Source organism: Neolamprologus brichardi, chromosome 18, assembly GCF_056152115.1.
Source record: "Neolamprologus brichardi isolate AB-2024 chromosome 18, ASM5615211v1, whole genome shotgun sequence".
Lineage (NCBI taxonomy): Eukaryota > Metazoa > Chordata > Actinopteri > Cichliformes > Cichlidae > Neolamprologus > Neolamprologus brichardi.
In genome coordinates this window covers 16,502,330-16,571,185 of record NC_142121.1, presented here as the reverse complement: position 1 = coordinate 16,571,185, position 68,856 = coordinate 16,502,330, and the positions used below count along the sequence as shown (strand labels likewise).

Genomic DNA, 68,856 nt, shown 5'->3' with positions numbered 1-68,856 from the left:
TACAACACATTCTTGAACATGTGAAATTAGCTCATTGTACTCAGTTGGCCTCCACAGTCACCAGATTTCAACCCAATAGAGCACCTTAGGGATATGCTGGAACAGGAGGAGCTACATACATAGAGCTACAGCATTTTCCTGATGCACTACAGTATAAAAATACAATTAAATAAATATATATAACAAGCATTTGAAAATCTTGGCTCACCAAGATTACGAAGACAGATATATCCATATTTGTCACTGCAGGACCTTTGGTCCCATTTCCCAATACCACTGGTACGATCAGTTGTCATCACAGCACATCCTCTCTGGTGAGACAGACAGAAAGAATAGAAATAAAGAAACTAAGGTTATATCTGGATCTGTTTTGCTGGCCTTACTTTCCATATTTATGGTTTGTGTTTATTGCCAATACACTACTGTGAACAATTTCTTTAATTCATTATTAACCCTTATATACTTTTCAGGTCAAATTTGATGTGTTTTGACATTTGACAGGAGAAATGTCCTAAATGTCATTATTTTATTATGACATTTGATGACTAAACAAAAAGAATACTACTTTAATTGTTTTTTTCTTTTGGGGGGGTGGGGGTGGGGTGGGGTTATTTATTATGTTTTGAATGTTGTACAGGTGATACGAATTTTTGAACATTGAAGCTGTTCCAGGTCAATGGGGGTGTCAAAATTCATAGGCTGCATCCTCCTGAGGCCGCATTTGTAGGCCGATTACATCACAGCGACGTGACAAAGGCTGTCCAAATTCGTAGACTCCTTCAATAGCAGCCGACAAATGCGTCCTCCTTTTCCCCAGATTTGAAGGATGGGTTGGGTGTATCCTTCGTGGCCTACCATATCCCAGAATTTATAGCACAGCCCAGCCAATTCCAGTTTCCAACAATGGCAGCAGCTGCTTAGTTTTAATATTACTCTTTTTACTCTTTCTGGGTCACAAAATTATTTTTTAACATATTTTCAGGCTTGAATGTAGCTGTGTAAATTTAAATATCTGCTCGGTTTATCAAGATCTCACATATTTGCAAAAGTGCTCCGACGTTTTTTGGAGACGTCTGTTACCCACCAGCTTGATAGCTAGCCAGGGCGAGAACAGCGAACTCCCGGCACATCGTTTGCAAACCCCCTGCGGTCTTTCGCTACTCAGGTTAAACATGAGAGAAAGGGACCTTCTGGTCAATAAAGGATTAGGCTGCACAGCATCTCTGCTGTTCCTAGGACTGCGTTGTTCTAACGTGAGATCTCGTATGTTGTTCCTGGGATCTGACGCACATACTCGCCAAGTTTGGGGGTCACTGCCCCGGGTGCCCTTGTTACCACTAGGACCACTGTTCCCTTCACTACGGGTGTCTTCCACTGCTTGGCCACACTATGGCTGATTGGTTAGCCATCACCAGTTTGCCTGTCTGTATCTGGAAGTCCCAGACTTCCAGTTATGTGATGGATTCCTCATCCATTCCAGATAGACTATTTATCGTGCTAAATTGAGCTTTGTTCTAAATTATTATTGTATCAATACTATGATGGAATTCTTGGTCTGGATCAAGATATAGAATACAAATAGTATGCAAGGGTAAATAATATTAACTGTTTTTTTTTTCAATGTGGCATAAGGAGAGTAGTTACCCTGGCATCTCTTGAGAAATAACCGCGATGATCTCTCTGCAATGAAAATTAGGATATGAACTAGAGTGATATTTGAATATAAGGAGAAAGTATATTATATATAATGACAATTAAATAAAAAGCTCAATGTATCATGTGCTAGAATCATTAACTACACAAGACCTTTCTGTGAGTTGTAACAAATTAACTGTTATTGCACCTTCCAGTTAAATAATCAAGTACCTCATCCTCATCATCCGTAAAATGCATCCAGTGCCCAGTCATCTGCAACTGAAGACTGGTACGTTAAACATGCTTAACAATGCACAGAAATACAGTGTATACAATTCAGATGTATACAAATGACTATAATGCTAATAATTTTTTGTTGTTGTAAAGTAGGAGGAATAACAAAACTGACAAGGTTAAACTTCAAGTACACTGATGACCACTCACAGAATGCCAGTTGGTGTACCGCACTGGTTGTCCATCGGTCCAGTAAAATGAATAACCAAGCAAATAATGTAAACCGATCCAGAGGTTTGTAGTAGGCGCGTCCAACATTTTAGAAGTCAAAAACACTAGAAATAATATAAAAAACAGACATTGTTTTGTGTTTGTCACAAATATATACTTATTTTGAATTTCATGTTAGCAGTTTAAATTAAGAAAATGGTAGGACAGGGCACTGGTGAGCACTGTGTGTCATCATTTACATTTATGGTTTTACATTATGGAGCCCTGCTCTCAAAAACTGACATAGATGTAACACTGCCTGTGTAGCTGGATTTAAGAAATAAGTGCTTAAAGTTAAACTTTAAAAACACGTTTACTGCCATCTTCTGACAGTACGGAACGTTACATGACCAGTTTGGTTGGTTGGTTGTGGTCAATAGACTTAAATTAGTTTATGTTAGCTAACTAGTAACAGAACCAGTAATTCAAGAGAAAATTAAACTAAAAATCAGTTTAGGGGGATCACTTTTGTGCTGTCCCTGGCTGCAACAAGTTTTATGTTAAGAGACTGAGGATATACTGTCCACTTTTACTCTCTATTTTGTTAGCAGTGAAAGGCTGTATGCTGTGTGGCTAGCTGCACTGAAGCAGGAAAATCCACCCGTTAGCTGTAATGTTCAGGCTTATAAAGCACTTTATGAATGAGGACAGGGTGGAGGAAAGTCTCTGTGAGTCAGGTGACAGGTGGCTCACCAGACCACCGAACTGGAGTCAGTAAATTATTTTTCCTTGTCTGGCCAAGTGTATCCAGCAGCGCAATAAGCTAAGCGCTGTTTTATGCAATAAAATAGTCTCTTGTCCTACACACATCTAGACAGTTTACATCACAGGTTACTACATGCACATCACACAAAAGCATAACTATGTTTCTTATTGAAGCCTGATTGGGAAACCCATCAGCATGTCTGCAGGGAAAATGTATGTGATAAAGAAAAGCAACCAAAAAACTGAAGGGATCAGAGGAAAAGATGCCACACTTTATGGACACACTTTCATGTGTCCACTACATATTTTTCCTGGTAACATAAAATAGATCTTTCTATCAGTATGACAGAGCATAAAAACACAAATAATGATTGGGTTCAGACCTTTTGACTCCTTTGTTATAAAAGAGAATGTATAATATAAAAAGGACAAACCTTGCACATGCTTTGAGAGAATAGAGGCCAGATTTCCTCCTTTGTTTTTGCATTGTGTTCTTGCTCCTTCCCACGTCTCTAACTCCCTGTTAATGATGCTGTAACACTGTAGTTGAAAAATGATCAGCTTGTGATACTTCAGATTTGTTCATTCTTATGCATAACTGTAGTTTTTAAAATGCAGTGTTATAACACACTAATGAGTTACATCACATTTCTTTAGGAGACAATATTTAGGAGTGACTCTGACCTTTGAATTAAATTTTTTCCAGTCCTGTGGGCAGCCACCCTTTGGAAGAACAGTTGGTACCACTGAAATGTGCTCGGGCATTGAGCTATTGCGTTTACAAATGAAGGAAAGCTGAAATCCACAGTTATAATCATGCCAGAACCCTGTGAGCCGATTCCAAATATAAAATATTTTTTGTAATTGAAAGAATAAATATGCAGATAATGGACTTCATTAGTGTTTTATACTCATGTTAATATTTGGATGAAAGCTAGTGAAAATGTATCAGCTTACTCACCCCTAGAGGGAGTAATAGCCACACAGTTCTCGTCATTGTTCTGGAAGTTGGGCTGATTTTCACTCCACGCTTGAAAGACGACTGGAGAATCATCCATCCAGCTTTTTGAAACACAAATTTTCAAAAACGTAAATGTGCATTTCTTTTTTCTACCTTCTACACTCACTGTGTGTTAGGAACAATTCAATTCAATTCAAAAATCTTTAAATAGTGCCAAATCACTTCTCATTAGGATGACCAGTCTAAACTATAGGATTTATCAAAAAAGGAAACTTCTAGTTTAGTTTTAAGTGTATTCCTAAAAGTAAAAAAGGTTTCCACATCATGAATCAGTATTCCCATCATGTAATGGCTGCCTCCATCAGGATAATGAGCCATGTCACAAAGCTCGAATCATCTCAAGCTGGTTTCTCGAACTTGAAAATGAGTTCACTGTACTCAAATGGCCTCCGCTGTCACCAGCTCTCAGTCTAATAGAGCACTTTGGGATGTGGTTATGGTTGTGTGATTTTATCATGGGGAAAGAAAAACAGCAAAAGTAAGAGAGAATTAATGATGATGTTTATCAAATGTGAAGCGTAGTTTCGAACTTCTTTTGCTGCTGGTTCAGTAAATTTTGGTTGGATAGTGACAAAACCCTGACCGACATCTCACAGATTCTGATGCGTTGGGACCACACTTTGTGTGTACGTCTTTGTGCGAAATCTGTTTACCTGCTCTCATTTGCTGTTTCAGCTGTTTGTTGGTTGTTGAAATAGTTTTGTGAGCTTTAACCTGAGATTCTGCCGTTTCTGGCAAAACACTTTTATATTTAAAAATCAATTCAGGATTTAATAAATCGATATTGCTTTATTCAAGCTAAAATCGATTTTAATTGAAAAATCGATTATCGAACCCACCCCTAATTTCCAGCACATTGTTGAATCTATGCCATTAAGAATTAAGGCACTTCTGGCAGTAAAAAGGGGTCCAAACTGGTACAAGCAAGGTGTACCTGACAAAGTACCTGAAAAAGTAGTTTTTTCATTCCTAATTTTCAAATTGCAAATAAGACAACACAGTGTTCAACAGGTAATATCGGCTATATGTCAACTATTTTTGTTAAGTTTCTTTCTCTTTTTACATTTTTATGTAATTTACTTAGAATGAGAATTTGCATATTAATGTTCAAGGAAGTCTAAGGAGCTTGGAAAGAAAAGCGTCTGGACTTCTTTAAGTTTCTTGAAGACATTTCACCTCTCAGCCGAGAAGCTTTTTCAGTTCTAGCGTTAAATGGTGGAGTGTCCCAGATTTAAGCTCTGTGGGAGTAACCCACCAAAGAGGGACAAAAGGATCCCCTGATAATCCTCTAATCACATGAGCCGAGGTGTGAAAACGGGTGTAGGTCACAATCAGCCAGGGTTTCGGGAGAGTTCATTGTGAAACCTAGCCTCACCCTACATGATGGGTGGGGCTAGCCCATTGTTCATTAGGGGTGCTGCTTTCAGTCATTATGCAAATGTACTGTTTAAAAGGTTGGTGAAACCTGCAGTCAGCTGAGACTGAAGAAGCCACTTGGACATTTCTCCCACTGAAAACGCTCCGTACAGATGAACAGAATCAACTTTTTGGAATTTACTTAGAAACATTATTTGTTTTATACTCACGCAAATGTTCCATCAAGATCTACAATGAGGCCAATCCAGTAAGGACGATGACCTGTGTCTTGTATCTAGCCACAGATATGTAGAAAGGAGGCTGAATCAGAAATATTTAACTTGTAGCATGACCTGAACTTAAATTCTGTGGAAATGGATGCTAGTAGTGTAGTAAAGTATGTTGCTGCTCACCAGTTTCCATAGAAAGACCCTTTCAGCTTCACTGCTGATAGTTACCAAGTCACTATGCCTCTGCTGGCAGTACCGACGAGCATCTTCCATGCCCATCTGATTTCTGTTAATATAATACTGATTCCTGTTCCATTCAAACCACCCATCTGATGTTTTATTATAGCCTGGAAATAGATCAAAACATGCAATATGGATTATATTCACTATAACTGTTGTTTTTTTGATTTTCTCTTTTTTTAGGAAGACATAGTGGTTGTGTGGTTGAAAATTTAGTGGACTGAACAACAGATTAGCTATAGGTTTTAAAAAGTTAACCCACAGTTGTAAGCTTTATTGTGCTTTGAAGAACAAAAAAATGGAGATAAAGGTGATTTTCTTCAGGTTTGATGAAAAAAATGCCAGACTTACTTGGAGTGACGGGGTCTGGAGGCGGATTTGGGGTCATTCCTGTATTGTTATAAAATCATTTAAAAACAGTACACTGAACAGAGAATTCGAGGTTCTGCAACACAGCTATAAGCAGAGAATATGTTAAGAAATATGACTGTGCATCCTAGTGGGTACTAAACCAAGAAATCGTGCATATAGGAACAAACCAATCTGTACACAAAATCAGCTCCCAAATAAAGATTTTATCAATAGTTTGATGTTTACTCCAAAATCTGAGGACAATAAATCTTAGGAAGACATTGTGGGAAAGTTACTCTCACTGAGTTCACCTTCAACAAATGCATCTTAGAGAGAGAAATGTGTTTGGTTAGCAATTTCACCTGCACGGATCTGGCACAGCCATGCGCTGTATTTCTCACAGTGTATGTCGCTCCAAGATTGTCTTCTGAATGTGCGCTCTGGTTTCATTTCCACACAAGACTCAACATTATTTTTATTGTTTGGCTCTCCAATCTTCCATTGTTGGAAATTTAGCTTTAAAAAGAAGAAAGCAATGAAAAAAAGTTGTTTATTTAATTGCATCTTCTGAATAATGCATTAAAATGAACAACTTACTGGAGTTCCGTCGCTCCATACATAACCTGTGTCAGGATCTGGGGCACTAAGTCCAATCCAAGCTGCTTGTAATCTGTAATAGAAATTTACATTATTGATATAAACTTAAAAAATAATTGTTAGACATTTTCCAACTCATTAGTTATCTGTGGAAGAACTTGCTAGCAATTATTATTATTATTATTATTATTATTATTATAACAACTAGTTCTATTTTCTTTTATACTGTACCTAGGTTGTATGGACTGAAGCTCAACAGAACTGTGGATGCTGAGCAGGTCTCCTCCGATAGCCCTGCAGTAATCTTTGGCTTCATACCAGGTCTTCTTTTGTGTAGAATACCTATCAAACAACTTAACACCAACCGGCATAAAGATGCTCAGTGTGATTTGGTAATGTCAAGGTCACAGAACTTTTATATACTGTACAAAGGCTAAGATGTTGTATTCACATGGGGTGATCAAAAGGTTACTGGACTTAAACATTAAAAATATTACCCAATTAAATTTTTGTCAGGCTGCTGTTTTTAAATTGTTTTCTGGAAGTGCTGTTCTGATCATACACACTGTGCTCTCTGCAGTTTCAACATAGACCTTAAACTTGCACAAACAGCAAAAAACAACTTCTGTTTTAAATTGGTGCAAATGTCTTACAAAAGGATCAACACAGCTGATGGAAGCTGGGTCTGCTGCTATGACTGAGCAGTTTTCTGCAGGTTTTAGCTGAACAGTTTCCAACCACAATGACAGACTGCCGTGTGAAGAGCGAGACCAGAATTACCTGAACTGTAGCCTGAAACATGGTGTATGCTAGCATGCTAGCGTGCACTACTATAGCGAGCACTGAAAAACACAGTGTTACTTTGGCCGTACCAGCATAATCTTTGCTTGCCAACTTGAAACATTCCCAATTTTTGCCTCGCTGGAACATTGTCCACTTCGCAAAATGTAAAATTAAGTTGAGTATCACAACTGGAGGAGACCCAGCATGCACTGCAGAGTTACAAGCACAAAGGAAGATCACAAGACTGCAATGAAGTGATGTGAAAATAGAAGCTGGTTTAAAAGGGAGATTTAGCACATTTAAATCACTTTTATTGATCTATACTGGGAACTTTTTGATGGCCCTTCATATATAAGTATATGATCTTGTCTTTAGTATGAGTTAGGACAACCTGATCAAATTAAGTTTTTCCTTGAGATTGTACCTTAAAACACCGGTTACTAAATCCCAGGTGAGTCCAGCCAGATGCACACTCAGGAGGGAAAAGAGTGGGTGGTGGAGGGGTTAAAACTGCCCCCTCGGCCAGGTGCTTACAGATGTATTTCTCCTTATTTGTGCAGGGCACCACATCCCAGAGGCCAGCAAAAATCCCAGTTTTCATCGCAACACAACCCTGTCTGTTCCCTTTCATTGTCAGGGAAATAATAAAAAATTTAGTTGTGAGGCTACGTTCTGCAATGTCTTACTGACGGAGTTAAATGTGTCACCATACCTGGCATTTCAGCATTCCAGTGTGTGAATCTCACTGAGTCTGTGTTGGTCCATACAAATTCTTCAGTATTTTTCTGGTTTGAAAGCCCCAGCCAAAAGTATTTCTCTGGTCGCATCCCCACCAAGCTTACAAGAAATGCATTATCCACCCTGAAAATAATTTCAAGAGTACAGCCGTTTAAAAAGCTTCAAAAGTTGATAGAGATAAAGATAAAGTTGTTTTTCGTTCACATTTTGTTTTGTGCGCTCAAAACATATGGAATAAAGACATGTAAAACAAATCTTACCCATTTGAAACATCAGCTAAGTAAGAAAGGGAACCTTTACAGTCATCTTTAGCTTCATCAAATGTTTTAGTCTGTATTCCTATAAAGTAGCAGTATGAGCCGTGTCTCCTCCACCCCTGGTTTGATGGAAAAGAAGATCATGAAGAAACACTGTAAATGATTCAGATTTTTAACAATGACAAGGAAAAGGGGATTTTTTTTTTAAAGCTCAGTTATGGTCAGTTCTTATTATGACCCAGCAGCTGTGTGGGGCTCCCATGAGTAATAATATGGAGCTTGAAATGAGTGAACAGGTTTAACAGTATTTGTCAAACATCGGTCATGTTAAAAACGACTGTCAACACGCTCAAGCAACCCAGTCCACTAACTTTCACCTAATTGTCTCATTGTACGAAATTATTCTTTAGCTTTAAATTTTGCAGAAAACAGTATTCATTTAATTAAATAATCATTATTTCATGCAACCTCAACCCCAACCTAATAACTTCACAATTCTTATGGTTTATTTTTTAAACAAATTCATAATTATACTCACATTTTTGCAGCCTGTGTTCTGCTCCACTTCCTCTCCAGATGGTCTTAAGGCACTCATCTTCTTACAAATAAAGCCATGTTGCTCCTCGCATACACGATCTGCCCAGTTTCCATTCTGTAACAAAGTACCATAAGTAGATCTGGAAGTACTGGTATTGGTATTTTTTTAAACTTTAAAAATTTAATGTCATATGTTAATGTAAATATTTATTGTATATGCTGTGCATTGTGTGTTCAGTATAGTATGTTGGAAGACAAAGACAGTGGTACAGTCTTCAGTGTGTATATGGACTTTTATTTTTATTGCACAAAAGAGAGAGCGCTGATAAAGTGCAAACTGCATCCGGGACAGAAACAAATGTATTACACTCCTGACACAACTCTTAGCAAACACCTGCGCAGAAAGCATCCTAACACTAAGCTAGCCGAAAACCCAGAGTGACGATAAAGCTGAGTGAATTTTGACCCCAATCCGGCAGGCAGACTCTGAGCTTCAACAGGTAACAAAAGCAATGAGAATACACTGATCAGAACAAAGAAGGGAAATAACTCCAACATGCACAAACATTTGACCACACAGTGTGCAATTAATTTGCATGACTATAATGTTTTGATATACTGCTCAGCAATGGTGGTGACTCTCAAAGCAGAGCCAATGAGAACCCGAAAAGAATTGATAAGAGAATCGACAAGTAATCGAATCAATGAGTAATATTGATAATGGAATCTGAATCACAAAATTATTATCTATTTCCATCCCTAGTGTTCAGAAATGCTCTACAGCCTCAGGTTGTATTGTATTGGTTATTGAATATTTGAGTTACTGTTGTCTTCTCAAAGTAGACAAAGCTGAAAGCAGTCATCATCATTTTTGTTTTCCATTCTGATGCTCTGTTTAAACATCAACGGCTCCCTATAAATGCACTGAGTTGCTGCCAAACTGCCTAATAAAGTGGCCAGTGAGTGTAGATTGAAGTAATATGTGCACCGTATGCACTCGATGATGCTGCGTACCTCTCCGCGCATGAGAACACAGTCTTTTATTTCAGAAGACACAGCTGGTTTCCCAGACTCCCAGCTGGTGAAGGCGACAGTCGAGTGGTCAGACCAGTCAAATAACCCCTCTGTCTTCCTGTCATTCATTCCAATCCAAAGCTGATCAGTGGATGCTGCAGAAGTTGGTTATAAACAAAAGGACATTTTTGTATTTTTCCAAATGTACAAATGGATTACATGCATGTTAGAAAACATGTTCCATACAGTTCGCTTGTTTTTATTCATGGTTGTAAATCTTTTGAATAACCTCAATGGTCTTTATATTTTCCTGATGTCAAAGTATTGATTCATTAACATAAGGAATAGAGACCAGCACCTGAGGATTTACGGGGATTTTTTGCTTTAATTATTTGTTCCTTAACAATGATCCTTTTTTAAATAAATATCCATACATACTATATCCAAGCTGAGAGATGATGAAGCTTTGGTCCTCCACACTGTGGATGCTCACTAAGTCTCCTCCATCCTGGTGGCAAGCTACCTGAGCCTCAGACCATGTTTTCTGAGCCTGATTCCTGTGGAAGCAGTGGCCATTGTAGTGTATCCAGGGGTTTGAACAAAAACCTGTCCCAGCTGATCATAAATAACAAAGTAAAGTAATAAAATAAGTGTTGAGGAATATTTCAGTTATGCTGTAACCAAAATCTGAAGAAAAAAAAGATATTTTTATTTACCTTGTGTAGGAGCTTCTTCAGCCTCTTTACTGTAGCAGATGTAGCCCAGTTTATTGCTACAAGGTAAACTTTGCCAAAGGTACCGTACACTAGGATCAACAACTGCACAGTTGTATCCCGGATTAGGAAGTGGATGTCCTAAACATGATGATAGATATACTTTACATGTTAACTCTACAACAGTCTTATACCAGGGCTCAAATTTCTATCTTTCTTTTTGCAGATGCATTTCAGTTTTTTTCAGTTAAACAAATTGTATATTTTCTATTAATATGTTTTATTATTGCTGTCATAGAGAGTCAGACTGTTCTGCCTCTTTCATGTCTTTATGCTAACTTAAACAGCTGTTTTACCAGTAATCTGCTAGAATATATTATATCACCTGAGTCCCATTTCATGTAACGGTAAGGCCTGCCATTTATCCATTTCCAGCCATGTTCTGGATCTAGGATCAGTCCAATCCAAAGTGTATTGCCCCCTTTCCATAGCAGTGCTGTTGGAGCCATTGAGTACAGAAATGAAAAAGAAAAATTGTCTTTCACTTTGCGTTAAATAAATCTCTAATTGTAACCTCTATCATCCCTGTTGGACAACATCTCCCACCCCATGCAGGAGACTCTGACAGCACTGAGCAGCTCCTTCAGTGGCTGCGGCACCCACAATGTGGGATGGAGAGATTTCGCAGGTCTTTCCTCCCCACTGCTGTCAGACTCCACAACAAAGACTTCAACTGATCAAACACACACATCCACACATGTGCAATAGCAATAACACTAAGTGCAATACTCTTTCTGGCATCTTTGTATTATACTCATATTGTATATAGCATTTGTATTCTATTTTATTCGATTGTATATAATATTTTATTCTATTTTTATTTTATTTTATTATATTCTATTGTGTACAGTATCTTATGGATATATTATTCCAGTGTTTTTTTCTTCTAATTTTTCTGTGCAACTTTGCATTGTCCACTGCTGTAACAAAACAAATTTCCCACGCGTGGGACTAATAAAGGTTATCTTATCTTATCTTAACAATAATCAAAACTAGTGTTAATGTTCTTTTTTTTAAATGATGGGGGGAAAAATCATGTAATCCATAACACAAAGATAAGAGATAAGAAAAGATAAGATAAGATAAACTCTGATTAGTCACACGTGCGAAATTTGTTGAGTCACGACAGAAAGTGGACAGTGCAAAGTTACAGGGAGCAACAGTCAAGAAAAACAATGGAATAGAATAAGATAAAAAGAATAACATACTATATAAAATAGAATATAATACTATGTTTGGATACACATACTTTACAGGAGTTAAAGTATGCACATAAATACATGATCACTTTTTCAGTGTGTCTGAGGCACATTACCTGTGATATAAGCCTGCTCGTGAGGATCATCGATGCTGAGAAGAGAAGCTCCCTGCTGTTTGCAGCTGACTTGTGCCTGGTGCCAAGTCAAAGCTGACTGTATGTTAAGCTGGTAATACGCTCCCGTTGTTGGGTGCATATTCCAGTCTTCCTTGGCTGTATATACAAAATGCATATATGTTTATAAGTTATGTCAAACTCATTTTAGATCATGGGTAACTTTAATCTTTAGTGAGCCTAACCAGTGAAACTCAGCTTTCCTTCAATGCAATTCAAATGTATAGCTCAGGTTCTCCGCATGAGAAATGTATAAAATGACAGAAAAGATTCTGGTAGCTCATTGCTCACACTGTCCTTTATCTTTTTAAAAGATAAAAGTTTTTTTTTTCAATTCAAAGAAAAATTGTCTTTTTTTGGGAGGGAAAAACAGCTTTTCTGTCATTTAATTGTTTTTCTATAATGTAACTACTTTGTTGTAGTATGAATGGAAATAGTGATTGAGTCATGATCAAGGAAAATTGGGAATATAAGAAAAGCAGCAGAACTTATCAAAATACAGTTAAAAGTTTAAAGTCTATGCACTTCTTCATATTTTCCAGAGTCTTCCAGTGGGTTGGTTTGGAGTCTTTCCCAGGCCAATTCTGGCCCCGGTCTTCAACAACGCTGGTGCAATAGTTAAGGTAATACTTTACTTCTCTAACTCAATGTTGATTTTTTGCCTCTGTTCAGCTATGGGAGTTGACTTAAGTTAAAAGTATATAACAAACCAGAGAATCCTTGTAAGAGCTCTGAAAAATAATTGTAGGTCCTAATAGTTCAATTATTTACTTCAATTGATTTCATTACTCACACATAGTTGGGCAGTACCCCCAGCGTTCGCTTTGATAGTTTGTTTCAACTGCACACCAAAGACGCTTTTCCGAGGAGTCAAATTTAGTACAGTCTGAATACCACTGAGTTTTGTATAGAAAGGGAAACATACACGGCCTTCCCGCTGCATTTCCACCGATGGTAAAAAGCTCTAAAAGGTCAAATAAACAAACAAACAAAACAAAGAGTGACTGTAAAACACATTTATCACAAACAGCTTTAAGACATGAAGCTATAAATTGCATTATATTCTTTTTCACATGGCACAATACCTCTATAAGTTCTTGTGCAGGCACCACTGGATGTTCCTGAAATTGTGAGGTGGTTATTTGGTCCTGTTGTCCTGGAGAGAATGGCTGTGTTATCTGCAGTGAGCTCAATGTAAAGCTCCTGGCCTTTAAGAGCGAGCACTGTTTCGTTCTTGCATTCCCACTTTTGGAGCTCACTGGCTTCATCGCAATCGTAGAGGTTTACTTCACTGCCCACACTTTTTCCCTGGACACCCAGGCACTTGTTCTTCTGCAGAACCAGTAGTCGATCACCAATTGTCCAGCGAATGTCATTGCAGTGGTTATTTGTTTTTATCAAACAAAAGCCAGTGGCCCTGTTAGTTAGCTGAAATGGTGAGTCTGTTGAAAAATAATTGATATAAATTCACTTCATTTCCATGACTGGGATTGCTTTTGGTGCCTCATTGACTCTGAATATGCTGACATAAATTAACAGGATAAACACGCTTGTTTTAAAAACACAGAGCAGAGGAAATCAATAAAATCTGACAAAAGATTAAAATTAAAAGTTGGATTACTGTACCATCTGAAGCCAAACAATCAAATGTTTGGATGAGGATCACAAAGATTTTACAAGTTATCCTCATTGTTAGTATTCTTGCATTTCGTAGCAGAAAACTTTATACATTCATTTCTTGCAAAGTGTTTAAGGCTTGTGTGAATGACTGTTGACCACCAGTCCAAAGAGTATTATTTGTTCTGTCTCAGAGGAACAAGGAGGGCCTTATCAACTTCCAGTATTACACAAATTACTATGTGATTGAAACTGAGTAATGAACAAATCAGTGTGTGAAACAGGAAGTGTTAGATTTACAGTTACAATTATGTTGCAACAACCACGCTGAGGAAGTTATGATATCCTTCTGTGAATGCCTGAAAGAACTCAGTGGACTTTTCGTGGATGCACTGGTTCTGTTAAACTGATGTACCGGTTTTTATCATTTATCCTGTTTAGTCTTTGCCCCCTACCTATATGATGGATGTACATGTGTTTTTCTTATACACTTTACATTAACAGTTTTGATACGTGCAATACAATTAAAGCTTTATTATTACTAAAACTCAACATTGAGTATAGCTGATGAATCAGTGTTACCTTGAGGAGAAAACACACAATGTAAGTCTTGGCTTGCAAAGAGAGTAGAGGAATTGTCTGCATGGCTGAAGAGTGGTTTTATTAAAGTAATAGATTATTGTTTCTTTTGAAATGGTAATTTAAGCACACATATCTGATGACAGCCAATTACAGTCTAAGGAGCTTGGAAAGAAAAGCGTCTGGACTTCTTTGAGTTGCTTGAAGACGTTTCACCTCTCATCCAAGAAGCTTCTTCAGTTCTAAGGGTGAAATGGTGGAGAGTCCCACGTCCACTGTGAGCGACCATCTTTGAACAGAGGCGGTGGTTTACGACACCAACTGTCTGCCATCTGTAATCCAGTTTTGAGATCCCTTCCCAGACACCTTAATGCCCACTCACATCCTGGGCCATCTGACCACAGGAAATCACATGATAGGGTGGGGCCAGGTTTCACAATGAGCTCACCTGAAACCCTGGCTGATTGTGACCCACACCCGCTTTCACACCTTGGCTCATGTGATTAGGTAAAGGATCATCAGGGGGTCCTTTGTCCCTCTTTGGGGGGTGGGGGTGGGGTGGGGTGGGGGGAAATCCCACTGGGTTTAAATCTGGGACTCTCCACCATTTGACTCTTAGAACTGAAGAAGCTTCTCGGCTGAGAGGTGAAACGTCTTCAAGCAACTCAAAGAAGTCCAGACGCTTTTCTTTCCAAGCTCCTTAGACTACGATGACCTGGATGACTGAGAACCTTCACAGACACAGCCAATTACAGTTATTTATCTTCTACAGCATAGTGGCTAATTAAAATTTAAACACTGTTTAGAGGCCCTAGTTAAGAGGAAGTGGGTAGTGGAACTCTGAGAAATGAACCCTAACGAAGAGGAAGAAATCCAAAAATTTAGCAGCTGAGACATCAAATTATAAACTGCTTAGTAGACAAAGTAGCTGGGTGAGAGTGAGAGTAAGAGAAATTTGCAGGTTTCAGCATGAAAACAATAATTGTGCCGTCATGTGAATATTATTGCCTGTTTTTTCAAACTGAATAGGTCTTACTTGCTTGTTTTATTAAGCATGAATCACGATGATATGAATACAACTTGTGTCAACTTATTGTCATGAATCACAGACAGAAGGTAGACAGGTTAAACAAACAAAACTTTAATTCAGCAGGTTGAGCAAGTCCACAGCAAACAACAAAGCTACAAAAGCATACAAAAATCCCAAATGTTACAATGTTAGAATTTACAAGTTGATGCAAAAACTCAGAAAAATGCTCAATACCATTTTTGACAGCTGTAGCCACTACTGTGGGACAGACTGTTAATCTGCCCAGGTTGTACCTTGCCTCTAGACCACCCCCAACCCTAAACTGGATAAGCAAGTGCGAATGGTTGGATGGATAGCCACTACCTGTTGAATAGAGTAATTCAAATCACTTAATTGTTTTTGGTGTTTTGGAGACTTTTTAATGCACTTATCAAAAAAGAATAGTTTAATTGTACAAACAGCACATCCAAGATTTCTGTGCTCCAGTTAGGGTAAGTAAATCTTTTATATTTGTTTGCTAGATAATACTAATTAGTAAATATTGCAATAAATTAGCATGTAGATGCCTCCATGCAGTCAATAAATGCAGTTTTTGAGATCTTACTGTCTTGTCCTAGGCATGAGAAGCACATGGCTGGCATTTTTTTTGGATTTTTGCTTTTTGTTGACATAGTTGACAGAGTATAAATGTAACTCAAACTTTAAAGTGTTTAAAAGTTTGAAAATTTAAAGTCCAAATTAAATGACTAAAACTTTTATCATCAATTTTAATTAAATAAGCAAGTCATTAATAGATCTGAGTTACTCTTGGAATAAGCCATTAACTCAGTTTCCAGCTAGACCCAGAAACACAAAGGTGTTTCGTGGCCCAGGAAAGACTTTTTGTCCACCTATCACGTGAGCTGTTAACTCTCAGAATCTTGTCCTCTGATTCAGTTGTGGCTTTGGGTCTGCCAGACCTCTTCCTGTCAGAGTTCGCCCCAGTTTCTGAGTGCCTTTTGTGAAGGAAACTGTACTCACTAACATTTTGACTTTTTTTTGCAATTTTTCTGTAGGAAAATTTACATTTTTATGTGTTATGATGGTCTGTCTCTCTTCCATTGTTAATTGCCTTTTTCTTGCCATTTTTTAGCAACACACTACTTTCTGCAATACAATACTGTTCAACTGATGCTCAGTTGGTAGGTACCACAGTGTATTGCAACACTGAGACAGGAAGTGTTGTAAGTAATGCAGAAAAGTTGGAACACCTGTAGGAATTAGTAGCACCAGCTTTCAAGGCTGGGTCAACCTCCATTGCTGCAGAACAGCTTTAAATTGTTGACTCATTTTGTCTTCGTTGAAAATTCTGAAATGTTTATTATTTTTCAGTTTTGGTTAACCTTACCTTTTTTTCTAACCTTTGGCAGTTCATTACTTGCCTTTGTACCATTTCAAGCTATATATTGGACTTGAACAAATTTAATTGCAATAAAGAACTTGAAAAATTGGGGTATTCTTTGGCCGGTAGTGTATATAGTCTGAATATTTAAGAACTGGTGATCCACTGGAATTTTCCACACAACCATCTCTAGGATTTATAGAGAATGGTCTGAAAAAGAGAAAATATCCAGTGAGCTGCAGTTCTGTGGATGATAATGCCTCAATATGTAAGAGGTCAGTGGAGAATGATGATACTACTACAAGTTGACAGGAAGGCAAGAGTAACTCAAATAATTTCTGAATGTATAACATGTAAAGCCTTGAAGCAGATGGACTACAGCAGCCTGTCAGCTTGCACAATAGAAGAAAAATGTTGCCTGGTCTGGTGAGTCTGAGCTCTTGTTGTGAAATTTGGATGGTATGGTTAGAATCTGATTTCAGCAACATGAAACCATGGATCCTTCCTGATTTGTCTTGATATTTCAGGTTGCTGCATGCATATATGATTGTTGACTAGGACATGCATTAAACTCCATTTACCCTACCTTTTATCCTAACCATAACTGAAATAACAAAAGCCAGCATTTATGTAACCTACATTCACAGAATATGATAATATGAGATGATTCTCACCTTTTATTTTCCAATAAGCCATTATTTGCTACTTGCTGCCACCTCAGCTCAAATTTTTATAACATACTAGGAAATCACATGGGCTGAGAAAATGAGCCCAAAATATTTAAATTACATACTGATTAAATCTTCAGTGTTCTCTTCTGCTGCATTCTCTACCAGTATACTGGTGTCAGCTTGCTCAGGCTGTGACACTCTACTGCTGAAGAAGAGCGGGTTATCGAAGGTGTTAGGGGCGGGTAACTGATGACCAAATTTCTTGAAGAAGAAGACAGCAGTGACTGCCACCACTGCAATCCCAGTAATGACTAACACAACTGCAGTGGTTATATAGACACGCTGATGATGAGGTAATCCAGTTTCTGTACGGAGTGAAAAAGTAGATGGTAATCCGCTAAAAAAACATTTGTAACAATTTTACATAAAATAAATAGATAAAAGAGGTGTTACTTACGGGCTGGTGGTGATGGCGTTGGTAGTAATACTGCAAAAGAAAAAGAAGAACAAATAAGATACTTTATTAAAAAAAAGTAGCTCTACTTCATTTCAAAGTAAAAATAAATTGTTCAAGATTCTTGTGGAGTAAACAGGCATTTATAAATGGATCTAATTTTGACTGTGCACTCAAGATTCTGACCCACAAGAGGTATTTCTTTCAGCTTTTGGATTCATATGACTGTGTTATGTATGCAGTCAAAGTCTTACAACTGATTCAAATCAGCATTATTAAAAGGAAAAAAAAAAACAGTGCAATAAATAAATATTACTTTACCTTTTGGTGTCTTGCAGATGTAAGGTCTATAATCCCATATTTCGATATCCTTCCATGTCCCATCTGATGTACTAATCTCCCCTGTGCGCAATCCAAAGCTCATATTAAAAGGTTGACCTTCAGCCCAGTTAGTGTAACCCATGGCTGTTCTGTCCACCCAGAGCCATTCCTCTGCAGGCAAATAGACAAAAAAAAAAGAGATGTAAAAATGTATTTTTTTTCCCAAAATAATATTTTTAAAGAACATAGCAAAAACAATAAATCACCTTTGTATTGTTTTTTAAACAGGCCAATCCAGAAAGATGTGTAGCCATCTTGAAAAGTTCTCAGGTTAATTTCTAGAAATTTTTGCTCAGAGGAATCTTCAATGCTGGCAAGCATTCCACCTTAACAAAACAAATCAGTTGTTAATGAAAACTACAGCAATTTATTGCATAAAAGTATCTTTCACATAGGTTGCCTACCATGTGCTACACAGGTGGTGGATGCTTCGCTCCAGTGTTTTTGCTCTGTAATAAAAATATAACAATAACCCCTGAATGGTACCCAGATATAGTTCTTGTTTTCTATTGTTGCCTCTGGGTCTTGAGGGCAAACTCCTGGAAAAATGGTCGACTCTGTTGGCAGCACATCTGTGAATGAGGTAATGTCAATAGGATCAATTAATTACATTCTTTTAAAACTTTGTTGTCAAAACAGTATCTTTCAAACTGTGTGTGTGTTTGGTCGTACCTGTAGACTTCATGCAAACACTCATTAGTGTCTCATTACAGTGAGCGGTTTTCCATTTTCCATCCACATCCATGTATACACAACTTCTGTCCTTTCTTGGTTCATTTGTACCCCATCGACTGAATATTAAATGCCATCCATCAACATATCTGAAAGAACCATTGATCTGAAAGCAAAGATTAATGAGACAGCAGTTACAGATATTTTCTGATTTTCAGGAATATCTGCCCTAGTAAGCTTAACTGCATGGAGGGTAAAACAGACAATAAAAAGAGATTTCTTTCTGTTAAAACAGTTGAATTAAACTAGCATGGTGATCTATACTGCTTAAAAAATCCTACAGAGGTTGCATAGGTAGTCCAGCACATCAATATGTGCCATTTCCAGAAGGTTTGCTGTGTCTCCCAGCTCAGTCTCAAGAGCACGGAGGAGAGTCCAAAGAGACATGCAGTTACTCTAAGAGAGCTTAACAGCTCTACATTTTTTTAAACAGGTTTTTTCAGAAAGATGCAGTGTTTGGACACTTAAGAAAAACTTTTTTTGTCTTCACCTTGGTTGTCTTGATTCTCTACCTATGTGTTGTCCACTGTGTTACATAAGAGGTGCTGTTGCTCAACATGCCTTCCTCTCACAGAGCATCTCCCTGCTGGAGCAGGGATGCTGCACTGCCACACTGCTTATTAAATGAATGCCGAATTTAATAGTGTTTTTGAGTTTGTTGGTGTTATGTGCAACTGCTTCTTTACATCACATTTATTGGTACCGTCCTTAAATGTAGTCAAGTTAGCCAGTGCTTTATAACAGTCAGCCATTTCCAACCATGATTGAGAGTACAGAATGTAAACACACAGTAACTTCAAATGTGTTTGCCTAATGCTGGAAGATTTATTGTCAAAAGGGACGGCTAGATTTAGCTGACATTAGGTAACAGGTTAATACTGGTCACTATTACATTAACGGACTATTATTGCGGCCAGTAAACTGAAAACCATCCCACTGGTGTGGTGCATTTCTAGCTAGAAGGGAATCACAACATCAGCTAGCTCTAGACTTTTAATAAGAAATGACAGCTGAGGCTGGCTCCATCCTCCAACATCCTTATATTGGATAATAAGAAGAGGATGGATGACAATCTCAGTTCAAATTTATCATGCAAAAATTGTGCTGGATAAATAACTGAATGAGTGGATAAATAACTGGACCAGTATATTTATCCATCAATGACAATTTCATTCTCATAATCACAGATTATTTAGTTAGATAAAATCCGTGTTGGAACAATTTATTGTACGCATAGGTAAGTTTTAGAATTTTTACCAGAGTCAGTTTCAAACTGGTTGACCTATTATTGAGCTATGTACTTTTTATAGGTTTTTAAAAGTTTACCTGCACTTTGTGTATTCCAAACCAAAGAGGAGCCTTGAGATTCAGCGCCATGAGCTCAACATAAGCTTGCGTCCACTCATTCCTCAGGCTAGCTAGGAGGGCATCGTCATTTTTACAGTACTCTGCAGCTTTATCCCAATTCATTTGTTGAGGAACAACCTTAATGGAGTCATTGAGTATTTTGATGTAGTTAGTAGAAATTGTTGGTTCTGGAGAATCTGGTTGAGATGTGTCTGTTTAGGATTAGAATAGAAACAATTTTATTTATTGACTTTTTTTTTACATAACAAACCCCTCTACAGTACTCTTAAACCTATTACAGCTATTGTCAATGCGGAATCATACTCTTGATCATAGATTTTATATATCACTTATAGATATAGATATTAATTATAGGACTAAAAAAGTCAAAACATATTTTTAGTTGTTTTAGAGAGTCTGATGAAGCTGCAGCTGAAGTTGGGTGGCAACAGGCCTGGGGATAGAAATGGACTCACCAAGATTTCGATGACAGATAAATCCATTGGTGTCATTGCATGACTTTTGAATCCATTTCCCAATACCAACCAAAGGCTTGGTATTGATCACAAAACAGTTTTTCTGTGGAAACAGAGTTGGGTCAACAGAATGATGCTATGTGGTGACACAGGGAATTAACATATACTTCCACATACAATATACTGTATTATTGGTTACTGTTTAATCATCGGAGCAGATTATATTAGGAAAGCTTTCTTTCTTATTTTATTTAAACATGCAAACATTTGAGTGCCCTTGCATAATATATAGCTATATAAATAACAGATAAATAATTAAATAGTAGTTCTGTCACTGTAGAACTTGTAAAATACAACAAGAACTGTAAAATGTCATGCCATAAAGTGTCACTGCACTTTACAAATAAGTTTTAAAAACTACTTACCGTTTGATCGTACCAATACCAACGCTGCAATGTAAACACAGAGATTTTAAATATTTATACAAGAATATACAGTTATAGATTATTTCTAAGTATCTGACCCTTCACAATAGGTAATTATATTCTGTATCTACATGGTCCAAGTACACTGCTCAAAGTTAAAGAAACACTTTTTAAACAAAGTATAGCATCGAGTCAGTTAAAGTTCTGGGATACTGATCATTTAATAAGCAGAGAAGGCTGTTAATTGGTTTCAGCTGATTTGCTGTTAATAACATTATCAACAGGTGCACTAGTGAGGCAACAGTGAGACACCCTCCAAAACGGGAATGGTTTACCCTCACATTTTTTCCCTGCTCATCTTTCTCTTTGTTTTTTCACTAGTTTTGTCATTGACTAGAGTTAGTGTCACTACTGGTAGCATGAGGCCATACCTGGACCCTACAGAGGTTGCACATATAGTTATGGTTGTTAGCTTTTAATGAGTATAATGTTTTCTCAGAAAGAGAAACACAATAATTTATTATTATAATTCATTCATTTAATTATTCATTAGTTAATGTCTATATTTAGATTACCTCACGTACATTATTACCAAAATTGGTATATGACTTTGGTTGTCCATCAGTCCAGTAAGTTTTCCACTGTGACTGAAATAAACCAATCCACAAGTCTGTAGTAGGTGCATCAGCCATTTGAGACAGTAGAAACACTGAAAATGTAGACAAAGATTTATGGTTGAGATACAGTGGCTTGCAAAAGTATTCGGCCCCCTTGAACCCTTCCACATTTTGTCACATTACAGCCACAAACATGAATCAATTTTTATTGGAATTTCATGTGAAAGACCAATACAAAGTGGTGTACACGTGAGAAGTGGAATGAAAATCATACATGATTCCAAACATTTTTTACAAATAAATAACTGCAAAGTGGAGCATGTGTAATTATTCAGCCCCCTTTGGTCTGAGTGCAGTCAGTTGTCCATAGACATTGCCTGATGAGTACTAATGACTAAATAGAGTGCACCTGTGTGTAAATCTAATGTCAGTACAAATACAGCTGCTCTGTGACGGCCTCAGAGGTTGTCTAAGAGAAAATTGGGAGCAACAACACCATGAAGTCCAAAGAACACACCAGACAGGTCAGGGATAAAGTTATTGAGAAATTTAAAGCAGGCTTAGACTACAAAAAGATTTCCCAAGCCTTGAACATCCCACAGAGCACTGTTCAAGCGAACATTCAGAAATGGAAGGAGTATGGCACAACTGTAAACCTACCAAGACAAGGCCGTCCACCTAAACTCGCAGGCCGAACAAGGAGAGCACTGATCAGAAATCCAGCCAATAGGCCCATGGTGACTCTGGACGAGCTGCAGAGATCTACAGCTCAGGTGGGGGAATCTGTCCATAAGACAACTATTAGTCGTGCACTGCACAAAGTTGGCTTTTATGGAAGAGTGGCAAGAAGAAAGCCATTGTTAACAGAAAACCATAAGAAGTCCCGTTTGCAGTTTGACACAAGCCATGTGGGGGACACAGCAAACAGGTGGAAGAAGGTACTCTGGTCAGATGAGACCAAAATGGAACTTTTTGGCCAAAATGCAAAACGCTATGTGTGGCAGAAAAATAACACTGCACATCACTCTGAACACACCATCCCCACTGTCAAATATGGTGGTGGCAGCATCATGCTCTGGGGGTGCTTCTCTTCAGCAGGGACAGGGAAGCTGGTCAGAGTTGATGGGAAGATGGATGGAGCCAAATACAGGGCAATCTTGGAAGAAAACCTCTTGGAGTCTGCAAAAGACTTGAGACTGGGGCGGAGGTTCACCTTCCCGCAGGACAACGACCCTAAACATAAAGCCAGGGCAACAATGGAATGGTTTTAAAAAAAAAAAAAAAAAAAAAAAAAAAACCAAAACAAATCCATGTGTTAGAATGGCCCAGTCAAAGTCCAGATCTAAATCCAATCGAGAATCTGTGGCAAGATTTGAAAACTGCTGTTCACAAACGCTGTCCATCTAATCTGACTGAGCTGCAGCTGTTTTGCAAAGAAGAATGGGCAAGAATTTCAGTCTCTAGATGTGCAAAGCTGGTAGAGACATACCCTAAAAGACTGGCAGCTGTAATTGCAGCAAAAGGTGGTTCTACAAAGTATTGACTCAGGGGGCTGAATAATTACGCACACCACACTTTTCAGTTATTTATTTGTAAAAATGTTTGGAATCATGTATGATTTTCGTTCCACTTCTCACGTGTGCACCACTTTGTATTGGTCTTTCACGTGGCATCCCAACAAAATTGATTCATGTTTGTATTTTCTTGCTAAAGTGCACCGTGGTATCAGTTCTAACTTGTAGGTATGCCAGAACTGCACAACAACAGAAATTCAGTGGTAATTTTAGCTACTAAGAACAGATATCTGCAATGACAGTAAATGGACCACATAAGAGGAGAAGTTCACAAGATCTAAATACATATTTGAGTAAAATGAAAATGAAACACACCTTCCACCTGTCTTGAAGTAACAGATGCCAATTGTCCACCTTTTTGTTTGCACTTTTCCCTTGCATCTTGCCATGTTAAATTCTGATTCTTAAAAATTCTGTAACACTAAAATTGAAACATGAAAAAGATCAATATAGTGTTCCAAGCACTGACAACATATCCCTTCAACAGTAAATAACAGAAAAATTAAAAGACATGAAAAGATATCTGACCTTAGAGTTAAATTTTTTCCAGGTGGGTGGACATTCACCTTTTGGGGACACTGTAGGCACTGCAGCAGTGGTGTTTGTGGGTGTTGAGCTGCTGCGCTTACAAAAGGACATATACTCTAACCCACAGTTGGAGTCATGCCAGAATCCTGCTAGCCATTTGAGTATAGTAAATTAATCATATAATCAACTCAAATGATAGATTTGATTTTTTTAAATCTATCTTTAATCAGTTTTGATATCACACAAGCCAGCTATCCGTTCTTGTAGTTTATGTATAAGCAGAATCATGATCAGAATACATGGTTGTAGAGGTGCTCTAAAAACTCTCTATGGGCTCTTCTTGTTATGGCTATACCTATTATTTCGGTACACTCACCATTATGATGTGTCATGACAGCACAGTTTTCGTCAAAGTTCTTGAATTCAGGTTGATTTTCATCCCACCTTTGAAACACCACTTGAGAACCATCCATCCACCTTAATGTAAAAAGACACATGGTTTAAATATGTCTGTAAAAACTTATATTACCAACACAGTCACATGCTGGTTTAAGTAAAAATACTCTTTGCCTTCTTCTTTTTAGTCACAGTTTTTGGTTTTAGTTATAGTACCTGAATTAAGTTAGTAAGAAAGATAGCAAACTGGAATAGTAACTGATACATTTTACAAATATTAATTAAAAGTAAGTTAAAGATCACAAACAGAAATGTAAATTAACCACAATTTACAGTTAATATGTATTTAGGTAGTTAATAGGTAATTTTGTCTCTGTATACTAGCCATCAGATTTTATATCAAACAATCAAGATATGATTAAATGAAATTAAAACTGGTATACTCGTACATCTGGCATGCTGCCTTGCACTAAGTACTCTCTATTTTTAACGTGGTGTCACATAAATTTAAGTTTATTTTGTTGTATTTAAATTTTTTAACCAAATTCATACTCACTGAAATGTTCCATCAAGATCTACAGATAGGCCAATCCAAGAATTCTGATAACCTGTTGAAATCTGCACAAAAGCATGGATGCATAGTAAAACTGTCTGTGTGGATGTTTCGGTTTGTTCAGTTACACCTTAATTACCCATTACCTTGGTAAATCTTTTACAAATGCCATTGCTCACCTGTTTCCATAAAAATATCCTTTCTGCTTCACTGTTGATAGATACCAGGTCACCATGCCTCTGTCTGCAGAACGTACGAGCGTCCTCCATGGCCATCACGTTTTCATTAATGTAATACTGAGCCCCATTCCATTCTAGCCACCCATCAGAGGTCGTGTTATACTCTGAGAATAGATAAGAAATGTGCATGTGTGTGGTTCTCTGGTTGAATTTAGGAAACTAGTACTATGTTATTTTTTAAGTAAAAAAATCTGCATGTTTTTGATCTTATGCTCATACTACATAGTTCACTTTCTTCACTGTAAGTTTTATACTCACACTGTATCAATCAGGTAAACAGATGTTTTGTTTTTTTGTTTTTTTAACCAATGTCCCATTATCTTACGAGACTTCAGAAGAGCAACTTTAGGTTCCTATTTATATTTTGGATTTGTTGTTGGGTTACATTAAAAAATGTATTATATGAGTTAATAATTCTACATGGCATTCTACAAGAAAAACAAAATTAATAATACTGTTTGGCCACAGATATTCGCCATGCAGTAAATCAGCATCCATTAGTTTCGTGTCAGCATAGTATGCCTTATGGCCTGGTAATCATAATAGAAAGTCAAAAGTCATGTAAAGATGCTGACCGCAATGTGGTCAAATTCCTCAACATACCAGGGGTGACAGGGTCTGGAGCCGGCTTTGGGGTGACTCCTGTAAAGGTATAAAAACAAAATAGTGTAGAGTTACTAGTGACCACCTCCACCTTGACATTGTGAGAATTCATGAGGCCGACAACAATAAATGTCTAGTTCAAAAATATGTTGCAAAAGAATTTTATAACTGTGACCATGCTTTACCTGCGTGGATCTGACAAATCCAGTTATTGTACTTCTCACAGGGCACATCACTCCAAAGCAAAGTTTTATCCCCATACACGTGTTCTACTTCAACACACAATTCAGCGTTATTTTTATTGTTTGGTTCTCCATCTTTCCAGTTTTGGAAGTTTACCTTTATACAAAAACATGATAATTATTAACAGTAGTAGTATTTGTATCAGTTGTAACAGTAGCTCTAACATTATTAATGTTAATAATCATCATCTTGATCATTATCATCATTTAGGCTACATAAACCATTGTAGAGAGTTAAAAACTAAACTCACCGGGGATATATCACTCCATACATAACCTGTGTCTGGGTCAGGAGCACTAAGTCCAATCCAGTATTGATTATGCCTAAAATGGACAAATGTATGTTCCAAAGTTTAATACTTGATTTAGCACTCTCTGGAGGAATGGTGCACTAGTCTGCAAAAATATGACCATCATTGAACAATCATTGAGGATGAAATGGGGGTGGCTTCTACATCAGTAATTAATTACATTGTATATATAAAAAATACTGTATTTTTAATTTTTTTGTAATAATAAAAATCTTTACAAAATATTTTCATCTTATGTAGACCAGAAAACACTATACCAATCATTGTAGATGTAATTACGTTGTAAGACGTAATTGTATGTCCCTAGTAAATCAGCACTGCTGTGAATGCTGACTAAGTCTCCTCCAATGGCTCTGCAGTAATCTCTAGCCTCATACCAGGTCTTTCTCTTTTCTGAAGCCTCTGGAAAGATCTATAAACAAAATATAAGAAACTGAGTTGTGTGTAATATATATACACACACACACACACACACACACACACACATAGGGAGGGAGAGAGAGACATGCTGCACCTTATAACAGACGATTCTGGATTGCATCTTAATCCATCCATCTGTGCAGTTAGGCGTGGCAGTGGTTGGTGGAGCTGGGGTTAAAGCTGCCCCCTCTGCCAGGTGTTTGCAGATGTATTTTTCCTTATTGGTACAAGGCAACACATCCCAAAGGCCAGCAGAATGCCCAGTTGCCATAGCAACACAACCCTGCACATGACCTTGTGTTATAAAAGAAAATGTTAGCTGTCATTTGTGAAGAGACCTGCCAACTATAGTTTACATATAGATCATGAGATTGTTTCATTACCTGGCATATGAGTGTTCCAGTGAGTATATCTCGCGTAGGCATTGTTGGTCCACATAAAATATTCTCTGTTTTTCAGGTTTGAGAGACCTATCCAGAAGTGTTTCTCTGGCCTCAGCCCCACCAAGCTTACAAGGAAAGTATTATCCACCCTGGAAATATTTACACAAGTTAGATTACAGACTGCCTGCAACTTGATACATTGGTGTGAAAAAGTGATTATCCCCTTGATGATTTCCTTAATATTTTTCTCACACTTAAATGTTTCAAATCATCAAACAAATTGTAATATTTGGCAAAGACAACACAAGTGAACATAAAATACATTTTAAAATGAAGGTGTTTATTATTAAAGAGAAAAAATCCAAACCTACTGTGTGAAAAAGTGATTGCCCCCCATTAAGTAGTTGGGCCACCCTTAGCAGAAACAACTTGTCATGGCTTTGTGCAGGCAGGCAGGAAGAGAGGACCCAAAATGCAGCACTCACGGAGACAGAAGTGACTCAAAATACTCAGCTTTATTGCTGGGAAGAAACTGAATAAAAAACTACCAAACTATCCATCCATTCATCCATTCGCTTCCGCTTATCCTTTTCAGGGTCGCGGGGGGCGCTGGAGCCTATCCCAGCTGTCATAGGGCGAGAGGCGGGGTACACCCTGGACAGGTCGCCAGTCTGTCGCAGGGCCAACACACAGGGACAGACAACCATTCGCACTCACATTCACTCGCACATTCACACCTAGTGACAATTTGGATTATCCAATTAACCTATCCCCACAAGCTGCATGTCTTTGGACGGTGGGAGGAAGCCGGAGTACCTGGAGGGAACCCACGCAAACACGGGGAGAACATGCGATAACTGGCAATGAGTGTTTCACAGCTCTGTAGAGGAATTTTCACCCACTTGTCTTTGCAGAATTGGTGTAATTCAGCCACATTGGAGGGTTTTCAAGCATGAACCATCTTTTTAACATCATCCCACAGCATCTGAATCGGATTTAGGTCATGACTCAAAAGTTTTCATTTGTTTTTCTTAAACCATTAAAAGGTGGACTTTTGGTGTGTTTTAGATCAGAAATGGATTAGATTAGATTAGAAATGGCTTTGTAACCTTTTCCTTTACCAGACTGACAGATGTTAGTGAACTTATTTCTCAGGTGTTTCTTTAGATTGTGGTATGGTGTGTTGCTTTTTGAGATATTTTAGCCTGCTCCATTTTACAGACAGGTTCTATTTAAGTGATTTCTTGATTCAACAGCTCTGCCGGTAATCAGGCATGAGTGTGTTTAGTGAAACTGAACACAACTTTACAAAAAATGTGGTTAATCACAGTTAATTCGTGATTTAACGAGAGAAATCAGAAGGGGGGAAAACACTTTTTACACCACCGTATATTACCTTTTTTATGGTAAAAATTTTAGGAATCATAAAAACTTTTTTTTACCCAGTTGAAACATCAGCTAAATAAGAGTTTGAGCTCTTGCAGTCATCATTGGCTTCATGAAACGTCTTTGTCTCAATCCCTACAAAGTAGCAGTAGGATCCATGTCTTTTCCAACCCTGCATTGCAGAGAAACAACAGTTGAGGAACTATTCAAGCCTGTCGTTAAATGCTGTCTTTGTGTACATATCTTTTTGTGATAGCAAGAAGAAAGACCCCACATGCAGAATCACTCTGCATCAGTGTGACTACTTCAAAGTCAAAGTAAACTTTATTTTCATCTCTGCTATATACAGAACAGTATATAGCGAGACGAGACGACTCCAGTTACATTCAGTGCAAAACACAAAAATAAATATAAGAAGAGTAAGAAAATAAATATACACTTTAAGACTCGGGTAAAATTTAAAATGTACAATTTAAAGTTTGATAATACTTTGTATTATCCTGAGATAGCTTACTCCACTCACTCCACGTTTTGTCCTAAAAGTCCAATGACTAAATAAGGTGCTAATTTAATCAAGAGAATCTGCCTGCTTTTTTTTTCTTAATTGTTTTTCCTATAAACAACATCCAAATACAATTTATTTGATTAGATATCATATCCCACGTGTATGCTGGTTTCCCAGCTATTTCTTGGACCATAGTCACAAAAGTAGCTTTAGACATTGTACCATTTGAAATATACAACAGCCTTTACAAAACAGAAACAGATAACAGAATGTGTGCATTCAGACCAACCAGATGCAGACATTCTTTGGAAAATATATGAAAGGTTCACATACAGTTTTGCAGCCTGCGTTCAGCTCCACTTCATCTCCAGAGGGTTCAGAGTCACTTGTCTTCATGCAGATAAAGCCATGTTTCTCATCACACACACGGTCAGCCCAGTTTCCATTCTGCAAGAATGAAAAGAACAAAATATATGTGGAAACTGAAATTAACAAGAGATAGACAGGCTACGGTGCATATCATAAAACAAAACCCTCATACTCTTTGATATGACTGGGTTTTTTCTTTTATTTTTTTATTGTATTTCTTTTGTTTGTTTCAAAAATCATGTGAATGCGATAACTCAAAGAGGAAGTAACGTAGGACTTTCAAATTCATACCATAGGTTCATCTACTAGCTGCCAGAGAGTGCTAAATCATCTTTTTGCTCTGAAACTGATTTAAATTGCCTTCCTAACAATCATACAACAAGTTCCCGCAGAACGTTTCCTTTTTTATGTTTATGATGTTGAAACAATACATTTCTCACACTGTTAGAATATAGTGGAAATATGTGCTTATATACATATGTGCATAGAAGAGACTTAAAGACAGGCCCCAGACTAAACGTGTGTAGCAAAGGTTTTGAAATTTACTTTGGCTAATATGTGTATACTGTATGTTGTGAAGTAAGGTGTGATACATAGCTGCATAGGTTTAGAGACAGTGTTCTTTAACAGAACTGCATAGTTTTACAGAAAAACGCTGGTGTGTCATAATCATCAATAATCACTCCCACATTGTGCACCTTACCTCCCCTCTGATCAGAACACAGTCTTCTTGTTCAGAGGTGACAGTTGGTTCCCAAGAGTCCCAGCTAGTGTAACTCACAGGAGAATCATCACTCCAGACAAACAGCCTCTCTCTGTTCCTATCATTTAGTCCAATCCAGAGTTCATCAGTGGATGCTGCAGACAGAAAATAATATTAATTGTTGTATAATTTTCTTGATACATTCTGCTCATTTGCTATTTTTTAGTTGTTACTTTTACATCTAAATCGTAGACTGTTGCTAATTGTTGTCTGCCAGAATTGCTGGAAACTTTATCATATGTGAGATGTGCAGTGATACAGGGATCAGAAAACAACAGGAAGTGACTGAATGCTTATGAAGAGATAGATATAAAGACCTGCCAAATTATTAGTCGATTCCAAAAACTAACAACTGACAAATGGTCATTATTATAAAGAGGAAGTCTGCCTGTTGGCTGAGAAATGACTATTACCTGTTGTCAGAGAACTGGATTTTCTTAAGTTGGAGGAGAGTTGTACATTGAAACTACAGCAGTAGACCCCTTTCCTAGGAAAAGATTGCTCACATTCTTATGAAGTGTGTAGCTATAAGATGTTCATTAATATCTGGGTTTGGTGTGTCTTTAACCTTTGAGTGTGATGTTCAACCCAACTTAGACATTTGCAAAATTAAGGAGAGGCAACTTCTTATGACTTAAACACAAGCTGAAAACTTCCTGGAACATTAGCAATAACTTATGTTGGTGTTGTTTCTGGATCAACATAATAATATTGGTCCAGGACTGAAATTGCAACTGACCAATCACATTGTTATGATGTCATATCTTTTCAACTTGGAAAAGAAAAGGGAACGATTAGGATTAGAGTTGGGAATCAGTATGTGATTGTGGTTTGGGTAATGGGGTTAGGATTAGAGTTTTGCTGTGTTGGTGTGATGGTGTTTCCACATCGCAACACTATGACATCACTGCAATGTTACTGATAACAAGCAATGTTGAACCTGGACAAACATTATTTTGGTTGATCCAGAAACATACCAACATATTCATATTAGATCGTGCCTCAAAAATATTTCATTTTGAAAAGGCAGACGTGTGGGGAAATTACCAACAAGATGGATATGAAGTCTTGTGTGAAGATTATTTTGAAGGAATACAAATTGGGCTCAAAAGTTTTTATTGCCATACCATATCCAAGTTGAGAGATGATGAAGCTTTGGTCCTCCACATTACGAATGCTTACTAGGTCTCCTCCTTCTTTACGGCAAGCTTTCTGAGCATCAGACCATTTTTTTGTTTCATTACGATAAAGGTAAAAGCAGTGGCCATTGTAGAGGATCCAGGGTGCTGTACAAAATCCGCTCTCGGCAGCTATGAACCATAAGAAGAACAAAAGAAGAAGATCAAAGAAATAGAGTTGGTAAAATCATCAAGTTTTTTAAAGAGAAGAGAGAACGGATTTTTTTTATACCTTCAGTAGGTGCAGCTAAAGGTCCTTCACTGTAGCAGATGTATCCCAGTTTCTTGTTACATTGTGAACTTTGCCAAGAGTACTGAACAGCACCATCAATAATTCCACACTTATATCCTGGATTAGAAACTGGATGTCCTACAGTACAGTGATCGTAAATGATACTTGTCACTTATGAGATGAGACTCGGCAACTTTCCATTCACATGATTCTCAAGATATTTAGAAGCATGGTGTGTATTGTGTATAAGCATTTTAGTTTTAATGGAAATGAAGCAAAGGCCTACGATTTCTACCCAAGAGTGACAAGGCTATGTGATACACAACGCCACCACCATAATTTAGCAGTGGTTGAAATTGCTGACCAGTAACAGGTTACAGTGTGGCTAGCGCACCGATGTGGAAGAAATTTATAAGAAATAGGGAAAAAATGTATTTAATTGCTAACAGATAACATTTCTTATATTAATAAAACCGATGGCAAACATGATCAAGATGAATTGATGAGATAATTTAACATTAGTAAGATAAAATATCATCAGAATGGTAACACAAGCTCCTGAAACTTGAAAGAAAACTTACCTGAATCCCAATTCAGATATGCATAAGGATTCCCATTAGACCACTTCCACACATAATCTAAATTCTGGAAGATCAGTCCAACCCAAAGCTTGTACTCCTGTCCCCAATTTGCCCCTAATAGTGCTGTCAGTAGAGTTTAACAGAGAAAAGAGACAGAGAAAACAAAAGTTACCAAGTGTAATACTCAAAACATAATCATCAGCTGGAGCAGTGTCTACAGTCTACAGACCACATATTACATTATCATTTGTTTCATGGTTTTGCAAAATAAACTGTTTACGGCAATATTTTTTCATCCTTTTGATGGTCACTGTAGTGGCTATATCAGTTTCTTAAAGTTCTCTCTTTCTCTTATATTTAAAATAACTACACTACGGATGGACAAGCAACTGTTTTTACGCGTTGTGGTTAGCAACAACGACGGTAAACCCAGCATGCCAGAATATGCATAATATGCATATTTTTAGGTGCTAAAAAATAAACCTTAGACTCAAACGTTAGAACAGGCTTTTCCCAGCAGCACGCCATGTAATAAATACTCACAAAGAAAATGGTGGCCGTTACAACTTATGTCTAAACCCTAACACTTGACTCCAGGTACACGACGCCCAGCTGAAAACACTTCCAGCAAGTTGAGTGTCCCGAGATTCACAGAATTTACATAAAATGTAAAATTTTTGTAATATATATATATATATATTTCGTTGTTGTGACGATAAATGTCTTAAATCGGAACACGAAATTTTGGTCACATCGCATAGGCCTACCACAGTAACTTTAATGTTTCAAGTTTTAGCTATTTGTCAAACCTCAGCATAAATGAAATGTTTTGTTTTCAATATATTCAGTGTAGTGTGGAGATTTGTCTCCTTACCTGAAATATAAGCCTGCTCGTAAGGATTGCTGATACTGAGCAGGGAGGCACTCTGCTGTTTGCAGCTGGCGTCAGCCTGATCCCATGTAAGCGCTGACTGTGTGTTCAGCTGATAAGATGCTCCTTTTGTAGGGCCTTTGTTCCAAGTTTCTTTGGCTATGACACAAAAACAGTCAAAGTATTATAGTATTGCACTGAACTTGTACCTCAAGATGCCGTTCCTCAATATTTAAATTTGGATGTCTAGGTTCTGCTTATTACTCTGAAAACCTGTATTAGAATTGTTGTGTACTTACAGTTAGTTGGGCAGTAACCCCAGAATTGACCATGATCATATTTTGTTTCAACCGCACACCATTTACGGTTCCCTGGAGAGTCAATTGCAGTGCACTCCGAATACCAATTGCTTTCGTAATAGAAAGGAAACATGCACGGCCTCCCAGCTCCATTTCCTTCAATGGTATAAAGTTCTGAAGGACCAAAATAAGGAAAACATATAAGAAAAGAACAAAGAATAGCTTGAATAGTTTAAGCAACTATAAATGTAATTGTTGAACATCTTGTAATCATTTGACACACTATCTTTGCATTACAACTATTTTGGAACTAAATATGAATATCTACAAATTTATTATGCCACTAATATTATTTCCATAAAAGTTATCATGAATTACTTTACAATGTTTTTTTTATTTATTTCACTTACCTGTATATGTTCTTGTGCAAGCAGCGCTGGAAGTCCCAGAGATTGTAAGGTGGCTACTGGGTCCAACTTTATTTGAGAGCACGGCTGTGTTATCGGCAGTGAGGTCAATGTAAAGTTCTTGGCCTTTGAGAGCGATCACAGTTTCATTCTTGCATTCCCACTTTTGGAGCTCACTGGCTTCATCACAATCATACAGGTTTACTTCACTGCCCACAGTTTTTCCCTGAACACCGAGGCACTTATTCTTATTCTGAACCAAAAGTCGATCCCCAGATGTCCAGCGAATGTCATTGCAGTGGTTATTTAATTTTACCAAACAAAAACCAGTGGCCCTGTTAATTAGTTGAAATTGGGAATCTGTAGAGACAAAATATTGAAAAACAGTACTGTTGGAGATGTAAAAAATAAAGAATAGGTTATAGAGGATTATAGAGAAATAGAGGACATAACAATCTTACATGCAGGCAGGACGCACGATACTCTGTAAAAGCCTTAGCAAAAAATACAAGAAATAGTTGATTACCGTACCATCTGAAGCCAAACAGAGAAATGTTTGGATGAGAAGCACAAAAGCTGTAGAAGTTATCCTCATTGTTAGTATTCCCATTCCTGTGTCTTATATTTTTATATGAGCTAGTTGCACAGGAGCAAAAAACAGGGTGTGAATGATTGTCAACCATGACTCTTTATATCATCCTGTCTTGCCTCATCATGATGAGTGATGTTTCACAAGAAAAAGGGAGGGAAAGTTACTGTGAATTTTGCTAAGGACAAACAGTGTAGATAAATAACCTTGAAACTCTTTGGTTGAAATAATAAAAGTCAAATATTAATTAAAGTTAAAACTTCACTTTATAGATACATGTAAGTGAACTCTGTAACTATGATAGATACAAACTCAAAAACTCAACATAAATTTGTGGTGTACAGTATTTTCCCTAAAAAACCACTAACAATAAAAATACAGAATAGTTTGTCATGTAGTCATCTGGGTAGATATCGAAATGAAGCTAGGATAGATTTTTTTATCATCTGAGTGATTCATCAGTTGTGTTAGAAAGATACAAGGACTCAGATTGTGATTTAAGTGTTGCGGAGTTGCGACAGTTGTGGCCAGAGTTGTGTCTTCAGCCAGTAGTTTGACTCTGAGGGAAAAAATAAATCTTGTGTACCCCATTGCAGTGTGAGTGTGGTGGTCCCGTACTGGTCGATATTAGAGCTTACCACGTTCTGGTACTTAAGCCATTTTGGGCCGTACACATTTTATCACACTTGACGAGACTAAGGGGAGACAAGGCTAGAGACACAGGCTGTGTCCAAATTCAAGGCAAGGCAAGTTTATTTATATAGCACAATTCAACAACAAGGTGATTCAAAGTGCTTTACAGAGACATTAAAAAACAAAAACCAATAAAAAGCATGATTTAAAATGAAACATCTGGTGGTACAAAAGTTAAATTGTTATAGTGGTTGTATTGTTAAGCAGTGTGTCACGGGAGTGGAACGGACTCAGGCGCAGACGGAGGTGGCACGGTTCAACAACACTTATTTAATCACACTGGTGCGCTATATACACGTGAAGGGGTGGGGGAAAACACCAGGGTCCCGGGGATCAACAGGCTGGGGAGACACACTTCTTCACACTCGCTCTGCTCCTCGTCCAAACAGTCTCCACACAAGCAGCTCACTCTCACTCACGGGGTCCAGGGGTCACAGAAGGGCTGATCCAGGTAACGAGAGTTACACCCCGGCAATAATTCAGTCACTGAAATTATTCATGAAATTAGCTAAGTAATTCCTAAATGCGTGTAGATTAAAGAAAATTGTTTGATTGTCTCTGATGAGCCTAAGGTGCAAAACATGCCGGCGATGATGATAAAGTCTTTCTAGCTCCTTCTGCTTCTAGCTGCATACCCAGCCTTCGAAGGATCCTACCTACATGACGTAGGTAGGATCCTTCGGAGCCTGAATTTGGACACAAAACCAGACATGAGACAAGGGACTGTCAAAGTAAAATGAACACAAGCACAGAGAACACCTAAACACTGGAAGAAAAATAACAAAAAAACACAAAACTCTAATAAATTAATAAACATAAACATGGAGTTACCAGACTCCGGACGCTTTCAATTTGCTGACCATCAGATTTTGTTGCAATGCAAAATTGTGCAATTATTTAAAAAGTTATAACTCTAAATGATGTAAGTGCCAGTGTCCTCTACAGCGGTCTCACCGCCCAGCATAAAAGCTTCCTGTTGTGAGTCAGAACATTGTCAGGAATAGGGAAGGGCGTAAAATTCTCAGTAAACAGTATCAAACTTTCTCAATTTATATCTGTTACTTCCTTATTGGGTTTAGAATTTGTAGTTTCAGGTTTCAAACAACAGTGCAGATAACCATAAGCTGTGACTTGTACTCCAACAATCTCTGTATCAGTGATGCTTGTTAGTTTAATAAAGTTAGCAAATACTTGCTCAGTAAAACGGTTTTGAACATTTAACAGTCTGATAAAGAAAAGACTTTGAGCTAGTTGTATGTTCTATGTAGACCCAGTGCACGTTTCCTCGAATCTCTGCATCAGAGGAGGCGAGGCTGAAGTTAACATGTCCCATTGAGCTCCAATAGCGGTAATCTCTCTGGTTTTCTGTTGTAATAAACACTATTGTGTATACATGTCAAGACTATTAAGATGGCTGATAATTCACTCAAAAAAGATAAAAACAGTTCTAATGAGTACTAAAATAAAACATGTTTCATGGATCCCTGGATGTTAAACTTAATTGTTACACCTGGTAGAGCAGCCACACTGATCATTTTATCACAGATGAAAGGATTTAGACAGTTTTTAACTCTCAGTGTTTCCACAGTGATCGCTTGACTTATGGACCTGCAGCGGAGTTTGGGCCCAGACACGGCTAATGACGTCAGACTTAAAGACCGGATTAGAACAGGTTCTATAGACACACAGACAACCAAACTCACGTTCACACCAATGGGCAATTTAGATTCACCAATTAACCTAACCCCACTAACTGCTTGTCTTTGGACTATGGGAGAAAGGATGGAAATCCGGACCTTCATACTGTGAGGAAACTGTGCCACCGTCCATATACAACAATGTTTTAAATAATTACATTCAGAAAATAAAGCAAATTTAATCAATTTTCACAGTCATAACATACATATTTGGTTAAACATGATTCTCCTGTGTTGTTTCAAATATGCTTTTAGCCATTTACTGCCACCTCAGCTCAAATTTTCATAACATACTAGGAAACACATGGGCCATGCAAATGAGCCCAAAATATTTAAATTACATACTGATTAAATCTCCAGTGTTCTCTTCTGCTGCATTCTCTACCAGTATACTGGTGTCAGCTTGCTCAGGCTGTGACACCTTACTGCTGAAGAAGAGCGGGTTATCAAAGGTGTTAGGGGCGGGTAACTGATGACCAAATTTCTTGAAGAAGAAGACAGCAGTGACTGCCACCACTGCAATCCCAGTAATGACTAACACAACTGCTGTGGTTATATAGACACGCTGATGATGAGGTAATCCAGTTTCTGTACAGAGTGAAAAAGTTGATGGTAATCAGCTAAAAAAACATTTGTAATAATTTGAAATAAGATATGTAAAATAAATAGTTAAAAGAGGTGTTACTTACTCGATGATGGTGATGGCTTTGGTAGCAATACTACAAAAGGAAAAGAAAGAACAATCAAATAAGACACTTTATCACAAAGCAGCTCTACTTCATTTAAAAATAAAAGTAAATTGCTGTGGAGTAAACAGGTATTTGCATTCGTAGCACGGTAACAAGAGTTATTCCTTTTGGATCCATATGACTGTGTCATGTCTGTTGTGAACATCTTACAAGAGATTCATATCATTACAGAAAAGAAAAAGAGAAAACACTGTTAAAGATTATTTTACCTTTTTGTGTCTTGCAGATGTAAGGTCTTTCAACCCACATGTCAATATCCATCCATGTCCCATCTGATGTACTAATCTCTCCTCTGCGGGGTAATCTGCTGCCATTAACAGGTTGACCTTCAGCCCAGTTAGTGTAACTAATGACTGTTCTATCCAACCAGAGCCATTCCTCTGCAGGCAAATAGACAAAAACATCATTTAAAAAAAAAATATTTATTTTGAACTGAAACTTTGGTTAAAAACAAATTATAAAAAAATATGTTACTATTGTTATTATTATTATTTACCATAAAAATAAATAATGACTCACCTTTGTATTGTTTTTTAAACAGGCCAATCCAGAAAGATGTGTAACTATCATGAAAAGTTCTCAGGTTACTTTCTAGAAATTTTTGCTCAGAGGAATCTTCAATGCTGGCAAGCATTCCACCTTAACAAAACAAATCAGTTGTTAATGAAGACTACAGCAATTTATTGCATACAAATATCTTTCAGATAAGTCACCTACCATGTGCTACACAGCTGGTAGATGCTTCTTGCCAGCGCTTTTGCTCTGTGATAAAAATATAACAATAACCCCTGAATGGTAACCAGATATAGTTCTTGTTTTCTATTGTTGCCTCTGGGTCTAGAGGACAAACTCCTGGAAAAAGAGTTGACTCTGTTGGCAGCACATCTGTGAATGAGACAATGATGTCAATGAGATCAATGAATTACATCTTTTAAAACTTTGAAATGTATTGTTTTGACAACAAACGTGTGTGTGTGTGTGGGGGGGGGAGAGAATTTTTTTTTTTTACGGATATCAGTACGTGATCTGTAATTTACGCTTCTCAACAATGATTCAAGTTTAAATGAAACAGACATGCCAGTCATTACAGGGTTGTAGGGTATCTATAAGCCAGTGGTTGGTCGTACCTGTAGACTTCATGCAAACACTCATTAGTGTCTCGTTACAGTGAGCGGTTTTCCATTTTCCATCCACATCCATGTATACACAACTTCTGTCCTTGCTTGGTTCATTTTTACCCCATCGACTGAATCTTAAATGCCATCCATCAACATATCTGAAAGAACCATTGATCTGAAAGCAAAGATTAATGAGACAGCAGTTACCAATCAAGAAAACTAGCAGAACCATAGGAACCTTCTCATCTGTAATCCAGTTTTGAGATCCCTTCCCACGCGCCTTAACGCCCTCTCACACCTTGGGTCATTTGATCTGAGTAACTCAAATGATAGGGTGGCGCAAGATCTAACAGTGGGTTCACCCGAAACCTTGGCTGATTGTGACCCACACCTGTTTTCACGCCTTGGCTCATGTGATTAGGCAGAGAATCAATAGTGGTCCACGACCTTCTTAGGAACCCTCCCAATAGGGCTTAAAAATCTGTGACTCTCCACCCGTTGCTCTTAGAACGAAAGAAGCTTCTCTGATGAGAGAATAAAAGTCATCAAGTAACTTAAAGAAGTCCAGACGCTTTTCTTTCCAGGCTTCTTAGAACACGGTGACCTGATGACTAAGACACTTTCACATACATGCAGTTACCGATATTATTCTGCTTTTAGGAATATTTCCCTTAGTAAGCATAGCTGCACAGAGGATATAACAGTTGAACGGAGTTGACTCAAACTAACATGATAATCTATGCTGCTTAAAAAACAGGTAGTCCAGCTCCTCCAGGATGGCAAATCAAAATGTACCATTGCCAGAAGGTTTGCTGTGTCTCCCAGCAGAGTCTCAAGAGCATAGAAGAGATTCCAGGAGACAGTTACTCTGAAAGAGGTGGACAGGTCTGTAGAAGGTCCTTAACTCATCAGCAGGATCAGTATCTGCTCCTTTAGCTAAGACAGCCCGAGCTGGGTAAAATGATGGAGTTTTAAGTAACGGTTTAAGAGTTTACATAAGAGGTGCTGCTCCTCAACGTGCCTTCCTCACACAGAGCATCTCCCTGCTGGATTAGGGAGGCTGCACTGATCATGCCCTGGGTAAGGTAGGCACTTTAGTAAAACAGTGAAACTTTCCACAATGCTTATTTAATGACTGCTGCATTTAAAGGTGTTTATTTTTAATGCAGCATAATGTGCAACTGCTTCTTTATATCACATTTATTGGCATCTTTGTAGTCAAGTTAGCAAGTGCTTTATAACAGTCAGTTATGTCAGCCATGATTGAGAGTACAGAATGTAAATACACAGCAACTTCAAATGTGTTTACGTGGTGCTGGCAGACGTATTATGAAAAGCAATAGCTACATTTAACTGAAATGGATGGATGATTAATCTCAGTTCACAAACAACCGAATGATTGGATAAATAACTAGGCCAGTATATTTATCCATCAATGAAGATTTCATTTTCATAATTACAGATTATTTTGTTAGATAAAATCTTTGTTGAAATAATTTTTTGTGCCCATAAGTAGATTTTTGATTGAATTTGCAGTCAGAAGTTTCAAAGTGGTTGACCCTATTATGGAGTTATGAACTTTTTATATGTCTTCAAAAGTTTACCTGCGCTTTGTGTAATCCAAACCAAAGAGGAGCCTTGAGATTCAGTGCCATGAGCTCAACATAAGCTTGCGTCCACTCATTCCTCAGGCTAGCTAGGAGGGCATCGTCATTTTTACAGTACTCTGCAGCTTTATCCCAATTCATTTGTTGAGGAACAACCTTAATGGAGTCATTGAGTATTTTGATGTAGTTAGTAGAAATTGTTGGTTCTGGAGAATCTGGTTGAGATGTGTCTGTTTAGGATGAGAATAGAAACTATTTTATTTTTTTTTACATAATAAAACCCTCTGAATCATTCTTAAAAAGTTAGGTATATCCAGTGATGAATCATATCCTTGATCATAGATATTATTGTTATTATATATTATATAGAGATAGAGATATTAATTATAGGAATGAAAAGTCAAAGCAAATTCTTTGTTGTTTTAGAAAAGCTAGAGAGTGTCTGATGGAGCTGCAGCTCAAGTTGGGTGGCAACAGGCCTGAGGGTAGAAATGGACTCACCAAGATTTCGATGACAGATAAATCCATTGGTGTCATTGCATGACTTTTCAATCCATTTCCCAATACCAAGCAAAGGCTTGGTATTGATCACAAAACAGTTTTTCTGTGGAAACAGAGTTGAGTCAACAGAGAATAATGAGATGTGATGATACAGGGAATTGTGTCAGGGAACACAGGGCATTCTTGGATCTTTAAAATCTACTTACCTTTTGTTCATAATACCAATACCAACGCTGTAATGTAAACACAAAGATTTTAATTATTTGTAAATAAAAAAATATACAGTTATAGATTTATCAGTTTGTCTGACTCTCCACAATAGGTAATATAGACTGTATCTACATGGTGCAAGTTCACTGCTCAAAAAATTAATGGAACACTTTTTAACCAAAGTATAGCATCGAGTCAGCTAAAGTTCTGGGATAGCAGAGCAGGTTGTTAATCAGTGTCAGCAACTTTGGGGTTAATGAAATTATCAACAGGTGCACTAGAGGGGCAAAAGTGAGCCAGCATCCAAAACAGGAATGGTTTTACAGGTGAAGGACACTGACATTTTTCCCCTTCTCCTCTTTTCCGAGTGTTTCTTCACTAGTTTGGCCTTCGGCTAGAGTTAGTGTCACTGCTGGTAGCATGAGGCCATACCCTACAGATGTTGCACAGGTAATCCAACTCCTCCAGGATGGCACATCAATATGTACCATTGCCAGAAGGTTTGCTGTGTCTCCCAGCACAGTCTCAAGAGAATAGAAGAGATTCCAGGAGACCGGAAGTTACTCTGGAAGAGCTGGACAGGCCTGTAGAAGGTCCTTAACTCATCAGCAGGACCAGTATCTGTTCCTTTGTTGAAGGAGGAACAGGATGAGCACTGTCAGAGCCCAGCAAGTCATCTCCAGCAGGGCAATGGTGTAAATGTCTCTGACTAAACAATCAGAAGCAGAATTCGTAAGAGTAGCCTGAGATCACTACATCATGTAGGGTGGCCTGTGCTCACTGTCCAACTTCATTGAATTTGATTGGTATTTGCCATAGAATACCATAATGTTAAATCGTTCAGCATGACTGGTTTGGTTGTGGCCCAGTGATAGTCTGGAGAGGCATATCCATGGCAGGATGCAAAGACTTTTACAGGTTTGGCAATGGCACCAGTGTTGCCAACTTGGCGACTTTGGCGATATATTTAGTGAGTTTTCAGATCCTCTTTTCTAAAAAGCGACTAGTGACAGAAGTCTGGCGACTTTTGCTGGTGTTTTTAGGAAGACTTATGACCACTTTGTGACGTGAAATCACATATCGCTCTTACTCTCAACAAGCAGCGGGTGCTGCCATGGGCACCTCGCCCGTGCCAAAGCGCTCACAGGCAGCAGATCATCCTCATACAGCAGTGTCCCCCAGCTGGTGTCAGAGCAGATGTTAACCCCTACGCGTCCAAACTGCAATGAATCACGCATGAGCGAAGCCACTGCTCCAGCCCTGACTGTAACGCAGTCAGTTCTTCTTTTACTTTTTGTGGATCACAAGGTTTAAAACTACTTAAAAACACACACACACACACACACAAAATAACTCCACCAGAGTGCGTATTTCAGGTCACTTTTGCCAGTTCCAAGCCCAGATAAAGCAGGTGGGCTGGAATTGTGACCAAAAAAAGCAATAATTGCTAAAAGAATTGAATTTGTAGTTCTAAATATATTCTAAATGCATTTAGGGTGTTTTTTACTCACTTAATGTTCTGATGTCCCAAATCTGGTGGGAGACACCCGAAACACTATCAGTCGTGTCATTAGAAACATGCCCCAATGTCATCAAGTATGTATACAAACATGCGGGGGCCATACAAGCTACTGAGTCATCTCTGTGCTTGTCCTCCTAGATCTTAGTGTGATACTGGTTGATACTTGGCCATAATAGCTTATTAAGTGATTAGAGCATGCTGTAGCAATTAAATGTACTGCATTGCAGTGGTTTGAATCAAATCTATCTGATAGACTCCAGTTTGTTCATGTAAATTGAGTCCTCTTTACACACTTAAGGTTAATTATGGTGTTCCACAGGGTTCCATGCTAGAACTGATTCTGTTACATTTCTCACTTAGGCAAGTGTAATCTATCCATGAAGCCAGATCACACACCAATTAGTTAAACTATCTTGCTGTATGCCTTAAAGACACAAAGATCTGGATGATCCCTAATTTTCTGCTTCTAAATTTTGATAAAACTGAGATTATTGTGTTCTGCCCTAAAAATATTAGAAATATGGTATCTAACCACATGCTTACTCTGGATAGCATTACCTTGGCCTCCAGAGACACTGTGATGAATCCTAAGAGTTGTTTTGACCAGGATATTAAACAGATATGTAAGACTGCTTTCTTGTATTTGCGCAATATCTCTAAAAGTAGAAATATTCTGTCTCAGAATGACGCTGAAAAACTAGTTCATGTATTTAATACTCCTAGGCTTGACTACTGTAGTTTTTTTTATTGTCAGGATGTCCTAAAAACTCCCTGAAAAACATTCAGTTGGTCCAAAATGCTGAAGCATGAATACTGACAGGGACTACAAAGAGAAAGCATATTTCTTTTATATTTGCTTCTCTTCACTGGCTCCCTTCTAAATCCAGATTTGAATTTAAAATCTTTCTCATCACATACAAAGTCTTAAATAATGAGCCCCCATCTTAGGTTAATGACCTATAGTACTGTATCACCACATTTGAATTCAGCCACTTCTAGGTTGACCATTTTCATTTTTGTCAAGCCAGGTGGCATCTGTTCGTTCCTGACACATTACCCAGTCTATATAGCTACAGATTTTCAGCATGATTTTTTTTACTCACTGAGAACAGATTATTATTTTACCACTTACATCATTACCCAAATTGATGTATGACTTTGGTTGTCCATCAGTCCAGTAAGTTCTCCACTGTGACTGAAATAAACCAATCCACAAGTCTGTAGTAGGTGCATCAGCCATTTGAGACAGTAGAAACACTGAAAATGTAGACAAAGATTTATGGTTAAGATATTTTCTTGCAAATAAAAGTGCACCGTGGTATCAGCTCTAACTTGTGGGTATGCCAAAACTGCACAACAAAAGAAATTCAGTGGTAACTTTAGGTATTGGGAATAGATGAATCTTTGAAGGATGGCAAAATATAGCTTGTTTAAAACAGAGTTGTTGGCTTTGTGAGCTGTTGCTGTAGTATCATAAATGGATTGCAAAAGAGGAGAAGGTAACAAAATTGAAATACTTATTTGAGTGAAATGAAAATGAAACAAACCTTCCACATCTCTTGAAGTAATAGACATCAAGTTTCCACCCTTTTGTTTGCATTTTTCCCTTGCATCATGCCATGTTAAATTCTGATTGTCAATGATGCTGTAACACTAAAATTGAAAGATGAAAAAGATCAATATAGTGTTCCAAGCACTAAGAACATATTGCTTCAACAGTAAATAATAGAAAGATTAAAAGACATGAAAAGACATCTGACCTTAGAGTTAAATTTTTTCCAGGGGTGTGGACATCCACCTTTTGGGGGCACTGTAGGCACTGCGGCGGTGGTGTTTGCAGGTGTTGAGCTGCTGCGCTTACAAATGGACGCATACTCAAGCCCACAGCTGGAGTCATGCCAGAATCCTGCAGGCCAGGTCAGCATATTAAATTAATAACATTATCAACATGAATGAAACATTTAAAAAATCTTCAATCAATTTTGATATCACACACTCATTTTATCTTTTGTAGCATGTCGTCTTGAGTAGTTTCTTTTTCTACATACTTTTTACTTTTACTCCCTACATTCTTAAACAAATATCTGTATTCTACTTCTTACATTTTCAAAACAGACTCGTTACTATTGCTTTAACGCATTAGGGTCAAGTTATTATTTCGTCCCTGCGAGCCTCAAAACATCAAACCGATTTGAAGCAGAAGTCAATCCTGTCCATGTGTTTATCACCAGAGGATGACTCAGAAAAAGAGATGACGTGTGCCAAAGTCGGGGGATAAAGGCAGGATGGTGTTTTTCTTTTTTTTTTTGTCATAACACCGCAAAAACTGCAGGTGTCCGTATGTTGCGGTTTAGGTACTTTAGCATCTAGCTAGTGCTACAAAAGAGGAATGAGCATAATGGGAGTGACTTTTTTTTTAAGTGGCAGGTAATTTCAAATTTCAAATGTTTCTATCAGCTCAGCAAACATCAGCAAACACACAAACTGTTTGTGTGCAGTTTTTTACACAGTGTGTTGCAAGCTAAAGGTCCAGCTGCTGTGATGGATTTAAAGTAAAACAGTGTGTGACTATGACGACATTTCACTTTTTTTTTTACTTTTACTTGAGTACGAAGTTGAATGGTTACTTCAACTCAACTTATATTTTCTAATAGTAGTATTTCTACTTCTGCTTCAGTAAAGGATGTCTGTACTTGTTGTTGTTGTTTGATATGTGTGTATGGGCTGTAAATGATACGTATTACTGTGATAAAACTAGGGTGCCATTAAAACTGAAGGGATAGTTGTGACAGGATGGCCTGAGTGCTATCTCTGGGTGATACCACTTGTTCTGTGTATGTATTTCAGTGAAACTGAATCATATTTCGGTACACTCACCATTGTGAGATGTCATGAAAACACAGTTCTCATCAAAGTTCTTGAAGTCAGGTTGATTTTCCTGCCAACTTTGAAACAACAACTGAGAACCATCCATCCACCTTAATGTAACACAGAAAAAAAATTTGTTTAAATATATCTGTAAAAGATTTGTGACAATAATACCAAGACAGTAGCATACTGGGTTCATTAAAGATACTCTTATCCTTCTTCTTTTTGGTCACACTTTTGTTGTTTTTAGCTGTAATAACTGAATAAAGTTGGTGGGAAAGATTACAAACAGGAAACTCCAAAATTTTACAAATACGGACAAAGCTTCGCAAATAGAAATGCAAATAGATCTGCATGTGCAGTTAGAGCTTAAAGTATTTGGACAATACGACGCATTTAATTTCCCCCTTTGTATATCAGAACAGTAGATTATAAATTAAACACTCAAGATATGACTGACTGAAATTAAAACTGGTATACTTATCTGACATGCTGCCTTGCACTAAGTACTCTCCATTTTTAACTTGCTGTTACATAAATTGTTACGTAAATTGCATTTACATTTTTGTCACTAAATTCATACTCACTGAAATGTTCCATCAAGATCTACAGATAGGCCAATCCAAGAATTCTGATAACCTGTTGAAATCTGCACAAAAACATGGATACATAGAAAAAACTGTCGGTGTTTTGGATGTTTTAGTTTTTGCAATTCTAACTTAAATACCCATTGCCTTGGTAAATCTTTTACAAATGCCATTGCTCACCTGTTTCCATAAAAATATCCTTTCTGCTTCACTGTTGATAGATACCAGGTCACCATGCCTCTGTCTGCAGAACATACGAGCGTCCTCCATGGCCATCGACTTTTTGTTAATGTAATACTGAGTCCCATTCCACTCTAGCCACCCATCAGAGGTCGTGTTATATTCTGAGAATAGATAAGAAATGCGCAATCTATTTCAGTAAATGTGCAAATAATATGACCCTCTTTTTCAAAGATTTCAAAGAAAATGTTATAAAAACATGTTTGGAAACTACTGTAAATGTGTTAGATAAGCAAGTCTTAAAAAAATAACTTTTTTCATGACAAGCTCATGTTTTTCCAGTTGTTGACAGTGAGGCTTTAAAATTATGAACAACAACTGCATGTTTTCCATCTTTTCCTCAAACTACACAATCCAATCTTCCTTTCTTCACTGTGAGTTTTATGCTCATACTGTATGAATGAGATCTGGTTGTGGCAGATGGCCCCGCCTCCCTGAGCCTGGTGCTGCCGGAGGTTTCTTCCTGTTAAAAGGGAGTTTTCCTTCCCATTGTCACCAAAGTGCTTGCTCATGGGGCCTCATATGATTGCTGGGTTTTTCTCTCTATGTATTATTGTAGGGTCAACCTTACAATATAAAGCACCGTGAGGCAACTGTTGTTGTGATTTGGTGCTGTATAAATAAAATTGAATTGATAAACAAATAAACAGTTCAACTATGAAAAAACAGTTCAATCTAATTCAACTGATCTTGCAACCATCAGATACAGAGAAAAATAAAGGATGGTCAGCCATTAAATCCTTTCAATGGGCTTCACACACTCATAGAACTGATTTTCTATTTACTATTACTATTCTCACAGGTTTTTATTTTGTTTTGTTTTTTGAAACCATCATTCCATTATCTTTTGAGATTTCAGAAGACCAAGTCTAGGTTCTGTGTCCTATTTTGGATTTGTTGTTGGATTATGAATGGTAAACGGCCTGTATTTGTATAGCACTTTACATAAAAAACACATTTCATATGAGTTCATAAACATTCATACATTCATGTATTCATTGTACATGTGTCCTAGCAGACACAGCTATGGTATCAATTTCAAAATTCTACATAAGTGTTTTCTCAAGTTATCGCATTCACAAACACGACACCCATCCATCCCATCTGCCTGCCCAGTGGGGGTCACAGCAGTACCCCATCAGCCTTTAACAGCTTAGTGGTAAAAACAAAACAAAACACAATAATATTATTCAGCCTATTATTATTATACTTATTATATTATAGTAGTTTCAAATATTTTCCACGCAGAAAATCAGCATCCATGAGACATCAGTTTCCCTGTCAGCATAGTATGAATAATGGTCTCAGCCTGGTAATCCCAATAGAAAGTCAACAGTCATGTAAAGATGCTGTCTGGCAGTGTGGTCAAATTCCTCAACGCACTGTTGCACCTACCAGGGGTGACAGGGTCTGGAGCCGGCTTTGGGGTGACTCCTGTGAAGGAATAAAAACAGAGTAGTGTTGAGTTACTAGTGACCACCTCCAGCTTGACATTGTGAGAATACATACAATAATCTTCTGGTCCAAAAAAAAAAAAAAAAATGCTACAAAAGAATTGTATAACTGTGACCATGCTGTACCTGCGTGGATCTGACAAATCCAGTTATTGTACTTCTCACAGTGCACATCATTCCAAAACCAAGTTTCCTCCCAATAATTGTATTTCATTTCAGCACATGATTCAGCGTTATTTTCATTGTTTGGCTCTCCATCACTCCACACTTGAAAGTTTACCTATATACAAAAATAAGATAATTATAAATAGTAGTAGTAGTATTTGTAGCAGTAGTAATAGCAGCTGTAACATCAGTAATATTAATAATAGTTATCATCATTTTGGCTACATAAACCAGAGAGTTAAAAACTGTAAACTCACCGGGGATCCATCGCTCCATACATAACCTGTGTCTGGGTCAGGAGCACTAAGTCCAATCCAGTATTTATTACGCCTGTAATGGACAAATGTATGTTCTAAATGTTTATACTTGTGTAATTTCTTTTTCTTTTACAAAGACCTTTTATTTAGTTATTAATGTATAAATATTTTGTAAAAACATGTTTCCTTTTTTCTATCAGTGATTATGCTTATACACAACTCATTGCTTGAGAATGATAAGAATCTATGACTGCCACTAATGTGTGACTTAGACTGGAGGTGTACTTTACAAAAGATTTTTATCTTATGTAGCTCTGATTGTAGACCAGATAACACCATACCACGAAAATTGCATTTGTAGTAAATCAGCACCGCTGTGAATGCTGACTAGGTCTCCTCCAATGGCTCTGCAGTAATCTCTAGCCTCGTACCAGGTCTTTCTCTTTTCTGAAGCCTCTGAAAAGATCTTAAAGAAAATATAAGAAACTGAATTGTGATCTAAAGCTTTGGTAATATTTGTACATTTAGAACTACATGCTAAACATGGGCAGTCATCTCTGTTTTTATGTCATCCTTGTTATGAATAGGATCAATAGAATAATCATATCCTTCTACAACAGAAAGGATTATGAGATGGGAAGTGACAGAAACCCTTGTGCAGAAATGATCAGAAATTACTAACAAAAAGGAAAGTATGAAATTGATGGGACACGCACTCAAAACAAAATTAACATGTTTTTCCTCTGCTTATTTCACTGAAGTTTTTTGGTTGTTTTTTTTTGGGGGGGGCCAGTTTTGAAGTTAGCTCTGCAATCCAAACGGTGATATTGCAGCTAAGCTAAGAGAAATACCATCTATATTTACATTCTGGGATGTTATCACAAATAGAAGCCTCTTGTCACGTGTCAATGCATACTTTCTTTTGCATAAATGATGCAAATGACAAGTGTAGTTTGGTTGGAATGAAATCTTTCCTACATAAAACTGATCACAAGGTTGTGAGGCTTTTCTTTATTTGTTTGGTTTTTTGGGGCTTATAGCAGCACAACGCATTCTAGTTTCAATAATTTTTCTGAGTAAAATAACATCGGACATGTCTTTACCCGTTTATTCTTTTAAAAAAACCAGTTAATATTGGTCCTCTGCTACTGCCTTGAATCAGGAGGAGCTCAGGGTAACTTACTTGTTTATAGTGCTACTATACTGATGCTCTTGATAACTCTACTGTTTGTAAAGGGCTTGTGAAAAATAGAGACTGCAGAATACTTAAGTCATGTACCACTGTGGCAGCCACAGTACCTTATAACAGACGCCTCTGGATTGCATCTTAATCCATCCATCTGTGCAGTTAGGCGTGGCAGTGGTTGGTGGAGCAGGGGTTAAAGCTGCCCCCTCTGCCAGGTGTTTGCAGATGTATTTTTCCTTATTGGTACAAGGCAACACATCCCAAAGGCCAGCAGAATGCCCAGTTGCCATAGCAACACAACCCTGCACGTGACCTTGTGTTATAAAAGAAATTGTTAGCTGTCATTTGTAAAGACATCTCCCAACTATAGTTTACATAGCGATTCACATTTTGCATTACCTGGCATATGAGTGTTCCAGTGAGTATATCTTGCATAGGCATTGTTGGTCCACATAAAATATTCTCTGTTTTTCAGGTTTGAGAGACCTATCCAGAAGTGTTTCTCTGGCCTCAGCCCCACCAAGCTTACAAGGAAAGCATTATCTGCCCTGGAAATATTTACACAAGTCACATTAGAGGCTGCCTGATGCAAAATTACATATACTTTTTTTAAATGAAAACTATTTTACCCAGTTGAAACATCAGCTAAGTAAGAGTTTGAGCTCTTGCAGTCATCGTTGGCTTCATGAAACGTCTTTGTCTCAGCCCCTACAAAGTAGCAGTAGGATCCATGTCTTTTCCAACCCTGCATTGCAGAGAAACAACAGTTGGAAAACTATTCAAGCCTGTCGTTAAATGTTGTCTTTCTGTCTTTTTGTGATAGCAAGGAGTAAAACACCAGAATGCAGAATCACACTGCATCAGTGTGACTACTTGTTTACTCTACAGGAATGATTTTTTTTCCTAAAAATGCAATGACTAAATAAGATGTTCTCTTAATCTTTTTACTATAAACAGCACCCAAATACAATGTTTCATTAGGCATCATACCTTATGTGTATGCTGCTTTCCTAGATATTTCATGGACCACAGGCACAAAATTAAATTTAGACATCGTGCCATTTGAAATATACAACAGCCTTTACAAAACAGAAACAGATAACAGAATGTGTGCATTCAGACCAACCAGATGCAGACATTCTTTGGAAAATATCTGAAAAGTTCACATACAGTTTTGCAGCCTGCGTTCAGCTCCACTTCATCTCCAGAGGTTTCAGAGTCACTTGTCTTCATGCAGATAAAGCCATGTTTCTCATCACACACACGGTCAGCCCAGTTTCCATTCTGCAAGAATGGAAAGAACAAAATTCAAGTGGAAACTGAAATTAACAAGAGATAGACAGGCTACGGTGCATATCATAAAACAAAGACCTAATTTTCCTGGATATTAATGGACGTTCCTGGCATCCAGTGTTCTTTAACAGAACTGCATAGTTTTACAGAAAAAAGCTGGCGTGTCACAATCATCAATAATCACTCCCACATTGTGCACCTTACCTCCCCTCTGATCAGAACACAGTCTTCTTGTTCAGAGGTGACAGTTGGTTCCCGAGAGTCCCAGCTAGTGTAACTCACAGGAGAATGATCACTCCAGACAAACAGCCTCTCTCTGTTCCTATCATTTAGTCCAATCCAGAGTTCATCAGTGGATGCTGCAGACAGAAAATAACATTAATTGTTGTATAATCTTCTTGATAAATTCTGCTCATTTGCTACTCTTTAGATGTTACTTTTGCACTTAAGTTTTAGACTGCTGCTAATCGTCTGCCAGAATTGCTGGACTTGTAAACAAACTTCATCATATGTGAGATGTGCAGCGATATAGGGATCAGTCAACAGAAAGTGACTGAATGCTTATGAAGTGACAAAAATAAAAACCTAGTTTTATGTCCAAAATAGCAGGATTCCCAAAGTGACCGACTAATAAACGGTCATTATTCTAAAGAAGTAGTCTGCATGGTAGGTCTGAAGTGACTATTAGCTGTGGTGAGAGCCCTGGATTTTCTGAAGGTGGTGGACTGCTGTACATTTCCAAGAATAGATTGCTCACAATTGTATTATGTGTGTAGCTATAAAATAAGATATTCATTAATATCTGTGTTTGAGTGTGTTTTTAACTTTTCAGTGTGATGTTCAAATTAGACATTTTATCAATTAAGGAGAGACAACTTCTAATGACTTAATTACAAGCTGAACACTTCCTGGAACTTTAACAGTTAACTTGATATTTATGTGGAATTTACATCTTTCAGTTAAGTGGATTGAAGTGAATTTAGGGCTGAAGTATAAAGGAGCATAAATTTGTTCAATATTCAATCACCTGACTTCTTGTTTTTATCTTTTGACTTTAGTTTTATGAGGTTAAATGTGTTCTCAGAAATGGACTATCTGATATAATCATGTTAAATCCAGAATTGAATTTAAAATCCTTCTCATTACGTACCAGGTCTTGAATAATCTGGCACCATCTTGTCTTAATGACCTTATCACCCTATTAGAGCACTTCGCTCCCAGCCTGCTGGCTTACTTGTGGCTCCTACAGTAAACTTAAACTTAGAAAGGGAAGCACATCATTCAGCTTCCAAGCCCCTTGACTATGGTTCAGAGAGGTAACTGTTGAAAAAAAAACTGAATTGTTGGTCTTTTTCTTAGATCAACGTGTTTGTCTAGGTTTGTCTAGGATCCACACTGTATATGACAAATAACATTGTTATGATTTCACAACTTTGCAACTTGGAAAAAACTTGCGTTCGGCATTAGTATGTGATCATTGTTAAGGTTTGGGGTGTAGGGTTAGGGTTTGGTGTGTGGTGTGATGGTGTTTCCACATCACAACATTATGACATCACTGCAATGTGATTGATAACTTGCAATGTTGAAACTGGACAAACATTACTTTTGTTGATCCAGGAGCATACCAACACAATCATATTAGATCGTGCCTCAAAAATATTTCAGTTACTCACCAGCAATTGCATAAAAATTGCATAAATATGAAAAGTGTTGGGTGAAGGTTATGTTAAAGCAGTGGTTCTTAACCTTGTTGGAGGTACCGAACCCCACCAGTTTCATATGTGCATTCACTGAACCCTTCTTTAGTGAAAAATAAAATATGATTTTTTTCAAATTCAAGACATAGATATGGGATATTGGTGCACAAAATGAGCCGTCCATGTCACGGTGGAGGCTCTGCTGAACCCCTGAGACCGACTCACCGAACCCCTAGGGTTCGATCGAACCCAGGTTAAGAACCACTGTGTTAAAGGAATGCAAATGGTGCTCAGAAGTTTTTATTGCCATACCATATCCAAGTTGAGAGATGATGAAGCTTTGGTCCTCCACATTACGAATGCTTACTAGGTCTCCTCCTTCTTTATGGCAAGCTTTCTGAGCATCAGACCATTTTTTTGTTTCATTACGATAAAGGTAAAAGCAGTGGCCATTGTAGGGGATCCAGGGTGCTGTACAAAATCCGCTCTCTGCACCTATGAAGCATAAGAAGAAAAAAAGAAGATCAAAGAAATAGAGTCAATCAAGTTGTTTAAAGAGAAGGGTAGAGAAGGGATTTTTTTCTATACCTTCAGTAGGTGCAGGTAAAGGTCCTTCACTGTAGCAGATGTATCCCAGTTTCTTGTTGCATTTTAAACTTTGCCAAGAGTACTGAACAGCGCCATCAATAATTCCACACTTATATCCTGGATTAGAAACTGGATGTCCTACAGTACAGTGATGGTAAATGATACTTGTCACTTATGAGATGAGACTTGGCAACTTTCAATTCACAGGATTCTCAAGATATTTAGAAGCATGGTGTGTATTGTGTATAAGCATTTTATTTTTCGTGGAAATGAAATAGAAGCCTATGATTTCTACCCAAGAGTGATAAGGTTATGTGACACACAACGCCACCACAATAATTTAGCGGTTGTTGAAATTGCTGAACAATAAGAGGTTCTCTGATTATTGCTATATCTGCAGTGTGACTGGCACGCCAGCGTGGAAGAAATTTTATAAAAAATAGGGAAAAAAATATTGACTTGCTGACAGATAACATTTCTTATATCAATAAAAAAAGATGACAAACATGATCAAGATGACTTGCTGAAATATTTTAACAACAGTAATGTAAATTATCATCAGAATGGTAACACAAGCTCCTGAAACTTGAAAGAAAACTTACCTGAGTCCCAATTCAGATATGCATAAGGATTCCCATTAGACCACTTCCACACATAATCTAAATCCTGGAAGATCAGTCCAACCCAGAGCTTGTAATCCTGTCCCCAAGTTGCCCCTAATAGTGCTGTCAGTAGAGTTTAACAGACAAAAGAGACAGAGAAAACAAAAAGTTACCAAGTGTAATACTCAAAACATAATCATCAGCTGGAGCAGTGTCTCTCAGCTTAAATGAATTGTTTTGTTTTCAATATATTCAATGTACTGTGGAGATTTGTCTCCTTACCTGAAATATAAGCCTGCTCATGAGGATTGCTGATACTGAGCAGGGAGGCACTCTGCTGTTTGCAGCTGGCATCAGCCTGATCCCAGTTCAGCGCAGACTGTGTGTTGAGCTGATAAGATGCTCCTGTTGTGGGGTCTTTGTTCCAGGTTTCTTTGGCTGTAACACAAAAACAGTCAAAGTATTATAGTATTGCACTGAACTTGTATGTTAACATGGTGTTTCTCAACATTTCACACAAATGTAAAGTTTGGGTGGTTCTGCTTACGCAGTAGATTATTACTCTGAAAACCTGTATTAGAATTTGTTGTGTACTTACAGTTAGTTGGGCAGTAACCCCAGAGACCATGATCATATTTTGTTTCAACCGCACACCATTTACGGTTCTCTGGAGAGTCAATTGCAGTGCACTCCGAATACCAATTGCTTTCGTAATAGAAAGGAAACATGCACGGCCTCCCAGCTCCATTTCCTTCAATGGTGTAAAGTTCTGAAGGACCAAAATAAGGAAAACATATAAGAAAAGAACAAAGAATAGCTTGAATAGTTTAAGCAAAATGATACTTTTATCATTTATCAACATCTTGTAATCATTTGACACACTATCTTTGCATTACAACTATTTTGGAACTAAATATGAATATCTACAAATTTATTATGCCACTAATATTATTTCCATAAAAGTAATCATGAATTACTTTACAATGTTTTTTTATTTATTTCACTTACCTGTATATGTTCTTGTGCAAGCACCGCTGGAAGTCCCAGAGATTGTAAGGTGGCTACTGGGTCCGACTTTATTTGAGAGCACGGCTGTGTTATCGGCAGTGAGGTCAATGTAAAGTTCTTGGCCTTTGAGAGCGATCACAGTTTCATTCTTGCATTCCCACTTTTGGAGCTCACTGGTTTCATCACAATCATACAGGTTTACTTCACTGCCCACAGTTTTTCCCTGAACACCGAGGCACTTGTTCTTATTCTGAACCAAAAGTCGATCCCCAGATGTCCAGCGAATGTCATTGCAGTGGTTATTTAATTTTACCAAACAAAAACCAGTGGCCCTGTTAATTAGTTGAAATTGGGAATCTGTAGAGACAAAATATTGAAAAACAGTACTGTTGGAGATGTAAAAAAACAAAGAAAATCTTCATCCATTTATCATACTTGCATACTTCAACTGATTTTTATATTTATAATTGCAGAACGTTTACTTAAAGAACAGTTTTTATGATAAAATCACAAATAACTCATTGTAGAATTGTAAAAACAAAACAAAACATAAATACAGGAAACGATGGAGGACACAACAATCTTACATTTAGTACAGACAGGCAGGACGCACGATACTCTGTAAAAGCCTTAGCAAAAAATACAAGAAATAGTTGATTACCGTACCATCTGAAGCCAAACAGAGAAATGTTTGGATGAGAAGCACAAAGACTGTAGAAGTTATCCTCATTGTTAGTATTCCCATTCCTGTGTCTTATATTTTCATATAAGCTAATTGCACAGGAGCAAAACACAGGGTGTGAATGATTGTCAACCATGACTCTTTATATCATCCTGTCTTGCCTCGTCATGATGAGTGATGTTTTACAAGAAAAAGAAGGGCAGGGTTACTGTGAATTTTGCCTAACTGACTTGTATACTGATTTTCTAGCTTATACAAAGAAACAAAAATGTAGACATTCTCCCTGTAGTCAAGAGAAGTGGGAGGGAGAGAGATTTAACTCAAAAAATGTATGATTTAGTAAAAAGAAGTTGAATTAAGTTAATTGTTGTTGGCAAACAGAGTTTTTTTTTTTTTTTTTGGGGGGGGGGGGGGGGGGGGGGGTAAAATAAAGTATTCATATATAGCTGGATTAAAAGGGATAATATTTAGTGCCAGCGGAATGAGCTGCTCAGACTGTGAACCTTTGGTTTTGTATTTTTTGTTTTTTTCTCTGCTAATTTTTGCCATGCTAGAGTAAGGAATCAAGAAGCTTTGGATTTCCACTCATAAGTGCATCTTATGATCCAGTTGTGCTTATCCTCAGATCTTGTTTTTCCCCATTCAGCTGACTCTTCAGCACCTTGATTTAGCGCTTTGATTTAATTCAGCATTGTGATTTACCAATTGTGTTAGAAGGATACAGGGATTCAAATTGTGATTTAAGCACAGCAAAACATGATCCACAGCTGCTATGATTGGTAACTCCAAGCATAGGGTAATAATTGCAAAAATTAAGCTTTCATTATTCTGACGGTCAGAATTTGTTAAAGTGGAAAATTATGAAATTATTTTTTTAAAAATATCACTCTAAATTATGTTTTTTTGTTTGTTTGTTTAATCTAGAATTTGTGTTCGTACTTAGTTTTTTCACTGAATTTGCCACAAGCTCTGATCACCACGCTCTGCATCGGTAATGTTAAGGCTTATATGTTTAATGCAGTTATCAAAATACCTGCTTAATAAAACTGTTTCAACATTTAAAATGTCTGATAATAGAAAACCCTTTGAGCTAGCTATATTTTTTTATATAGTCCTACTACGTTTCCCTGAATCTACATGCATAAGAAGTATAGAGGCCAACAAAGGATGACACACATAGGAAGTTTCAAAATAGCTCTGGTTTTCTGTTGTAATAACCACAACTGTATGTGATGTCAAGACTAATGATACATAATGATGCATCACGCATAATGCAATAAAAAAAAATCAAAATGGCTTGAATGAGCATGATAATAAAACACACGTACAAAAAGATATATGATATATGGATCTCTTCATCTGCAAATAGTTTGTCATGTAAGGATGTGAAACTGCCTGGATTTAGATTTTCAATTAGGTCTTTTTCTCCTATGCCTTGTAAAGCACCGGTATAACGATAAGTTTAAATGGGTGAACTACTGTATGTAAAAACACTGTGAAATTGTTAGAAAATCCTCTGCTCACACTGTTAGAAAAAACATATTTAAAAAACAGTAATATTCCGGCAGCTGGGGCGCCAAAATAAAACTGTAAAATAACAGAAAATAACTTACTCATAAAAATACGGTTATTTCCAGTAATGAAAATACAATTTGTTGCCCTAATTTTACATGGGATTTTGCCTTTTTTTAAGTGCTTTTAAACATTAAATTAGGAACAATTTAATGTGATTAAACAATGAAATTACCTATAAACAAGGTCAATAAGCGCTTTACAATTCCACTTTATAATTCCCCTCTGGCCACCTGTAGGTGGTAGATGAAGTGTCTTGACCAAGGACACAACAACCAAGAGTGTCCAAGCCGGGGCTTGAACCGGCAACCTTCTGATTACAAGGCGAACTGCCAACTCTTGAGCCACGATTGCCCTAAATAGCAATAATAATAATAATTATTTGATGTAAAAAAAGTTTATAAGACTCATTTGATATATTTTTCCATAGCATTACATTTAAATTTAACAGTTCAATCTTTCAAATAACGGACAAATATTTGTGAAATTATGATACATTTGTGAATGTATTTTAACAATCTAAATATGCATATGTACAGACAAATACATTTAAAAAACAAGACAATTATGTTTTATTACATTTACAGTGATTTTACGTTAATTTACATTTGAAATGTAAAATCACAGTCTATTGATGTAAATTTAATGATATTCTAGAAGAACAGTACAAAACTGTAAAATACACAGTAAAATACTTTTATATTAGGATTTTCTTTTACAGTGCACAACAAATGCAAAATAATGGCTATTTTTTTTTTTTTTTCCTGTTTAGCAACCCTACTCTCTTATGATCAGAAGTGACGTACTATGCATTTGATCATGTCAGAGTTGACTGTAAATAGAATGACTTGGTGTACTGATTAATAGTTCTTCAAAAAGAGGAAGCTCTTATTTCTGACTGATACTGTGTCATGAGCCGAGGTTCTCACAATTACTGGACCCAGAAACAGACTCAAAACAAATTAAGCAGCAAACTATATACAAAGTTTTGTTCTTGTATGTCTCCAAAAGTTGATTCTGTTCATCTGGATGTAGCGTTTTGTGGGAGAAACGTTTCGTCACTCATCCAAGTGACTTCTTCAGTCTCAGCTGACTGCAGGTTTCCCCAATCTTATAAACAGTACATTTGCATAATGACTGAAACCAGCCCACTGAAGGAACAATGGGCTGGGAGGTCAGTTCCTTAATCATAATTATGCAAATTCTCATGACCATTGATCAACAACCACTGACCAAAACCCACTGATCAAAGACCACTGATCAATGGCCATGCGTACCATTCACAGAGAGTTGGGGAATGGCTGCAATCACAGCATTGTAAGATGGCGAAAGATGTACCCTTAGGCCCCCTCCTCGATTCAGAGATGGTCTTTCCCTTTCCACGTAAATGGCCTCCTTGACTCCGCGCTCAAACCAGCGTTCCTCCTTGTCCAGGATGTGTACATCCTCATCCTTGAAAGAGTGTCCACTAGCTTGTAGGTGTAAATAGACTGCAGAGTCCTGGCCTGACGAGGTAGCTCTTCTGTGTTGTGCCATCCGCTTCGCCAGAGGTTGTTTGGTTTCCCCGATGTATAAATCCTGGCAATCCTCCTGGCACTTAACAGCATACACTATGTTACTCTGTTTGTGTCGGGGGACCCAATCCTTGGGGTGGACCAATTTTTGGCGCAGCGTGTTTTGGGGTTTCTTGTATGAGAAAACAATAGCAAACTATGAAAGTGAAATTTAAATTCAGGCCAGAGGAAACAGACCAAATATGGAGGTCAGTGCCGAGAGAAGCCATGATTGGGACTGTGGGAAAACTGCAACAGAAGAGGAAACAATTACTTAACTGTGGGAGAATCTAGAGAGATGAACTGACAGAGAGTGTTATCCAGCATGCAGGGCAGGCAGGAGGACAGGCAGGTATGCTCCTTCCTCCGGCTTGGCATACAGTCTCAGAGTGGTGGACTTGGGGTGACGACAAAGCATCTCCTTGGTAAATTCTGCATTGTGACTTGTGCTATAGGCTTGAAGTTGGCCAGTGTTGTTCACCATATCCCTGTTGATCTTATATAGTTTTAGGCATTCCAGGATCCATGCGTGAGGCATTGAATCATGGGCTTTCTTGTAGTCAATCCAGGTGGTGCACGGGTTTTTCAGTTGGTCTTACAGTCTCAAGTGAGTGATCTTTTTACCTGTAGCTGGTATTTTGCCCCTCTGGTGTTTTTGCCTTTTCCTTATCTACCCCACTCATGTATTGATCCATGTACAGGCGTGACAGCATCGTCCATGTGGTACTGAGGGAGGTTATTGGTTGATAGTTGGATGGGATAGGTCCCTTCTGTGGAATCCTTGGGGATCAGGTCCATTTGGCCTTCAGTTAGCTGTTCTGGGTGTGTCTCATTCATTAGCATCTGGTTAATGAACATTTAATGAAACATTTTTCATTAATTACATTTAATATCTCACTTCAGCTGTCTCTTGCGAGCTCAACATGCAAGTTGTGTAAGGAGAAAAAAGGAGAAATAACAACTCTAAACAACAGCAGCATGGCGCATAATGACTGACTTTGAACAAAAATAGCGTTCATCATTTAATTTACATTGTACATATCACTGACTTGTTGTCAATCATTACTTCACAGATAAAATTCAAAAATTAAGGAAAAATTAGTGCTTGGATGAATTTGTTTTTAAAATTTTTTTTTTTTTTTTTTACAAAGATAAGATAGATGTTCAAGTTGAAGTTGATATTCACATACACATGAAGAATGAGTCCCAGCCTCTTCAAAACAATGAGAAATAGTAGGACCTGTACCCATGGCGGATATGAAGGCTTACACAATAGAACCTGAGCCTTTGTTCACTCTGTAAAGAATACACAAAGCGCATACGTGAAAAAAAGAGGGAGAATTCATGAGGAGCATGTATTCTTGCTTTTTTTTTTTTTTTTTACTAAAGGGCAGCTACACTAATGCTTTCTCATGAAACACTGTCACCTGGTGGTGAAATGTTTTGTTCAGTTTTGTACAGTGACTGTAACTATTTCCTTTAAGGCAGGGGTGTCAAACTCAAATACACAGTGGGCCAAAATTCAAAACTGGAACAAAGTCGCGGGCTAACATTAATATTTATTGAAAAAAAAAATCTTCCTCCAGATATAAGAATGAATCTTTTCTTATGGACTCAAACAAGTTTTGCTGAAAAACTGAATATGGAACAAGCAAAGCTTAATACTAAACAATATATATATTAGCTGTATAATACCAGTAGGCCAGCTCTAATAGTAATTTGGTATGGCTTCGCGGGCCAAATGTAATTAGGCTGCGGGCCAAATTTGGCCCGCGGGCCAGAGTTTGACACCTATGCTTTAAGGTATACTGACAGACAAAGACTAACAAAATCCAACGATAAATGAGAAGTGGAAATCAGGTTGGCAGAAGCATGAGAGCCTAGAGCAGGGGTGGGCAACTCCAGGCCTCGAGGGCCTTTAGATCTCACCCTGGGTCAACACACCTGAATCAAATGATTAGTTCATTATCAGGCCTATTATATTATATTATATTATATTATATTATATTATATTATATTATATTATATTATATTATAAATAGAATTAATCAAAAACTAAGCAATCTGTGACATGACATGACATGGCAAAGACATAGTAAAAATAAATAAAATAAACAAATGCATTAAACTAGTAACACTGTCATAAACAGAAGTAGGCAATGATCTCTTGTGAGATTGAGAGAAAAGAATGCTGTGGCAAGTTAGAACACTGTGTCCATCTTGAATGAAGCAACACAATATCCTGTTTAGGGATGGAAACAGTCAGATGTTTGCTCTTAAATTCTTCCCAAACGTCTGCCATAGCATTTTCAGTTCCTGTTTTGCTATCAATCTTTCTAGCACAACATTGTGATAATATATAAAGCGTTGCTACCACAGTAAGAAAACCCCTGAGATATATATTATTGGAACAATCACTGCAGTTTTTCAAATCTCAAATATATCAGAGTTCATAAAAACATCTTTTTGTGTATCTCTTTTCTAGCATCTATTCCCTTTCTCAAATACCCAGATTAAGCAATGGTTTTAACAGCACAAACAGGGTTTCGGCATTTAGAAACTACCGTATTTTCTGGACTATAAGGCACACTTTAGTATTCTCAAAAATCGACAGTGCACCTTAACGTAACCCGGTCATAGATTACATTTTGTTATAATTACACAAAATGTGTTCTTTATACCGACTGTTAGGACCTCCAAGCCTTGTAGTTATATTCATTATCAGTTAGAGCATCTCCTCATTTTTTCTTCTTCTTCTTTGGTGCAACCGTATAAATACAGTTGTCGTGTCCAAATTCATGGGCTGCATCCTCCTGAGGACCCGGCCATCGCGGTCTACGTGAGCCGGGTCCTCAGAAGGTCGGGTAGGCCGGAAGTAAATGGCTGTGAAATTGGACAGTCTAGCCTTCTGATTAGCGTCACCGCTGTCTCGGAGGAGTTTAATAAACTCAGCCATCTGCTCCTTGCTATCTAAAATATAACAGGACACTGGTGTAAATTCTCTAAACAACAGCAGCATGGCGCATAATGCGGCCTCAGGAGGATGCATTCCATGAATTTAGACACCCCCAGTGTACCCCCTTGGCCTCTCCCGTTTTCTACAATTCCCCTGTGGGAGAGGTTGGTGTAATTTCTTTCCCTACACTGTAAAGCGATCATATAATGTATATTTATCCACCCCGATGCTTCTGATTGTGATTTTAGTTCAATTATTATCATCATTGTGCCTGTTTTTGTTAGATGCTATAAATGTGTAGTATGTGTGTGTCACAAATGTGTTTTAGGCGCCGTTAACACTAGCATTAATATATAATTCTGGCTAGCTTGGAAGTTGTGATGGGTTGAGCTAACCCTCTTCCCCACGGTTGTATTTGGTCGTAGGAGCTGGAGCGGGCAAGTTATTTACTTGGAGGTCTTTCTTTCTTTTACCTTTCTTTGTCAGACACAATGCAGGAACCCATTGGTTACACACCTTATGTATCAATTCTGGTTGTGCTTACTGACCTCGGACCGATTTTGTGTGGTACACGGTGCTCAAAAATCTCTCAAAAAATGTTTTAGTACAACTTTGGTGAGCTACGAAGCTGCACTGCTTGATGGATTGTCGGAGCATTATGGCTACCGTTGTCAGAAGCTTTGCGGAGTAAACCGAGTTCAAACTCTGCTTCAGGTCCCAAAGTCAAACAAACACTGCGGCATCACTTAGACTTAAAATCTGCCTAAATTCTTTCATCTTTAATAAAAGGATCAGCGTTGCTGCTTCACCAGGTGTAACAATTAAGTTTAACATTCAGGCATCCATGAAAACAGAATTTATTAAATTTAATGGAGTTCGAAGTTAGCAGGAAGTTAGCTTGCTAGTTTCCACCTAAACACGATGTACTATGTTCTGACTGAGATTTCTGAAAAAATTTAAACTTACAGCTCTGCTATCACTTCCAACATAAATGAAGACAGAAAACTAAACACCAGTGACTTTTGTAAAATTACTGAAATTTCACTAGCTGGTATATATAACGATGCACTTCGTGATCACTAACGACAGAGATATGTTAGCATAACATAAACACAGTGAAGCTGGAGGATGAACGCTAACTTTTTCCCACTCAATAAAAGTAACTGCACGGTTCCCGATGGTTAGGGACAAATGCAATTGCATGGCAGGATGCTGTAAATGGACTACACTTTAGTCAGGTGAACAACTGAGATAATCTATCCACATTAAGAGGTTAGTCATTAATATAATAATAATAATGACAATAATGGCAATAATGACGGCCCGCTTGCATGTTCTACAAAAAAATGTGCTTTGTTGTGTATCTGACGGACAAACACCAAACCAGTTCCACATCACTGAAGTGGCACCATTTTTACAAACTAATTCTGGTTCATCCGCTTCACTCAACGATCCGCTTTCTCCCTTCTCATTCTCCATTGCCGCCATGCGTGTTTGGCCATGTGCATATGAAAACAAAGGCACTGCGCATGCGCAATATTCTATTGCGATATTTCATTTTCTTATCGTTGCCTAACATTGTAGCGGTATTACCGTGAACAGTATAATATGGCCCAGCCCTACCTCGAACCAACCTGAGTAAGAGTCAACTACAACTAGGTGATGTTGACCATTCCACTCAAAGATGTCAGTGGCGACTGTTGACCAGGGTAAGTCCGGCACTGGATGTAGCTTGCTCTTGCTCTATATCTTCAGTCATTGTGGGCCAAAACACGATACCACGGGCCCTGTGTTTAGTAGCTTCTGTGCCTGGGTGCCCTCTGTGGAGGATGGCAATATAATCCTTTTGCAAAGACTTTGGGATCACTGTCTTCGGGCCTTTCATGACAATGCCATCTTCTAGGGTGAGTTCATCTCGATATGGGTGGTATTGACAAATTTCTGTGGGCAGCTGAGTTTGTCTGCAAGGCCAGCCTCTCATTGTGACAGTGCTCAGTTTCTGTAGCTCTGGATCAGAGGCAGTGTGTTCCTTCAGCTGGGTCAACCTAGAAGAAGAGTTTTGTTGGATCGACATGATCTCGTAGTCTGCTGTTTCATCACTGTGCTGATCTGTCGAGGTTGTGGGAGCACAGGACAAAGTGTCGGCGAGGTACATCTGTGAGCCTTTTTTGTACACCATCTGAAAGTTGTACCTCTGCAGTCTGAGCATCATGCGCTGCAGTCTGGCTGGAGCTGAGTGTATGGGCTTGTTCAGGATAGTGACTAACGGCTGGTGATCGGTTTCGATTAGGATTTGCTTTCCATAGATGTAATCATTGAACTTGGAACATGCAAATACAACTGCAAGAAGTTCCTTCTCGATCTGCGCATAGCGCATTTCGGTCTGCGTCAGAGTACGAGAGGAGTAGGCGATTGAGGCACCTTCCTGGAGGCATGCAGCCCCGAGTCCATACTGCGAGGCATCACAGCGTGACGGGTTTCTGGACGTCGTAGTAGCTGATAGTGGGTGGACTAGTTAGGCTCTGTTCTAAAGCATCGAATGCATCCTGATGCTGCTTCAGCCAGCACCACTGAATGTCTTTGCACGTTAGCTCCCGAAGTGGGGCTGAGAGCTCACTGAAATTAGGAATGAACATTCCTAGGTAATTAATCATCCCTAAGAAGCGTTGGAGAGCTGTGATGTTTTCAGGTGTGAGCATCTCCTTAATTGCTTTAGTCTTTGCTGGGTCAGGCCTTAAGCCCTTGTTTGTGAAGATGTGACCAACATAACAGACTTCTTTGAGACGGAATTTGCACTTTAGGGGGTTGAGTCTCAGCTTGACTTCAGTACCTTTCTGAGATTCACTTCATGCTCTTTCATATCTGTTCCGCCGATGATTATGTCGTTGACGATGACAGCACAGGGGTATCCAGCAAAGATCTGCTCCATTGCACGCTGGAACACCTCACTGGCTGAATTTATTCCATACGGCATTCTGAGAAAGCGGAATCTGCCAAACGGAGAGCTGAAAGTCGTGAGCATGGATGATTTGTGGTCAAGCGTTATCTGCCAAAAGGAGCATTTCGCATCCAGGATAGAAAAGACTTTGGAGTTAGGCATTTGGGCGGCTACCTCCTCTATAGTACGCATAGGGTGATGCGGGCGTTTCAGCGCTTTGTTTAGATCTCTTGGATTGATGCAGAGTCTGATGTCATCTGAATTTTTTTTGTGGGTTGCCACCATAGACGACACCCATTCTGTTGGCTCAGTGACAGGGGTGATCACACCCAACTCGACCATGCGGGTTAATTCTGCTTTAACCTTGTCTTGCATTGGAACTGGTATTTTGCGTGCAGGCTTTACTACTGGTGTGACTTCTGGGTCTATTTTCATGGAATAGGTAACCGGAAGCTTACCAAGTTTATCTTCGAAGAGATCTGAATACTCTAAGAAGATCTGTACTGAAAAGGTGCTTTCCACATCCTTGGCTACATGGTGGACTTCTTTTTTCAATGTGATTAATTGTAATCGGAGTGAGTCTGGTAAGCCAAGTAGTGGTTGTACGTCCCGTTTCACTACGAAGAACTGCAAAGGGTATTCCCTGCCTGCAGAGTGGCATGAAAGTGTTGCTGTGCCAGCTGTTTGAATTTCCTCACCTCCATATGCCACCAGTTTAGTTTTCTGTGATGGCAGGAGTTTTTCATCTTGTCTCAGATGTTCAAAAAGGTCAGCTGGCATGACATTACATTTGGCGGCAGTGTCCACCTTGAGCTCTATGGGTTTTCCATTAATATGCACCGTGGTGAAAATGTCATTCTTGTATGGAAAGCAGGGATTTATAGTGTCTATATTAATTCCAATCACATAGAACATTTCCTCATCGCTGCTAGGCGCTTGCATCTCAATGTGGTTAACGGGTCTCTTTTTGAATTGCCGTGTTTGTGATGACTTGCAGCATTTCTGGAAGTGATTCCATTTTTGGCACTTATGGCATTGCTGGCCATATGCTGGGCATTTGTCTCTTTTTGCCTCGTGGCTGCCCCCACAGTTGTTGCAGTTTGTTTTTGCGTGAGCGGGCCTCTCTTCTGGTAGTGTTGCATGCCGCTCATTGCCTGTCTTTGTCTTGACTTTGTGTAGACGTTTTTTCTTTATTATGTGATGCAAGGTGTCCACCTTTGCTGCCATTTGTTTTGGAGCTGCTAGAGCTTTTGTATGTTGATCTGTCTGCTCGATTATCTGGCATATTTCAATTGCTTTGCTCAAAGGAAAATCGCTATTGGTTGTCCTAAAAGTTGGTAGAAGTCGCTAAATGACGTCATTGCCTAATTTGCATAATTGGTCATGCTAATGTAATTGTACGTTGTTGGAGAGAGAAATAACATAGTGGAAGAGACATAAAGTGAGTAAAAGACATCCTAAATGCATTTAGAGTTTATTTAGAACTACAAATTAAATTTCTATTAGCAATTATTGTTTTTTTTTCTATGTCACAATTCCAACCCTGCGCCGTCATAAATAAGTCTCCAATAACACCAGAAAAAGTCGCCAGATTTGTTGCTAGTTGCTAAGGGGGTCTGAAAACTTGCTAAATATAGTGACAAAGTCACTAAGTTGGCAACACTGGGGGGGGGGGGTCTCACCTTCGCGCTTTCTCACTGCGTGCGTGCGCAGCGTACTACTCGGAACAGGTATATGAAAGCAGCATTAACGAACAATATTAGTCAGATGTTCTACAATGACTGAAAGGCACAGACAGTTATTTTTGCAGGTTTTTCGACTGTAATTTTAAATCAGAATTTACTTGACAGGTTAGGCACAAAATCTGGGATTTAGTCTGCATTTGGTCTTATTCAGTGTCAGGCACAAAAGCATTAGTTTATTTTGTGTGTGTTTGTTTTCCAACAACCTGTCCAATCTGTACCCCACTGTCATCAATGCTAACATTCACACCTACTGTCAGTTTAGAATCACCAGTTAACCTAACTTCATGCATGCCTTTGGGTTGTGGGAGGAAACCTCTCAGACACATGCGAACACCACACAGAAAACCCTGACTTTACACCCATGAACTACTTGCAAGAGGCAAGAGGTACTAAGTACTAATTACCAACACCATGCTGTCCCATATGTAGATTAGATATGTTAGTCCAAAGTGTGCCTGAGAAAAAACAAATTACACAGTTACGCTAACACAAATTTTGCTTTTGAAAACTAGAAAGATAGCGACTAAACATAATAAATACACATTAATTGTTTATTGCCAAGTTTAATGTTTATTCAATACCAACAGGCAGTACATTTATGTATTTCAAGACTACAAGCAATGAACAGCTACTAGTGGATCTAAGCACCACATGTAATAATTATATACATTCAATCACAAGGATAAAGAAAGACAAATCAAATAATAATCCTATTCATACAGACATCCTAGAGCTTAAATTGGTCTGTAATGAGGTTGCCACCTCCACTGAAACTCACACTTAGTGACTTACTGTTAAATAATTGCATGTATTTACTGCATATAGTAAACAACCAAATAATAAATCATCAAAGTGTAATGCATCAGTCTGGAACACAGTAAAGTTTATATCCTAATAGACCCTACCTAAAATCACAAAGTTAAAACTGGTTCAGGGTTTTCTGCATTCTCTATTAGTTTATTGGTGTCAAGCACATCAGGTTGCGATCGTTCACCATTGAAGTACAGTGGATTTTCAAATGTGGGGAAGGGACCAGGAGACTTCTTGTAGAGGAAAAATGCAATGACTACCAGTGTGGAAGTGATCGTAATCACCAGTACAACTACCACAGTAGTGTGGACACGAGTTTGATGATCTTGATCTCCATTAGATCCTGCAGGTTTAAGCAAGCAAGTTCAGATTTTAAAACATGATTTAAATTTTCACAAATTTTCACTAAATTTTTAGTAGTATTGTAGTATTGTTCAAGTAGTATTGTTATATAATTAAACAACACAGAGGCATATAAAGACAGAACTTACCATCTTTTGATCCTGAAGTTTGAGGCATCACTAGTGGCAAAAAAACAAAGGAAAAGAAAGAAAGAAATGGTAAAAACGCAAACATATAGGTTTATTAGCTCTCTCTTTCCTGTAAACCATAAAACGTTCAGCATTAATGTAAAGTAAGATGTAAGCTATCCAATGGTAGATGGCATCTGTGTGGTGTACTAACAAGCTGCTTAGTAACACGTGTAATGAGTATTATTAATTATAAATTATTATAGTTGTGCATTTGTTAATATTTTTTTTCGATAAATAATTGGATATAATTACTTCACATTGACACAATTATTTTACCTTTGGCTGTTTTACAGATATATGGTCTGTCGTGCCATCTGCGACCCGAGTTCCAAGTCCCATCTGAGGTTTGGATTGCTCCATAATCAGAATCCGGCTCATCTTGAGCCCAGTTAGCGAAGTCCAAAATAGTTCTATCCAACCAAAGCCATGTCCCTAGGGGCAAACAGAAATGTATTCCTTTTTTCACTTTGCTAACTTACCAATACCCCACTGAATGTGGCTACACAGTTGCTGACAAGAAAGACATGATAAACAGTACTGATTTAGTGGTGATTTGAGGTTATAGTTTGTTTCTTCAATTAAGTCAATAAATTGTTAATATGGTTTCATTAAATAGTTTTTCTATAAACACTAAAAGATTACACTTATTGTGGCCATACCTTTATGAGTTTTAAACAGACCAATCCAGAAAGAGTTGTGTCTGTCTTTGAAATTTGTCACAATGCCTTTGATGAATTCTTGCTCGGAGGGATCTTCAATGCTAGCCAACACTCCACCTTAAAAACAAAAATTGACTGGTTGTAACAATGTTGAAAACACATATTAGGCTTAATCTTAACACCAAATATTTACTGTATAGTGATTCTAAAATTATTCAGCATGTATCTTACCATGCCTTACACAGCTGCTAGCTGCATCTGCCCATTCAATTTCATCTTGGATAAACAAATAACAATAACCCCTATATGGCAGCCATGTGTAGCTCTGTTGGTACTCTAGATCTGTATCTTCAGGACAATTTCCAGGAAATATTGTAGACTCAGTTGGTGCCACTTCTGTGAAGAATAGAAGCAATAATGCTCAATGAATCACAAAATGTTTTACTGTGACTTGGTCAAACGGTTATCTCCTGGGATCAAAATGTTCTGCGATGTCTGTTACTGTAAATTAATGTAAATAATAAAAGAAAAACACTTGAGCTGACCAACAGCCAGCTAAGAAAAAAAAACCTCTGAAATAGCTTATTTAATGGACAGTAATGGGTCTCAAACACTCACAGGCTATCAAAGTTCTGTTCTCGTTACTCTCACATGATCAGAACACAGAGCACTGAAAATCCTGCCTCTTACTTTTAACTACATCCTTCTAAAGACATTAATAAGCAGAGATTGCTTGACATTGGCCAGTTACCTAGCAGTTGCCAATTTAGTAATATCTAATATAGACGTTAAGAGGTATAATCAAGATGCCAAAGATGTAGGAAAAAATCATTAACTTGTTAAAACATACCTGTAGACTGCATACAGGCACTTTTTATGGTCACATTGCAGAAAGCGGTCCTCCATTTTCCATCCACATCTACATACACACAAGGTTTGTCCCTGCTTGGTTCAAATTCAGCCCAGCCAGCATTGTTCAGATGCCAACCATCAATATATTTAAAATAACCTCTAGTCTGAAAAGAAACATGGATCACATGTTGTCAAATCAATAGTTTTGTGGGGGATGTTTTCTGTCTGTCAAAACTGCTTCTGCCAATATGTGTTATATAGA

The 68,856-nt window shown here is 37.9% G+C and overlaps 4 protein-coding genes across 10 annotated transcripts in view; all 4 read right to left on the bottom strand.

Annotated features, from left to right (window-relative positions):
* Window positions 1–13,866, bottom strand: part of LOC102776589 (macrophage mannose receptor 1-like) — a 17,419-nt gene extending 3,553 nt beyond the window's left edge. Inside the window, exons 1-25 of the mRNA XM_087831261.1 lie at window positions 13,740–13,866; window positions 13,199–13,555; window positions 12,907–13,077; window positions 12,057–12,212; window positions 11,067–11,177; window positions 10,685–10,822; window positions 10,407–10,583; window positions 9,969–10,123; window positions 8,956–9,069; window positions 8,421–8,536; window positions 8,135–8,283; window positions 7,847–8,046; window positions 6,871–6,992; window positions 6,640–6,712; window positions 6,405–6,558; window positions 6,043–6,081; window positions 5,635–5,798; window positions 5,452–5,516; window positions 3,806–3,906; window positions 3,529–3,671; window positions 3,279–3,384; window positions 2,080–2,204; window positions 1,867–1,914; window positions 1,645–1,680; window positions 209–311 (exon numbers count right to left, since the gene is read on the bottom strand). Coding sequence (XP_087687387.1) covers window positions 209–311; window positions 1,645–1,680; window positions 1,867–1,914; window positions 2,080–2,204; window positions 3,279–3,384; window positions 3,529–3,671; window positions 3,806–3,906; window positions 5,452–5,516; window positions 5,635–5,798; window positions 6,043–6,081; window positions 6,405–6,558; window positions 6,640–6,712; window positions 6,871–6,992; window positions 7,847–8,046; window positions 8,135–8,283; window positions 8,421–8,536; window positions 8,956–9,069; window positions 9,969–10,123; window positions 10,407–10,583; window positions 10,685–10,822; window positions 11,067–11,177; window positions 12,057–12,212; window positions 12,907–13,077; window positions 13,199–13,555; window positions 13,740–13,803 — 3,187 coding nt within the window. The 5' untranslated portion in view covers window positions 13,804–13,866. The remainder of the gene's footprint in view (window positions 1–208; window positions 312–1,644; window positions 1,681–1,866; window positions 1,915–2,079; window positions 2,205–3,278; window positions 3,385–3,528; window positions 3,672–3,805; window positions 3,907–5,451; window positions 5,517–5,634; window positions 5,799–6,042; window positions 6,082–6,404; window positions 6,559–6,639; window positions 6,713–6,870; window positions 6,993–7,846; window positions 8,047–8,134; window positions 8,284–8,420; window positions 8,537–8,955; window positions 9,070–9,968; window positions 10,124–10,406; window positions 10,584–10,684; window positions 10,823–11,066; window positions 11,178–12,056; window positions 12,213–12,906; window positions 13,078–13,198; window positions 13,556–13,739) is intronic.
* Window positions 13,867–15,439: 1,573 nt separating this feature from the next.
* Window positions 15,440–34,308, bottom strand: LOC102784353 (macrophage mannose receptor 1-like). Of its 2 annotated transcripts, none has more exons than XM_087831615.1 (31): window positions 34,195–34,308; window positions 33,667–34,023; window positions 33,257–33,430; window positions 32,961–33,116; window positions 32,087–32,209; window positions 31,506–31,643; window positions 31,223–31,405; window positions 30,036–30,190; window positions 29,297–29,410; window positions 28,515–28,630; window positions 27,073–27,221; window positions 26,784–26,983; window positions 26,527–26,681; window positions 26,210–26,282; window positions 25,902–26,055; window positions 25,717–25,755; window positions 25,054–25,217; window positions 24,878–24,939; window positions 24,302–24,402; window positions 23,926–24,071; window positions 23,713–23,818; window positions 21,782–21,915; window positions 21,207–21,230; window positions 20,782–20,884; window positions 20,285–20,517; window positions 18,899–19,064; window positions 18,631–18,798; window positions 18,433–18,552; window positions 18,167–18,337; window positions 17,849–17,878; window positions 15,440–17,756 (listed from the first exon to the last, which is right to left on the bottom strand). In XM_087831615.1, exons 1-31 carry the CDS (start codon window positions 34,271–34,273, stop codon window positions 17,506–17,508), a joined length of 4,344 nt encoding a protein of 1,447 aa, XP_087687741.1. In that variant the 5' UTR covers window positions 34,274–34,308; the 3' UTR covers window positions 15,440–17,505. The 2 variants fall into 2 exon arrangements, with proteins under 2 accessions (XP_087687741.1, XP_087687742.1); XM_087831616.1 differs by having other exon boundaries at window positions 15,441–17,756; window positions 21,791–21,915.
* Window positions 34,309–36,979: 2,671 nt separating this feature from the next.
* Window positions 36,980–55,074, bottom strand: LOC102784638 (macrophage mannose receptor 1-like). 3 transcript variants are annotated; one of them, XM_087831474.1, is made up of 32 exons: window positions 54,961–55,074; window positions 54,295–54,651; window positions 53,885–54,055; window positions 53,569–53,724; window positions 53,287–53,409; window positions 52,685–52,822; window positions 52,409–52,591; window positions 50,604–50,758; window positions 50,277–50,390; window positions 49,736–49,851; window positions 49,506–49,654; window positions 49,220–49,419; window positions 48,247–48,386; window positions 47,921–47,993; window positions 47,625–47,778; window positions 47,440–47,478; window positions 45,985–46,148; window positions 45,805–45,866; window positions 45,227–45,327; window positions 44,110–44,255; window positions 43,897–44,002; window positions 43,475–43,606; window positions 43,343–43,344; window positions 40,824–40,850; window positions 40,618–40,720; window positions 40,114–40,346; window positions 38,519–38,684; window positions 38,109–38,276; window positions 37,911–38,030; window positions 37,601–37,771; window positions 37,332–37,361; window positions 36,980–37,230 (listed from the first exon to the last, which is right to left on the bottom strand). In XM_087831474.1, the coding sequence occupies exons 1-32, from the start codon at window positions 55,037–55,039 to the stop codon at window positions 36,980–36,982; spliced, it is 4,329 nt and encodes a 1,442-aa protein (XP_087687600.1). In that variant the 5' UTR covers window positions 55,040–55,074. The 3 variants fall into 3 exon arrangements, with proteins under 3 accessions (XP_087687600.1, XP_087687599.1, XP_087687601.1); XM_087831473.1 differs by lacking the exon at window positions 43,343–43,344 and having other exon boundaries at window positions 43,482–43,606; XM_087831475.1 differs by lacking the exon at window positions 43,343–43,344 and having other exon boundaries at window positions 43,482–43,606; window positions 48,262–48,386.
* An 11,225-nt stretch (window positions 55,075–66,299) lies between these two features.
* Window positions 66,300–68,856, bottom strand: part of LOC148097715 (macrophage mannose receptor 1-like) — a 14,239-nt gene continuing 11,682 nt past the window's right edge. For all 4 annotated transcript variants that reach the window (XM_087831430.1, XM_087831432.1, XM_087831431.1 and 1 more), the window contains 6 exons: window positions 68,593–68,758; window positions 67,974–68,138; window positions 67,743–67,859; window positions 67,360–67,515; window positions 67,042–67,071; window positions 66,300–66,893 (listed from right to left, as the gene is read on the bottom strand). In XM_087831430.1, the coding sequence (XP_087687556.1) occupies window positions 66,652–66,893; window positions 67,042–67,071; window positions 67,360–67,515; window positions 67,743–67,859; window positions 67,974–68,138; window positions 68,593–68,758 (876 nt within the window). In that variant the 3' untranslated portion in view covers window positions 66,300–66,651. The remainder of the gene's footprint in view (window positions 66,894–67,041; window positions 67,072–67,359; window positions 67,516–67,742; window positions 67,860–67,973; window positions 68,139–68,592; window positions 68,759–68,856) is intronic.

Bases quoted from the DNA above. Each gene is read 5' to 3' on its own strand.
- LOC102784353 (XM_087831615.1), bottom strand. From the start codon at position 34,273: ATGGGAATACTAACAATGAGGATAACTTCTACAGCTTTTGTGCTTCTC. The intron at 31,644-32,086 runs GTAAGTTTTCTT...ACTGTACTGTAG, and splicing joins ATATCTGAATTGGGATTCAG to GACATCCAGTTTCTAATCCA. The intron at 19,065-20,284 runs GTAAACTTTTAA...CTTTGCTTTCAG, and splicing joins TTGGAATACACAAAGTGCAG to ATCAATGGTTCTTTCAGATA.
- LOC102784638 (XM_087831474.1), bottom strand. From the start codon at position 55,039: ATGGGAATACTAACAATGAGGATAACTTCTACAGTCTTTGTGCTTCTC. The intron at 49,852-50,276 runs GTATGTGAACTT...TCTGCAATGCAG, and splicing joins TGAACGCAGGCTGCAAAACT to GGTTGGAAAAGACATGGATC. The intron at 43,607-43,896 runs GTTTGTTTCATT...CTACATTTTCAG, and splicing joins TACTTCAAGAGATGTGGAAG to TGTTTCTACTGTCTCAAATG.